The sequence below is a fragment of the Camellia sinensis genome, chromosome 14 (assembly GCF_055761805.1).
Source record: "Camellia sinensis isolate YWXY chromosome 14, ASM5576180v1, whole genome shotgun sequence".
NCBI classification, from domain to species: domain Eukaryota; kingdom Viridiplantae; phylum Streptophyta; class Magnoliopsida; order Ericales; family Theaceae; genus Camellia; species Camellia sinensis.
Window position 1 is genome coordinate 42,704,846 of NC_138974.1, and position 61,269 is coordinate 42,766,114.

At 39.8% G+C, this 61,269-nt stretch overlaps 4 protein-coding genes and 1 pseudogene across 11 annotated transcripts; 1 reads left to right on the forward strand and 4 right to left on the reverse strand.

Annotated features, from left to right (window-relative positions):
• The first annotated feature begins 27,548 nt into the window (after positions 1–27,548).
• Positions 27,549–32,091, forward strand: LOC114268917 (uncharacterized). The gene is made up of 2 exons (XM_082907239.1): positions 27,549–31,014; positions 31,100–32,091. The coding sequence occupies exons 1-2, from the start codon at positions 27,717–27,719 to the stop codon at positions 31,474–31,476; spliced, it is 3,675 nt and encodes a 1,224-aa protein (XP_082763365.1). The 5' UTR covers positions 27,549–27,716; the 3' UTR covers positions 31,477–32,091.
• On the reverse strand, positions 31,589–38,462 carry CESA4 (cellulose synthase A4). The gene is made up of 11 exons (XM_028210157.2): positions 37,001–38,462; positions 36,709–36,907; positions 36,486–36,607; positions 36,077–36,143; positions 35,795–35,954; positions 34,356–34,968; positions 33,920–34,183; positions 33,621–33,833; positions 32,952–33,476; positions 32,495–32,845; positions 31,589–32,410 (listed from the first exon to the last, which is right to left on the reverse strand). Exons 1-11 carry the CDS (start codon positions 37,070–37,072, stop codon positions 31,829–31,831), a joined length of 3,168 nt encoding a protein of 1,055 aa, XP_028065958.2. The 5' UTR covers positions 37,073–38,462; the 3' UTR covers positions 31,589–31,828.
• A 151-nt stretch (positions 38,463–38,613) lies between these two features.
• Positions 38,614–44,865, reverse strand: LOC114268919 (protein PHOSPHATE STARVATION RESPONSE 1). 5 transcript variants are annotated; one of them, XM_082907242.1, is made up of 9 exons: positions 44,390–44,686; positions 43,521–43,601; positions 42,578–43,274; positions 42,213–42,441; positions 42,031–42,107; positions 41,878–41,920; positions 40,964–41,021; positions 40,194–40,263; positions 38,614–39,381 (listed from the first exon to the last, which is right to left on the reverse strand). In XM_082907242.1, the coding sequence occupies exons 3-9, from the start codon at positions 43,187–43,189 to the stop codon at positions 39,034–39,036; spliced, it is 1,437 nt and encodes a 478-aa protein (XP_082763368.1). In that variant the 5' UTR covers positions 43,190–43,274; positions 43,521–43,601; positions 44,390–44,686; the 3' UTR covers positions 38,614–39,033. The 5 variants fall into 5 exon arrangements, with proteins under 5 accessions (XP_082763368.1, XP_082763367.1, XP_082763369.1 ...); XM_082907241.1 differs by having other exon boundaries at positions 43,423–43,601; positions 44,390–44,684; XM_082907243.1 differs by having other exon boundaries at positions 42,578–43,201; positions 43,423–43,601; positions 44,390–44,680.
• A 2,807-nt stretch (positions 44,866–47,672) lies between these two features.
• LOC114268920 (fanconi anemia group F protein (FANCF)) lies at positions 47,673–54,866 on the reverse strand. Of its 4 annotated transcripts, XR_014351462.1 has the most exons (10): positions 54,388–54,866; positions 53,321–53,419; positions 52,696–53,159; positions 51,489–51,690; positions 50,447–50,614; positions 49,645–49,745; positions 49,308–49,376; positions 49,127–49,167; positions 48,205–48,490; positions 47,673–47,978 (listed from the first exon to the last, which is right to left on the reverse strand). XR_014351462.1 is itself a non-coding variant. In XM_082907245.1 (9 exons), the coding sequence occupies exons 1-9, from the start codon at positions 54,565–54,567 to the stop codon at positions 48,408–48,410; spliced, it is 1,407 nt and encodes a 468-aa protein (XP_082763371.1). In that variant the 5' UTR covers positions 54,568–54,866; the 3' UTR covers positions 48,004–48,407. The 4 variants fall into 4 exon arrangements, 3 of the variants coding, with proteins under 3 accessions (XP_082763371.1, XP_082763372.1, XP_082763373.1); XM_082907245.1 differs by lacking the exon at positions 47,673–47,978 and having other exon boundaries at positions 48,004–48,490; XM_082907246.1 differs by lacking the exons at positions 47,673–47,978; positions 53,321–53,419 and having other exon boundaries at positions 48,004–48,490; positions 54,388–54,848.
• Positions 54,867–58,013: 3,147 nt separating this feature from the next.
• LOC145806942 (large ribosomal subunit protein uL2my, C-terminal part pseudogene) lies at positions 58,014–58,900 on the reverse strand (annotated as a pseudogene).
• Positions 58,901–61,269: the final 2,369 nt, after the last annotated feature.

The following is a 61,269-nucleotide window of genomic DNA, read 5'->3' on the forward strand; positions in this document are numbered from 1 at the left end:
AATATTGTACTGATAAATCGATTTGTGGAGCGGCTGGGGCACTCAAGCCGACTAGATTGATGAATCTGCCCTTGCCCCAGCTAGTTCATGAACATAGAACGCCGAATAAAATGAACTTATGAATATTGTACTGATGAATCGATTCGTGGAGCGGCTGGGGCTCTCAAGCCGACTAGATTGATGAATTTGCCCTTGCCCCAGCTAGTTCATAAACAGGAACGCCGAATAAAATGAACTTATGAATATTGTACTGAAAATCGATTCGTGGAGCGGCTGGGGCACTCAAATCGACTAGATTGATAAATCTTCCCTTGCCCCAGCTGGTTCATGAACATAAAACGCCGAATGAAATGACCTTATGAATATTGTACTGATGAATCGATTCGTGGAGCGGCTGGGGCACTCAAGCCGATTAGATTAATGAATCTGCCCTTGCCCCAACTGGTTCATGAACTGGAACGCCAAATAACAGAGGTTGATGGGGCGATTGGGGCATATGACTCAATCGGCGCCGGGCTGTTGAGGTTTCAATATTAATGAGATTGCCTTGGAGGTGCTGATAGGTCAGCTCATAAGGACGCCGAATAACGGAGGTTCGTGAACTAGAACGCCAAATAAAATGAACTTATGAATATTGTACTGATAAATCGATTCGTGGAGCGGTTGGGGCACTCAAGCCGACTAGATTGATAAATCTGCCCTTGCCCCTGCTGGTTCATGAACATAGAAGACCAAATGAAATGAACTTATGAATATTGTACTGATGAATCGATTCGTGGAGCAGCTGGGGCACTCAAGCCGACTAGATTGATGAATCTACCTTTGCCCCAACTGTTCATGAACATAGAACACCGAATGAAATGAACTTATGAATATTGTACTGATGAATCGATTCGTGGAGCGGCTGGGGCACTCAAGCCGACTAGATTGATGAATCTGTCCTTGCCCCAGCTGGTTCATGAACTGGAACGCCAAATAACAGAGGTTGATGGGGCAATTGGGGCATATGACTCAATCGAAGCCGGGCTGTTGAGGTTTCAATATTAATGAGATTGCCTCGGAGGTGCTGCCCTCGTAGGGAATAAATGGGTGTGTACTTCGTGAACGAAGGTCCTATTTATATGCTCAGTCAGCAACTCAGTCCAGCTCTTTGAGGAAGGTTAAGCAAGTGCGAATGTCGAATAGACTTTTCTTCAATAGCAGAGGGGAAGCGAGGACGCTAGATGAGCTGGGAGGAGATATGAGTCGAAGTGGTGAACCTTCGCGCACGGGAAGTAGGACTTCGAGGGATCGGAGAGAGATACCAATCTCTTCGTCGTCGAAGTAGGTCGCCTAGGAGGGACAAGCAGCCACAGGGCAAACCTCCTCAACCCCGTTTTGGAAGGGAATCCGACGCGACTCCGCGCCCATTGAGTTTTGCGGTCTTCGTGGGGAATAGACCAATGACAGAGGCGGATTCGATCATTCGAGATCCAAATTTGGTAGTCGAGTTCGCTCGACAGATTTTTCCACCCGAAGTCCAGCAGTCGATGGTAGGTCGGCAGGACTTCGAAGTGTTTCGTGAAAGCGTTCACGGGGCGGTGAAGGGGCTGTACACCGCTTATGAAATCGGCATGCGTCTCCGCGCCATTTGGCGCGATATAGAGCAGAGAGATGAACGCATTCGAAAGTTAGAAGCTCACGCGGAGAAGGCCGAGCATGAGCTAAGGAAAATCAAGTTCGTCGAGTCTCAATCAGCCAGCCATCCCAACCCGGTTGTGGAAGAGAGGGTGACTCAAAGGCTGATAAGTGATGCTATTGTCGATCGAAACACGGCTAGCATGTTCGCGATTGAGACTGCGAGGGCCGCGGCCTATGAAAAAGGCTTCCATGACGGCCGAAAGGTCAGAATTCAGAAGACCAAGGAGAAACCAAGAAGTTTGTCGATGTGAAAATCGTGGGTTTAAGCACGGCTGGATCAAGGCACTTCAGGAAGCTGAGGCTCTCCAGGCAGCAGGTGTGAATTCTGCGTTGTCGTTGTACCAACAGAATGGTTTCCCCTTTTTTGCTTTCGAAGTTGAGAAGAGTGATGATGAGGGAGCCGCCGAACAGAAGAAGATAAAACGCTTAGTTTTCAATTTGTAGTGTACTTTTTATTTATATTAGTACACTTGATGCCAATCGATTTATCTAAGGACACATTTTATTTTGAATGTTTATGCGGCTTGAACTATTTTATTTTGAATATTTGCATTTCAACCTTTGTTTATACTTCTTGTACGAAGGCCATCGGATTTTGGAAGCTTTAATCGGCCCAAAGGCGTTATGCGCCGATGGGGCTCCGAATCTGGAGTCTTTATTTGGCCAATCATGGTATCCACGAAGGGCGCTCCGAATCCGAAGGCTTTATCGGCCCAAAGGCGTCATGCGCCGATGGCGCTCCGAATCCGAAGTCTTTATTTGGCCAATCGTGGTATCCACGAAAGGCGCTCTGAATTCGGAGGATTAATTGGCCCAAAGGCGTCATGCGCCGATAGGGCTCCGAATCCGGAGTCTTTATTTGGCCAATCGTGATATCCACGAAGGCCGCTCCGAATCTGGAGGCTTAATTGGCCAATCATGATATCTACGAAGGGCGCTCCGAATCTGGAGGCTTTATCGGCCCAAATGCGTCAAGTGCCGATGGGGCTCTGAATCCAGAGGCTTGTATTGTCCAATTGTGATATCCACGAAGGGTGCTCCGAATCTGGAGGCTTAATCGGCCAATTGTGATATCCACGAAGGGCGCTTCGAATTTGGAGGCTTAATCGGCCACTCGTGATATCCACGAAGGGCGCTCCGAATCCGGAGACTTATATTGGCCAATCGTGATATCCACGAAGGGCACTTCGAATCCGGAGGCTTAATTAGCCAATCATGATATCCACAAAGAGCGCTTCGAATCTGGAGGCTTAATCGGCCAATCGTGATATTCACGAAAGGCACTCCGAATCCAGAGGCTTTATCGGCCCAAATGCATCATGCGCTGATGGGGCTCCGAATCCAGAGACTTATATTGGCCAATCGTGATATCCACGAAGGGCACTCCGAATCTGGAGGCTTAATCGGCCAATCGTGATACCCACAAAGGGCGCTCCAAATCCGGAGGCTTTATCGGCTCAAATGCGTCATGCGCCGATGGGGCTCCAAATTCAGAGACTTATATTGGCCAATCGTGATATCTACGAAGGGCGCTCCGAATCCGGAGGCTTAATTGGCCAATCGTGATATCCACGAAAGGCGCTCCGAATCCGGAGGCTTTATCGGCCCAAATGCGTCATGCGCTGATGGGGCTCCGAATCCGGAGACTTATATTGGCCAATTGTGATATCCACGAAGGGCGCTCCGAATCCGGAGGCTTGTGAACTGAATTACGTGATGAAGAAATGAGAAACTTTGCATTACAAAAGTGAAATATGTACAAGTATCAAGCCCCACAAGTCGGGTCAATGATAGAATTTATGTAAATGCGTTGAATTCCAAGGCCGTGGAAGACTTCTTCCAGATATGTCTTTTAGCTGATATGCCCCTACTCCCGTGATCGAGTCAACCTGATAGGGGCCGTCCCAGTTAGGACCCAATTTTTCATTGGCCGGTTTCCTGGCAGCTGGAAGTACTTTCGTTAGGACCAACTCTCCTGGTGTGTAGCGGTGCAGCTGAACACATTGATTATACGACTTAGCAAGCTGCTGTTGATACCGCGCCACGGATGCAAGGGTACAGTCTTTTCGTTCTTCAATCAGAACTAAATCTAAGGCTAGCATCATGTCGTTTTGGCCCATATAAAAAACTTTCGATTTCAAGGTTGAGAGGTCGATCTCCAGGGGTATGATTGCTTGGGTTCCAAAGCATAGAGCAAACGGCGTCTCCCCAATGGATTGCCTCGGCGTAGTTTGATGAGCCCACAACACACTCGGCAATTCTTCGACCCATTTTCCTTTAGCTTTCTCCAGTCTCTTCTTGATGCCGTCCAGGATAAATTTGTTAGAGGCTTCAACTTGACCATTGCTTTGCAGATAAGCCGGCGTGGAAAAGTAAGGCCGGATACCATACTTGCTGCACAACTCTCGGTAGACGCCACAATCAAACTGGGTGCCGTTGTCTGAGATCAGTGCTCTTGGAATGTCGAATCGTGTTATGATATTTTTCCAAACAAAACGCTTCACGTCGGTATCTCGGATGTGCGTTAGTGCTTCCGCTTCTACCAATTTTGTAAAATAATCTGTCGTGACAATCAAGAGCCGCTTGTTACCCGGGGCACGAGGCAGTGGTCCGACGATGTCAAGTCCCCATTGGGCGAACGTCCAAGGACTGGTTATGGAGCTTAGCTCTTCAACAGGCAGGTGGGTCAAAGGAGAGAACTTCTAGCACTGTTCACACTTTTTCATGTAACATTCGGCGTCGGCTCTCATTGTCGGCCAGTAATACCCCTGAGTCACGGCTCGATGAGCCAAAGAGCGCTCCCCTAATGGGCGCCACAACTGCCTTCATGTATTGCAGTCAGAAACTCTTCGACTTTGTCCGGATGCACACATTCCAAATATGGACCAAAAAGGGATTTTTTATAAAGCTTTCCTTGCAGATCCAAGTAGTATCCCAGGGCTTTTTTCGTAACTTGTGCGCTTCTTTCTTGTCCTTTGGGAGCTGTTCGGAAGACAGGAATGCAGCAATGAGATCCATCCAACTCGGCCCAAATTCTATGACACTGACTTGGACTTCCTCCGAAGGGCTAATGCTCGGCTCCGGGATGAAACCTACTTCGATGGTCTGTTTAATTTCTGAGTTAATGGCGAAGGCTAAGCAAGCCAGGGCATCTGCATGTGTGTTCGATCACATGTTATCTGATTCAATTCGTGATGGTCAAATTTTGCCAGTAAGGAGTTAGCCGTTTTCATGTAAGCCGCCATACGGTCATTTCTTGCCGCGTACTCCTCCTTTAGCTGGTTGATCACCAGTTTTAAATTGCAAAATACAAGCAAATGCCGAGTACCCAGAAGATGTGCATTACGCAAACCGGTTAGAAGGGCTTCGTATTCGGTTTCGTTATTTGATGCTTCGAAGCCGAGCTTGACGACCTGCTCAATTATTGCGCCATTGGGAGCCATGATTACTACTCTGGCTCTACTGCTCCGTGAATTGGACAATCCATCACAGTACAACTGCCAAATGTCCCTAATATAAATTCTCCAGTTCGGCTTAGGTCGAATTTCATCAGACTTGAAGTCGGTGAGACCTCTTGTGAATTCGGCAATAAAGTCAGCAAGCACCTGTCCCTTGATTGAGGTTCTGGGTAGAAACTGAATATCATACTGGCCGAGTTCAAGAGCCCACTTTGAAACGCGTCATGATGCTTTTGCACTTCGTAGCACTGATCGGAGGGGGTAATCTGTTAGCACCCTGATGCTATGCCCCTGGAAGTAGTGCATCAGTTTTCTTGCTGCCATAACAAAGGCCAGAATGAGTTTTTCTCACGGAAGGTAGCGTGTTTCGACGTCAACCATTGCCTTGCTCACATAATACACTGGCTGCTGCTCCCCCAGTTCTTCCTTTATCAGTACGGCGTTGATGGCCCGGTCGAAAACTGCCAGATACAAAATGAGCGGATCACCGGCCGAAGGTGTTGTCAAGAGTGAAACTGATCGGAGGTAGGTCTTGAGGCCGTTAAAAGCAGCTTCGCACTCGGCGAATCATTTAAAAGCCTTGCCCTGCAGTAGTATATGAAAGAATTGTCGGCAGCGATCCGTGGAACGACTGATGAACCTATTGAGTACGGTGGCCATCCTCATTAACTTTTGAACTTCCCTGACCGATTGAGGGGAGCATAGTTCTAGGATTGTTGTGATTTGCCTTGGATTGGCTTCGATTCCTCGGTGGTTGACAATGTAACCCAAGAATTTGCCAGAGTCGATCCCAAACGCACATTTGGAAGCGTTCAGCTTCATTCTATATTTACGTAGAATGCCGAATGTCTCTTCCAGATCGGCTATATGATTCTGCTCTTCCTTGGACTTGACCACCATATCGTCAATGTACACTTCCATAGTGTGGCCGAGTTGCTCCTTGAACATGGCAGTGACTAGTCTTTGGTAGGTTGCCCTTGCATTCTTCAGCCCAAAAGGCATAACCTTGTAGCAGTAGGTTCCTCTTGGGGTGAGGAATGCAGTTTTGTCTTGGTCCTCTGGATGCATGGCGATTTGATGGTAGCCTCTTTAAGCATCGAGGAAGCTCATACGTTGATGGCGTACCGTCGCATCTACAAAAGTTGGTCAATTCTGGGTAGGGGAAAACAATACTTGGGGCAGGCTTTGTTTAAGTCTGTGAAATCAATGCACACACGCTAAGTCCTATTTTTCTTCTTCACAACCACTGTATTAGAAAGCCATGTAGGGTAGGTCACCTCCCTGATTGTCCCGGCTTCAAGCAACCTGTCAACCTCCTCGACAATGGCGGCAGTGTGCTCTGCGGCTGACCGCCAGCTTTTCTGAATGATCGGCTTGCACTTAGGGTCAACATTTAAACGGTGCTGTGAAACGAACGGATCTATACCCGACATCTCGTATGGAGTCCATGCAAAGACATCAAGGTTGCTGAGCAGGAAAGAAATTAGCTGCTGTCTGTCGACTTGATTCAGGGAGGCGCCGACCATGAAGAACTTGTCTGGGCTTCCATCGATTTCAACTAGGTCTAGGCCTTCCGTGGCCTTTTCACTTCGGAGCCGCCCAACATTGTCGAGGCTCTCCCGATCCGACACCTCAATGGAATTCACTTGCAACTCTTTTGGCGTCTTTCCAGCGAGGAGATAACATGCTTGTGCTGATTTCTGGGAGCCACGGATTTGCTCAATGCCGCGTTCTGTCGGGAAACATAGCAGCTGATGATAGGTACACGGCACGGCCTGCATGGTGTGCAACTAAGTTCGCCCCATGATGAGATTATACGGCGACGGCAGCTTGACGACCAAGAATTCTACTTCCAATGTTCGGGAGCCCGCTTGAACGGGTAGTGTGATTTTCCTTAACAGGTATTCTGGATTGGCGTTGAAGCCGAATAGTGGATAAGGTGCCGGAGAGAGATCTGATTCAAAGAAGCCGAGTTTGGTGAATGTCTTGTAATATATAACTTCCGATGTGCTCCCCGGATCAATGAGTACGCGCTCAACGGTGAATCGGTTTACGTATAATTCGATTACCAAGGGATCGATGTAGGGGAGTGCCACTCTGGCCAAATCTGAATCATCAAAAGTAATGCTCGCAGCTTCATGGGGCCGTTTAGCTGGAGTGAGTTGATTTTGAGGACCGGGATTCGACTGAATCGTATGCACCGCGGATGACATTTGCAGGCTGTATATCATGTGGATCACGTCGAGTGGAGGTGAATCTTGTCGTAAGGCTATTGCTTTGGTTGAGTTGCCTTTGCGGACATACTGTTGTAGCCGACCATCTTGTACCAGTTCCTCCAGGTGATCCTTCAATGCATAACAACTCTCAGTATCATGACCGTGATCTTTGTAATACTCGCACTGCCTATCCCGTTTTCTTGTTTCGGGAGGTCCCACCATTTTGGACGGCCACTTGAAAAACGAAAGGTGTTGGATTTTGGACATAACCGCACTGATTATCTCTGATAACTCTGTGTATTTCTTGTCGGCGCGCCTTGTGCGCCTGCCATCGACTTGCAGTCGTTCATTTGTTCGATGGGGGCATTGGTCGCTCGATCGGCGAGAATCCCGTCTCTTGTCCCGTTTAGCCCGATGCCGTGGTTCGGGGCTCTAAGGTGGTGCGGAATTTATCGGCTGAGCCATTTTAGAAGGGGCCATCTTGTTGGCCACGTTTCCGGCTTTAACTCGCAAGGCGTCATCCTCCACTTTGTAGTATTCCTCAACTTTCTTCATCAACAACCAGACTGTTTTGGGGGGCCTTCTAGTCAAGGAGCTGTGGAGAGCACTGTCAGGATGCAAACCCATTTTGAAGGCGGTGATGGCCATGGAGTCGTTGCAAGCGTCATCAACAAGATTAAAGCACTCCCAGTAGCGTGCCGAATACGCTCTTAGTGTTTCTCCTAGCTGGATCTACATTGCCCAGAGAGAGTCGGCTTGTTTCGGCTGGACCTCGTTGTTGATGAATCTGGCCCTGAAGGATTTCTGTAATTGATGGAAGCTCTTGATCGAAACCGACTCCAGTTTATAATACCACCTGACAACCAATGGTCCCAAACTACTGGGAAATATTCGGCACATGAGGGCCTCATCGTCTGCATGCAATGTCATCGCTTACGTGTAGTGACGGATATGATCGGTGGGGTCTGATTTTCCATTATAGAGAGTGAACGACGGAGCTTTGAACTTTTTGGACAAGACCACCCTTGCGATCTGTCATACAAAGGGATCGTGCTGGTCTTCTTCGTCTGAGCTGTTTCTTCTTCGTTTATGCCTTATACGTACACTCTCTTCAGAAGAACTGGTAACTTCGAGTCGACCCTTCTTTTTAGGCTCCGGGGATAGTGTGTTAAAGTCGCTGTCAGTATCTTGTTGTCGGGCTCGAGGTCGTCGACCACCCGCCCTCAGAGGTCACTCCGGATCTTAGCATACAACTTTTTTGGACTTCGCTACTTCCAAGGCCAAATCCTGGCAGAGACGTTCGTTCTCAGCGATCATGTTCTCCAACCTCTGTTCGTTTTGCTTTGCTTGCTCCATAATCGCTTGCATTGCCTTTTGTGCTGATGTCGAAGGTGAACCGAAGTTCAAGGCCCTTCTTGCGGTAATATTCTCTGGCCCAAGCATATTGCTTGGAGTGGTCTTATCTTGCGGTGTAGGGCCGATAGTGACTGCCGGAGGATCTTCCGTCACGCCCGTCATGGATGTGCTTGAGTATTCCCACAAACGGCGCCAATTGTGGAGAAGTGGTTTGGAAATACTCTTCCGGTCCTGGGGGATGCTTGTGATCCTCAGCTAGTCACCTGAAAAGGAATGAACACTCTGGTCGGGGGTGCCGGAATTAGCACTCCGACGGATAAGTCAATGTATACTCTCTTGATTACTTGTATCTTAAGTTAAGTTCACTAGTTCTCACATGCCTTTCTCTAACTGATGATCCCGTATTTATAGTGTTCTCTTTGGGTCTTAGGGCCAAGCTCATCCTTGATCCTTTACATGTACTTCTACTCGGCCTTTGTTCTACTGGCTGGAGTGCCGGTTATTTTATTCGGCTCTTCGATTGACTAGGATCAATGCCGAATAGAGGTTACGTTTCGGACCGGACGGGTCCATTCGTCCCTATTGATCCAGTTAAATTTGGCTCCCACAGATGTTTATAGGTATGTCTGGATAAGCCAATAAAGAAGTTCCTGAGCATGTTTTACGGAGACACAACCTCTGAATGATATAGAAACATTTATAATGTAGAGTTCCTACTTTCTTTTTGAACATCAGAATGCAGAAAACCAGACACAAAGTGGGAGATGCATGACCAGAACATAAAATAGACCATAAGATAGGGTTATACCAAGAGATGGTAGTAGGTCACTTAGGTATTATCTTTAAATTATATATTTAAATCCGTTGTCAATCAAAAAAAGTATTTCAATGAACTTTGTGAAGTTATGGATTTTTGGTTCTCCTCCAATTGAACCCACTGGAGGTCTCCCTCAAAGTGGGAACTTTCTCCTATTTCTTCTATTTTTATTTTGTTATACAAGAAGATTCGTATCATAAGAGGCTGGGGAATATTGACAACCCAATTAGGAGGAAAGGCAGAGAAGTATCTTTCCTCTGATGTTTGAGTTCTGCTTTGAAAGCTATCTTTCCTCTGATGTTGGTTGATGTTATAAAACGATGTCTGCACTATGACACCTGGTTCAAATTCCATCAACCATAAAAAGAAACATTCTACATTATGATCATGTTGATGGTTATGGTGTTTATGATATAAATGGCTTAAGTTTTTCCATAGTGAATAGAATTTTACATTCGTCCTTTTGAATTTGTTGCCTCAGAGTAGAGTCCACTGCATTCAAGCGAGTATTGCGGAGATTGAGCAAAGAATAATTTAGTTGCTAAGGTACAACAACCAATCATATTATTCAAATTTTTTGTTAAGCTTCTGATGAATGAGACCTTTGGTCTTTTTATATTGAAGACTAAGAATCGGTTCCTTACATTTTTAAAATACAGTTAGAATTTTGAAGTTTTGTTCTTTAAAGTTATTGACAACGACTATGTGGGACTCGTCCTTTTGAATTTGTTGCCTCGGAGTAGAATCATTCACTGCATGCATTCAAGGGAGTATTGCGGAGATTGAGGAAGCATTGGAGAATGATTCAGCTGCTAAGGTACCAATCACATTGTAGGAGAGGGTTCAAAAAAGAGTTGGAAAATTCGAAGATCTTCAAAGATCCTTGAAGAACAACTTCGAATTCTCTAGAATATGATGAGAGGCTTAGATTCTTCAATAATCTCAACTTGGGAACACAACAACAAAGGAGATGATGGAGATAAGAGATTGGGTGAAGAAGAAGGCAAAATGGCTAGAGAATAGAATAATGGCAAGGCTCTCCCATTGATCTCCCACTTTCGCTCTCAAGGTTGATAATGGAGAAGGGAAATTAGTTCTTTCCCAAGAGTTAAAAATCTCCAAAATCCGTCCCTTGTAAAGCTATGGGTGGGTGCTATTTATAGGCACCTCATGATGTAGGATGGAGCCCATGTGCAAGGCACATGGGGGATATTCTCTCTAACCACCTTGTCCGAGGAGGTGACCTCTCCGAGGAGGTGACTTCTCCGAGGATGAGAAAACCCCGAAGAGGAGATCACTCCCTCGGCGAACCCTTCTTCTTAGCCACACCTAACCAATGATCCCCAATCATCCCAAAGGGTCAGGGGTAGTCCCAGAGGACGTCCTGCCGCAAAATATTGCCGAGTCTCATGGACCCCCCGGGGTCGTGCCACCTCGACCCGGGTATAGGCTAGTTTAACCGAAGAGTGAATTTATCTCCACTCACCGTCCTCGGGATCGGGTCCTTTGTTCGAACTCCATTACGCCCATGGTTCTGGCGCGTAGATCCCGGAAAGCTCCGAGCCCGCAAGTGTTCTGGGACTCATTAACGGAGCGACTTCTAGATTGCGTCTGAATCCGTTCAAAGCCAAATACTTCGGATCTCTAGATTCGTGGGTCCGAATCCTTTCGAGTCCGAGTGCCTCGGATCTCTAGGCTTGCTTAATACCCTTTCGAGTCCGGGCTCGAGTAAGTCTCTAGGTTCGTGGATCCGAACCCTTTCGAGGCTTAGAGCCATTCAGCCCGTTTGACGGCGATAAATCCAAGCCCACCAATCTTGGACTTGCGATAAATTTGGGCCCACTAATCTTGGGCTATTGGGCCTAAATAATTTAGTGGGCTTAAATTAGCTCCTCTTACATTTGCCCCTTGCGTGTGCGAGAAATTGTAATTTTCTCGGACATGCATACTGTCATTTCTTCGACCCTGCGTCGCGTCACGTTTTCCAAAAAAAAAACATGTTGTCACGACAGAGCCTATGGATAAAGTTGATGACGCACTTCAATTTACAAAAAAAAATTGACAAGCAAAAAATTTATTTATTTATTTATTTATTTATTTATTTTTTTTTTTTAAGCTCACACGTGCCTTTGTTGTTTGGCACACACGGATAATACTCTTTTTTTTTTTTATTTAAGGAAAGTGCCAAAACCCTAATCCTTACAAACTTTGCACAGCCGCCGCACCTACTCTCTCTCTGGATCGAGAGGCCATCTTCCTTCTTCTTTCTTTTTTTTTTTTTTTTTTTTTTTCTAAACCGAGAGACCACACCAGGTAGCCTTGTTTCTTCAACAAACCAAAGGCTAAAAGTGTGCACACTGACTGCCATCACAGCCCCGATCAACACCACTGACCTGTCCTAGCTCCGGCTGCCGCAGACGTCGCGACCCAGTCACCGACCTATCCCAGCGTCGTGACCCAGCCACCGACTAGTCCCCGCGTCGCGATCGCCGCAGACGTGTGATCTAAGCTGCTACCCACCATTGCTGCTTCACTTCAGCTTAGCGTCCTCAGAGATTCGGGCATACTGGATCTCGGTTTTTGCTCCCACAGCCACCGAAGACCACCACTGCTTGCATGTCGCCCGTCGTCCTAGCCCAGGCACCACCGTCGGCCTGCGAAAGAGTCACTCAAGGCACTGTCCCCCGCGCGACCACCCCAACTCGCGCGGCCTGCACGCTTCGCGTCTGACCCTTTCGGTATCGCCCACTGCTCACGCCGTGACTCCGGACACCACTGGTGCTGCGACCCAAAGCGCCACCAGCTGGCGCTATTACCAACCCAGTTCGTCACTGTCCAGCCCGTTGTGAGTGCATGATGTTATCTGTGGTATCTCTTGGTAGCAATCCCATGTTATTAAGTAACATTGATCATTAGTTTTTATATCATACTCTGCATAGATGGCTTATGATGTGTATATATATATATATAATATTTTATTTTATTATACATATATGTTATTTTATTTTATTTTATTTTATTTTTTCGAATCTGCTGGAGCTTCTTTTTTTTTTTTACTTTGCTGCTTGACAAACTTTGGGCAAATATATATATATATATATATTGATTATCATATATATATATATATTTTTTTTGTTTAGAGCTCGGATTACCCACATTAGCCTTGGCTTGTGCACAATCAATTGCTGCTTCCGGCTTCAGTTTATCCGACGTCGATCACGCACGTTCGCCCTCTCAACGCAACGTGTGTGGTCTTGCCCAACCTAGCTCCACATTGCTGCTTCCGGCTTCAGCTTATCCGACGTTGACCACGCACGTTCGCCCTCTCAACGCAACGTGTGTGGTCTTGCCCAAGCCTAGCCCAGTCTTGTTGATTACAGTCTGTAAAGCCTCTCTGATTTCAGCTTAAATTTCCAGTATCGGCTTCGGACTTCACCTCTCTAACTGCCCAAATTTGTAAGTATGACATTCAACCCCCTCTTCCGAATATAAGTATATTTAAATATATATAAATATATTTTTGTGGCAATGTAGAGGGCCCAAGCAATCTGATGAAAATAAAAATAAAATAAATAAATAAAAAAAAACTGAATCTGAATATGGACTCAATTTTTGTGGCAATCCCAATGATATTTTTTTTTTTAGCTCAAACACCGTGATTTTGGCCATATGGAAACATGCACTAGCACTTGAAACCTTATTGAGGTGCTTGGCTTGAACATAATTTGTTGAACTTTATCACCGAGGAAAGGCCGAATATAACTTGTTGACTAGTATTTGAGCTCCATTTTTGACATGGAGAGAGAAAACCCTGGACTTATGAATATGGACTTTGGAAAGGACATTCTTGTAATTTGCATAATGATCCATTGAATCTTGCTACTGATAAGCAATGTAATATACTTCGGATCTCGGGCCTGAAATTTACTATTGAACTTCACTCTGTCCAAATTTTTGAGCCCCGTATAAATTGGACCTTTAATATAGAACATAGTGACTTTAAGAAATTGACCCAATTGAACTTCGTCATGAAGCGACCTATGACATTGCACCTCTTATTGATGATAGAAGACGAAAATCTATATGTTGATGATGCACCCATTGGTATTAAAATTTGTTGAGCTTGAGGAACACCCGAGAAAAAGAATTGTTGATGACTTCCGGGGTTGAACCTGGACTCTTGGTGTAAAAAAAAAAATTCCTCGTAGAATTTGTTGAATTCATGGACTCTCAGAGAAACGAATAGTTGATGCCGAAATTTCATTCGAATGTGTTGCTTTAATTCCAATATTCTGAATTTTAATACGGTCAACTCCTTACTATTTATACCTGTTATTTCAGCCATATGTCTTCTCAAAAGAAACCCGTAGTCTCGGGGTCATCGGAACCGGCTCTCATGAAAGAAAGGGATGTACCTCCGGCATCTGAGTGGAGGAAATCTCCTTATTTTGGTCGGAAGGATCCCTTCTGGCGGGCGGCTACCTCCACCACTTCTCTTCTATCTCCGAAGGCGGCTCCATTATGTCTCACTGAGGACACTGACTCTGGACATGAGGCCCTCATTTCTCCTTCCTCGGTGCTACGCTTTCGGATTGAGCGGGGGGACTTTCCGTACTGTTATCCTCAGTTCAAGGCCTTCTCAAACCCTCCTTTCGGTTGGCAAGAGTGGGTCGATGATGTCCTCTCGGACAAGAGCCTCTGTCAACGGCTTCAGGAGGCCCGGCTATTGATCCCGGTGAAAATATCTAGATCTCTATCCATCCGTCGCAACAATGCTAGCCTGGAAGCCATGGCTCTTCGGTGGAGCACCGAGACACACACCTTTATACTTGGCCAGCACGAGATGGGGCCCACCCTTGAGGATGTGTTCATGTTGCTGCGTCTGGAAGTGACCGGCCCTGATGCCTTCGACCCTGAGCAGACACCCCCCGAAGATGATTCTTTGATCCAATCTCTGAAGCTAAATCTTCAAACTTGTGGTCGGTGGAGTTCTGTTTTTGATGGTTCAGCGAGGAGGACTAGTCGAGTAAGGACAGACCGTGCCTCCTATACTGCATGGATCCGTCACTTCTTCAAGGATCTTCAGCCCTTGGCCAGAGATGCTGACCCTAACTCTCGGGAGTATGAGGCCGGTCCGATGTATGGCTCCAGGCTCTATTTCTTGGGATTTCTGGCTTGCTTCCTTTCATTCTTCATTCTTCCGAGCACACCTCCGGATTCCCTCAATCCTTTCGTCTTCCCCTTGGCTGTCAGGCTCTTCAGAGGAGATCGGATCCCTTTGGCTCCACTATTTCTTGGGAATCTCTACTATCGGCTGGATTTACTACATCGAGATATGGTTCGCTCCGTGGGTCGATATGAGCCTGTCTCCTTTATTCACAGCCAGTTCTTGCTATGTTTCTTCTTCGAGAGGTTCCCAAAATTTGCCCCTGCTCCGACTGTATTTGAGGCGGAAGTTCTTCGGGAGAAAGTGGATAAAGATGGCATCCCCGTGCTCGATACTGATGGGTCTCGGACATTTGAGAAAGCGAAGTCTTGCCAGCCGTTGATTACACGGTGGTCACGTACCATTTCCACCTTATCCTTGAATACTCTGGTGGATGATCCCCGACGCTTTGTGGCACAGCCGTATGTATGCCCACCTGTGGGTGTGGCCACACCGCTTATCTATGATGGTTCCTCCCGCTCGGTGTCCTTTCCTTTGCCGAAGAACATCCCTGCACCCTTTGTTGATATGCTGATTATGATCCGTCCGAGTTCATTACCGGTGTGGCATGAGGAAGGCGTTGATAGTGCCATTTATAGGCCTGACCGTGTAGCATGTCAATTCGGGTTTGATCAATGTGCCCCGGGGCCAGCACCTCATTTATTATCATTTTCAGAGAGCTACGGGCGCTTCAGTCGCCGGCTTGTACACACCGTGCTTCCCATATCCGGCTCTTTGACGATGCCAGGCTTGAGCCGAGTAGGGGGTTTCACCCCCTCTTTCAGGCGGTATTGGCAGAAGAATATCGATGCGTTTATTGCATTTGTCCAGAGCAGACCGACCGTATGTTTGCCTCCGCCGATTTATAAAAAGGATTCTTCTCTTCGGCTACCCGAGAGCCGAAAATCTGACCACATGTACGAGGGTTTCTTTACTTCATCTGCTCCAACTGACCCTTCTGCTCGGGCCTCTGCTTCTAGCTTGGCAATTACTTCTCTAGAGCCAGTCCCTTTGAATAAGGCCTCTGGTCCTCGGACAACCCGCCTTAAGAAGATGGCTCACAAGAGGACTTCTGATGCCAGTCCTTCCGCTCCTCGCCTTTCCAAAAGGCTTCATGAGGTACCCGAAATTCTTGATTTGAAGCTACTTTCCTTCTTGCGACTATACCTTCTAAAATGAAAACTTTTATTTGCCCATGTTGTGTAGGATCCTGCGGTTGTTGACGTTCTCGGTACCGTGGCTCCTGGCCATGCTGCCTCCCCCAGGCCGGACTCAGACTTGGACGACACCCTCCCTTTGTCTGCAAGACTTGTGAAGATGTGCACCCCTCGTATAGCAGTTATAAATGACGATGATGATGAGGCTGAGTCCTCCGATCATTTTTGTGACCTTATTCCACGCACGCGTCGTCATCGCCCTACCGTAGCTGAGGAGGAGCACTACCTTGGTGACGAGTTTATTGGGGCTCACCGTTCTGATGTTGAGATTGCTGGAGGGACTGATGCCACAGAAATTGATGTCGCGGGCCATGCTTCTAGAAGCGATGTAGAGATGAGGTGCGCCTCTAGGAATGGTGTGGAGGTGGATGTGCTAGAGATCTCTGAGACTCGCTCTGGCACTTATGGTGATTCTCATCCTCCGGCCCTCCTTCCTTCTTCAGGGATGACTGCTACTGTTCAGGCTTCATCAGACATTGAGATCGATCAGGTGGTCTCTACACGACCAAGTGACTTTGTTGATGCTAGGAGTCCTTCAGTTGCCCCTGCTTTGCATATTGATTCTCCCTCTGGTAATCTTTCTTTCTGAAGTTTGTCATTTACTTATATCTGTGAGAAATCTTTACTTAAATGACTTTCCTGTTCCCTACCTCTAATAAGGCCTTCTTATCTTTTCTTCAGTGTTAGCTGCTAATGGGGTCTTGCCTTCACCTACCTCAGACTCTGCTCCAGTGTTAGCTGCTACCGGGGTCCTGCCTTCACCTGCCTCGGACTCTGCTCCAGTGTTAGCTGCTACCGGGGTCCTGCCTTCACCTGCCTCGGACTCTGCTCCAGTGTTAGCTACTACCGGGGTCCCGTCTTCACCTGCCCCGGACTCTACTCCGACTCTCTTTGTAACTCCTCACGGTTCTCCTTCTCAAGGGGGAACACCTGCCTTTGAGACGATTGCCAGAGGTTCTTCATCGCCAGTGCCTTCGAATATTTTGGATTTGAATCTCAGTGATTTCCACATTGATAATGATGCTTTTGGTCTTTCCCCTTATCGTTCGGCATTCTCAGGCTCGGGACCTCTGCCAGGAGTTACCCCTCCGGGTGGTTCATCTAACCCGATAGACATTGGGGAGATTCCTGAGACTAGCAACTTTCCGGCCCCAATTCCTCCTTCGACTTCTGGCAAAGTATCATTTCTCCATTATTGGGTAGCTCCTGAGTTTGCTTCAGTTCTACAGCTTGTGCATTCAAGTTACCCGGAGACCTTTGCTTCATTTGCTTGCCAGTGTCCACTCATTCAGACTGCTCTTCTCGAGTCTTTTGCCACTATCTTATATAGCTTGGACACGCAACGGTTGTGTGACCTTAATGGAAAAGTAGTCGAGACGGCGTATCAGGGGATCTCTGACATGGAGCGTCACCAAGTGGACTTATCATGGCTTCGGAAGCGCCTGGATATGGCTTCGAACGCCAGTCATCGGCTGGAACTTATGTCTGTGCTTGCCTCTTATCGCACCTCTATAGATGAGACAAAGGCAACTCTTCGTGAACTTGAGTCGGGTTATGCTCAGGCCTTGGAGACTTTAGAGGCACACTCTACTGTTTGTCCTCCAGATGTAGATGTGACGGGCAGCTTCTTCGAGGGTGTCTTTAGGAAAGATTGAGTTTTTTTTTTTTTTTATCATTACTTTCTTGCCCCTTTCGATAAAAATGTTTTATCTAGGACAATGCAATGAAATGACAAAATTTTTGTTGTTTGGATATTTTCGCATTGTTTTCTCATTCTACTTGATAAAATATTTATTTCGAATGATAGAACAATCATATGCACATGTTTATAAAAGCTGAAATATTCTCATTAGTTCTTCAACTTTCTTGACAAAAGCATAATAGATTCACTGTAAGTGATGGGATAAAACATACACCATAGAGAAAACCAGCTTCTTCATAACGCAAGGGAAATACAACCTTTAGACAAAGTAAGAAAGTGAAAATGAATTTCAACATAGATGAGTCCAACTATGGGTAGTAATGCTTGATAAACTTTGCATTGAGCGGGCCAGTTCGGAAGCCGTCTTCAACCCTTACAAGTTTGTAGTACCCGCTTGAGCTTGCCTGAACCACCTCGTAGGGCCCTTCCCATTTTGGAGAAAACTTGGGTAAAGGCTGTCCTCGCATGATTGGGTCTACAATCTTCCATACTAGATCACCTTCTTCAAACTTCCTTGGTATCACAGTCTGGTTATAGGCTCGGGCGATGGACTCATGATACCTTTCCATGACTTTTGCAGCTCTGTCATGCTTTTCCTCTAATGCTTCCAATCTGGTGGTTCGAGGCTCCAATACCATCCCCGAGGCGAGAGCCATTCGAGCAGATGGCGTTTCCAACTCTATAGGTAACACTGCCTCGGACCCATACACAAGGGAGTAAGGAGCTGCTTGAGTTGGCTTTCTCTTCGAAGTGCGATACGCCCATAGGGCTACTATCAACTGTTCGGACCAAGTCCCCCCAAACTCATCCATCATCTTGCTCAGAATCCTTATCAGTGTCTTGTTTGTGGCTTCCGCTTGCCCGTTCCCTTTTGGATAGTAGGGTGTGGATTTGTGATGCTTCACTTGGTAAGTCTCTAGGAGGCTCTTCACATGTTTGTTTATGAAGGGAGTGCCGTTATCTGAGAGGATGGTGTTTGGTACTCCAAATCGGCAAATGATATTCTCCTTGATGAAGTTCGCAACTACAGGCCCCGTAGCGTTCTTCAAAGGAATTGCTTCGACCCACTTTGTACTCAATTCTGTGGCTGCGAGAATCCACTTGTACCCCTTAGAAGATGTGGAGATGGGCCCTATTAGATCAAAAGCCCAGGTATGGAACGGCCATGGCGTTCGGATACTATGCAGGTCTACAGCTGGAGCATGGATCAAATTTCCGTGTTTCTGACAAGTCTGGCACCTCTTCACGTGATGGGATGCATCTGACTCCATGGTCGGCCAGTAATACCCAAGGTGTATAAGTTGCTCGAACAGCCGAGCCCCTCCTTGATGTTCAATCTCGTGGGCTCTTCCGAGGACTAGATCTGACTCCTCCTTGGAGAGACATCTCAGGGGAGTGCCCTCAATACTTCTTCTATACAGCTTGTCCTGATCAAGAAAGTACCGCCTCGCTCTCCTCTTGAGGTGTGCAATGTCCCTCGGGCTCTCAGGTAGTGTTCCCTCTTTGAGATAGTCAATGTAGACTTGCCTCCAGTCAGGGGTATCAATTTCAAAGCAACTCTCATCCTCCCGGATGTATGACTGACACTTGGGGCATTCCCTCTGTAATTGATTTGAGTCTTTCTCCATCTCGGGCCAATAATAACCTTGTCTTTGGATTCTTCTATACAGACTGATATCCCCATCCCCGCAAGACTTTTCATGGATCTGTTGTAGTCGGAAGCTTGCTTCTTGTTGGCCAATACACCGGGCTAGGAATCCGGTACCTCCTCGGAAGTAAAGTTCACCTTGAATAATTGTGAATTGGGCAAGCTTGGCCATAGTCAGTTTTCCAACTTTGCTTCTGAGTTGCGCGAGGACTTCTCCTCTCCAGTCCTCCGGAAGGCCTTTGTCTTCGGGTATTATTGAAGGTTCTGTTCTCTTCTTGATAACAATTGTTGCCTCTTCCTCTGGAATGTCAACTCTTGCCCCTAATGTTGCGAGGGCATCTGAAAACTTGTTGTCGGAGCGAGGCACATGCTCTATTTCGACCTTCTGAAATTTGTCAAGAAGCCTTTGGACTGTTGTTCGATATGTGGCCAAGGCAGGCTCCTTTAAGACGAACTGTCCTGAAACTTGCTTCACTATCAGCTTTGAGTCCCCCCGGATCCGAATCTTCTTGATACTATGCTTCTCAGCTGCTATCAAGCCTAAAATAAGAGCCTCATACTCGGCTTCATTATTCGAACAATGGAAATCCAGTTTATAAGACAAATATAACTTTTCCCCACTTTTGCTTGTAAGGACTATCCCGGTTCCTCCTTTCCCTCCGGCTGCTGCTCCGTCAAAGCTCAATGTCCAGAAGCTTTCCTCGGAAGCCATAGCTGCGTGCACCTCTCCTCTTAATTCTTCATTCACTGGTTCATAGTCACCACTTGGAAATTGGGCAAGGAGATCAGCTAAGGCTTGACTTTTGATCGCCTTGGGGGCTACACATGTGATCTCGAATTCACCCAATGCTAACAACCATCTTGCCACCTTCCCGGTTAGAGCAGGCTTGCTGAGGAGGTATCGGATTGGATCGCTTCTAGTAACAATCTGAATCTGATGTGCTAGGAAGTAATGTCTGAGCTTTTGGGCAGTGAATACCAAAGCTAAACAATGTCTCTCTACTGGAGTATATCGGACTTCTGCTCCTCAAATCTTCCGACTGATGTAATACACCGGGCGTTCTACTCCGTCTACATCTTGGACCAATAATGCCCCTATGGACTTGGGGGTTGAAGTTAGGTACAACATTAGAGGCACCCCGGGCTGCGGGGCTATCATGGTCTGAGGCGAGGTCAAGGCCGCCTTGATTCTCTCAAAGGCCTTTTGGTGCTCTTGGTTCCACTCGAACTTGGCATCTCCTTTTAACAAGGAGCCGAAAGGCGCAGAGATCTCTGCCAGTGCTGGGATAAACCTCCGAATATAAGACACCTTCCCGAGGAACTTCTTTAACTCCTTCTGAGAATGCGGGGGAGGCATTGCTCTGATAGATTTGACCTTGTCTTCATCTGCCTCGATACCATGCCTATGTACAAGAAACCCGAGGAACTTCCCGGCCGTCACCCCGAAAGCACATTTGAGAGGATTCATCCTCATTTTGAATTTCTGGCACCTCTTGAATACCTTCTCAAGGTCTCGGAGATGGTCTTCTTCTTTCTTGGATTTCACCACTAGATCATCAACATAATCTTCCATCTCATGATGGATCATGTCATGAAAGATTGCAGTCATAGCCCTTTGGTAAGTTGCACCGGCATTCTTGAGTCCGAAAGGCATGACTGTATAGAAGAAGTTTCCGAGAGGTGTTCTAAAAGCAGTCTTTTCTGCGTCCTCTTCAGCCATCTTAATCTGATTGTATCCACTGAATCCATCCATGAATGAGAACATCTGGTGTCCCGAGGTAGTGTCCACGAGGGTGTCGATGTGAGGAAGAGGGAATTCGTCCTTCGGGCAAGATTTGTTCAAATCTCGAAAGTCTACACATACTCTGATTTGGCCATTCTTCTTCTTTACTGGCACGATGTTTGCTAACCACGTGGGGTACTGTATTGGCCGGATGAAACCAGCCTGTTGAAGTTTTTCAATCTCCTCCTTAATCTTCTCTTCGAGATCTGGATGATATTTTCGAGCAGCTTGCTTAATTGGCTTGGAGTTTGGGAACACATCAAGATAGTGGGAGACTAGGTCAGGATCTAGTCCGGGCATTTCCTTATATGACCAAGCAAACACATTTGAGTATCGGCTTATCAACTTTAACAACTGTTCCCGCTTTTCTGGGCTAAGGCTCGAACTTACGAATACCGGCCTCGGTGCATCTTGTCCATCACTCAGATCTATTTCGATAAGTTGTTCAGGCTGAGGCTTCGGCCCATCTTGCATACATTCTGGAGCCACTTCAGGCTTTATTACTATATCATTGTCAGGAGGCTCTTCTTTTGACTCGGAGTCGGTGACTGAAGAAACCGACTCCCCGCACCTTCATAAATAATACACCATCTTGCCTCCTTCTCGAACTTTCGTCACCTTCCGAGGAATAGGCGGACTTTCTGGTCTAGACATCGCCCGCTTACTTGATTCGGTCATCGGCTCCTTGTCATCTTTGATATCCTCCCAACGAGGAATTTTGACCCCTCGAGGCTTAGAGGTGGTGGGAACTTCTTCGATAGCCAGTTCGGTGAAGTAGATGGCATCAGAATAATGAGCTTCATGGATCTCGAACGGCCTTTCTGTAGCCTGAATTGTCACCATCTTCTTTCCCCATTTAGCCTTAACACACTGATGATAACTTGATGGTACAGCCCCATATCTATGCATCCAGGTCCTCCCTAGAATGATGTGATAATTTGCCTCAGAATCGATAATATGGAACTTGGTGGCCGAGCGAATCTCTCCAACGGCTAAATCAACTGTTACGCATCCGATAGTAACTCTCCTTTCTCCACCGAAGCCAGTGATGACTATCGGCTGCTTCACAATGCGTTCTTCAGAGATTCCGGCTTTTTCTAGAGTAGCGCGAGTCATAATGTTGATAGAGGCTCCACTATCTAGAAAGGCCCTTTTGAACTCGACCCCGTTAATAAAAACAGTCACATAAAGCGGGCGATTGTGAGAAAAAGGATACTTTCGATCAGCCTCGGAGAAAGTAATGGCACTAGATTGCTCTTTTGCCTTCCTCGGGATAGACCCCTCAGTCGACATGCATTCCTCATGGTGTGCCTCGGCTATATTAATGATAGACTTGGTGATTTCCGTTCTTGCCTCCCTGGAAAGTCCAATCTGGTCAAAGAACTGTTTGAACTTTACACAGTCTTGCAGGGTTTTGGCATAGTGATCCGGATCTTTTTCCACTCTTGGAGGCTCGTAGTTAACCATCTCCTCGGTCTCCTCAAAATAAGATGCCACATAAACATGGTGTCCTCCTCTTCCATAGTATTCTTCTCCTCCTTCTGGATCAAAGGGATCTTCGCCATGAGTCATAAATGTTCTGCCCTCTGGATCGAGAGCACTTCCATAGTAAACTTGCTCACCCTCTAGCTCGAGGATGTCGTCCAGATAACAGTCATCGTCATCAAGATTAGCGATAGCCTCGATCATTGGGCCTTCATAAGCTATCATAGCAACATTCTTGCCCTTGTCTCGGTGTTGAGGATACGTTTGTTCTCGGATGTCTTGAGTCCCTCGCTTTTTGAACCTCAATTCGTCTGCCTCGACTTTATCTCTGAAGATTTTCCTGAGAGTCCAACACTTCTCTGTCGGATGTTTCAATGTACGATGGTAGACACAAAATTCAGGGCTCTCACGGTCCTTTTTTGATGGCATTTCTTCAACATAAGGCAATTTTAGCTCTCCGTCAGCCACCCATTCCTTAACTAGAGCTTTCACTTCCTCGATTCCACATGGATAAGAAACATTCCCCTTTTCACCATTATATTGCTTTCTTTTCTGGCCTCTATGACCTCCTCCTTGTGAATTTCGGGTATCCGGGGCAGAGGCAGTAGCAACGATAGGTCCACGAGATGACTTGAAACTAGTCTTGTAACTGGCTTTAAATCCGGACTCCTGAGCCTGAGGAATGCTAATGTTCCGAGCTGCTTCTATTAATGCCGAGAAGGTGGGTAGCTTGTGGTTAACTAGAAACATTTTGTACCTGCTCAATGCCCCTTCTAGACAAATTTGAACCAGATAACTCTCCTCAACAGCTTCATGACAATCCACGGCCTTGTCCTGAAACCTTTTGACGTAGTCAAGGATGTCTTCACTTTCTTGTTGCTTCTCTTTACACAATGTAAGTGTGGTCACCTTCTCCGCCACTTGAAAGAACTTAGAGTGGAATTTGTTAACCATTTCCTCCCAACTTCGGACAGAGTTTGGGGCCAAATTAACATACCAACTATATGCTCGGTCGGTGAGGGAGTTAGAGAATTCTCTCAGTCGGAGGACGTGGTTTGAACCATGAATACCTAGAGTCTCGATGAATCGCACAACATGTTCTCGGGCATTTCCTTGTTTGCCGTCGAACTTGATGAACTTCGGCACTGTATACCCCTCAGGGTATGGATAGCTCAGCATCTCAATGGGGTAAGGCGGCTTGACGTCTGGATCAGGCAAAGAGGGTAAGGTCCTCTTGCCCCGTTCGAGATCGAACATGGCCTGCACATCGGCGAGAGTGAGAAACTGTTGAGGGAGAGAGTTTGATGGTTGTATTCCCGGGACTTGGCTTATGTACCCGAAGACTGAGCTAGGGGCGTCTTGGCCATTCTGGTGCTGCGAATTCATCATTGGTGAGGACATTTGACGATACTGGCCATCAGCGCCTATAGACAAGCCAGTTGGTGATGGGATATTGAATTGAGGCCCATAGAGTCCACCGCACGGCGCCGCTATACCGGGTTGTGCTTGCAGATTTGTTGTCGGCACCAAAGGAGGCCCGCTTGGTGCTTGGGTAACATTTATTGATGGCGTAACAAGATTAGGTACGGGCAGAGCTCCCTTTTGCGCCATCATGCTCCTTATGTTTTCCTGGACACCAACAGTCGTCGGAGCGCCATTCATTACACCAGAAACTCCCCTAGTCACCATTGGATTTTGGCTCGGCACGCCATGGAGCCCGGGCATGGGCAAACTGCTGCCGCCTACTGTGGTTTGAGCATGTGTTACTGTGGCCGTGTTGCCATGAGCCATAGGCTGATTGGGGCCTACTTCTCCTTGGATTTGATTTTGCGCTCCGGCGGGAATAACTCCGCCACCAGTTTGATTTCCGTTTGGCGCCGGTGCAAAGTTAGAACTCACCACCAACATGGTGTGAGTGAGATTCTGAAGAGTGGTAAGAATCTCTTGCTGAGTATTTTGAAGTCCTTGAATGGCTTCAAGTAAAAGTGGTTGATCTGGAGCCATGGTTCTGTCATCACCACCATTAGAGGATCCTTGTTGGTGAACTTCATCTTCTCCCGCCATCCTTGTTGGAGTTGTGTGGATTCCAGATCTCGTTGAGACCATTAACCAATCCGCCTCCCCAGCAGAGTCGCCAAAATGTAGGAGAGGGTTCAAAAAAGAGTTGGAAAATTCGAAGATCTTCAAAGATCCTTGAAGAACAACTTCGAATTCTCTAGAATATGATGAGAGGCTTAGATTCTTCAATAATCTCAACTTGGGAACACAACAACAAAGGAGATGATGGAGATAAGAGATTGGGTGAAGAAGAAGGCAAAATGGCTAGAGAATAGAATAATGGCAAGGCTCTCCCATTGATCTCCCACTTTCGCTCTCAAGGTTGATAATGGAGAAGGGAAATTAGTTCTTTCCCAAGAGTTAAAAATCTCCAAAATCCGTCCCTTGTAAAGCTATGGGTGGGTGCTATTTATAGGCACCTCATGATGTAGGATGGAGCCCATGTGCAAGGCACATGGGGGATATTCTCTCTAACCACCTTGTCCGAGGAGGTGACCTCTCCGAGGAGGTGACTTCTCCGAGGATGAGAAAACCCCGAAGAGGAGATCACTCCCTCGGCGAACCCTTCTTCTTAGCCACACCTAACCAATGATCCCCAATCATCCCAAAGGGTCAGGGGTAGTCCCAGAGGACGTCCTGCCGCAAAATATTGCCGAGTCTCATGGACCCCCCGGGGTCGTGCCACCTCGACCCGGGTATAGGCTAGTTTAACCGAAGAGTGAATTTATCTCCACTCACCGTCCTCGGGATCGGGTCCTTTGTTCGAACTCCATTACGCCCATGGTTCTGGCGCGTAGATCCCGGAAAGCTCCGAGCCCGCAAGTGTTCTGGGACTCATTAACGGAGCGACTTCTAGATTGCGTTTGAATCCGTTCAAAGCCAAATACTTCGGATCTCTAGATTCGTGGGTCCGAATCCTTTCGAGTCCGAGTGCCTCGGATCTCTAGGCTTGCTTAATACCCTTTCGAGTCCGGGCTCGAGTAAGTCTCTAGGTTCGTGGATCCGAACCCTTTCGAGGCTTAGAGCCATTCAGCCCGTTTGACGGCGATAAATCCAAGCCCACCAATCTTGGACTTGCGATAAATTTGGGCCCACTAATCTTGGGCTATTGGGCCTAAATAATTTAGTGGGCTTAAATTAGCTCCTCTTACACACATTATTCAAATTTCTTGTTAAGCTTCTGATGAACGAGACCTTTGGTGTTTTGTATATGCGTTTGCTTTGAAGACTAAGAATCGGTCTAATGACTATATTTTCCTTACAGTTTCAAAACATAGTTAGAATTTGTAGTTTTTATTCTTTAAAGTTATTGACTATGACTATGTGGAAGTGTTTGGTAGTCGGCAATATTGTATCCTCTTCCTCTATGGTGAATCCTAAACCAGTAAAACCCAATCCAACATTTGAATAGGCTGAGAAATTGATGTCAGTGTGAAACAATTTGGAAATCAGCAATTGAAGAATGAAAGGGGGGGCTATTTCTACAGATCAAGATATTTATGAAAAACCATGAACTCGAAATTTGACTTGCTTTCCAAACAATACTACACTTTATTCATCAGTAAGCTATTCTCTCCATATGGAGTTAGTCAACCTTGCCATCATTCATGTTTAGTAAGCTTTCACTCTCTCTCTGACCACTGGCCACTTCATATATATTATTGTTGTTATTTTAATTCAACTACTCTTTTTATATAAGTTTCTGACCAAAGGAGTGCTCCACAATCTAGGAGTGATATTGGCGATACGCTAAAAAAATTAGCTTTACAGATTATAATCAGTACATTCACTACTGATACTACTACTGCCATTTGTTTTGATAAAAATAACATAACATTAAAAATATTATTCTCACATCATTCTAAATGCATTTTTGTGTAATTTTTTTTTGAAATAATAGACTTCGTCTCTGATTTATATGTCTTGCTAAGAATACATAATCGGTGCATAGGAGAGAGGAGGGTGTGGGTCCACAGTTACCTTCCTCCCTACTTCATTCACTTTTGTGTTTCTAATTCTTTTTTAGCATTATTATTAGTATTATTATAGTTTCTTCGGGAGGAGTTTATTTTCACACAAAAGATGCTTTGTTTGAGGTGGGTGAAAGAAAAAAAAAAGAAAAAAAAATGTCAACTCTCCAAATACTACAGTCCAAATACTACAGATGGGGAATTCAAGATTTGATTCATTTGCTTGCAGCTTTGAGTAGTGGATATATGAAAGTCAAAAGTCAAACTTGTTGATATATTAATTGTAGCTGTTAGCTGTTAGATGAAGAAGTTTAGTCAACTCTTTGGATAGCTGTAAAGGATTGAAGGAGAGCACTACACAGGTTGCTTCCATGTTCAGTTCCTTTACAAGTGCTTGTAAAAAGGGAACGTGTTAGAATCCTAAAAACGTTTTACATTTCAAAGCCAAAGTGGAATGAGCAACACTACGCAGAGAGAAATGGGTCCACAGGTTTGTGAGTGCCTGTGTCCGGTTTTGTGTTAGGTTGTGAGAGTCTGGTTTTATGTCCTGTTTCTCGACTTGTGAGTGTCTGAGTCCGTTTCTGCGTTTGAGGCATTAATAAGTGGGGGGATTGGACATAATGAAATCCACTTGCCAAAAAGTACACCTACTTCTATTTGTTCAAACTAGGTTTAATTTAGGTGAAATTTGACATGTCCAAAAAAAGTCAAAAATTTAAAAAGTTACTCAAAAAATTAAAATGTTAACACTATTTACCAAAAGTCAACAATTACGGTTGCACAACTCCAAATCCTAATTTTCTCCTACAAACCAATTTTTATAATTTTTTATTACACATTTTTTCATAAAAAATCAAAAAGTTAACCCAAGCATCTATATTTTTTTTCTCAATTTTTTAATCTAAAAAAATAAAAAATACACTTATTTAGGACACCCAAAACAACCCCTAAGCGCACCCAAATAGACTACATTTTTTTGTCTGCGTCTTTTGTTTAATCACATCATCATTATCATCATCAGTATCACATCTCTCTCTCTCTCTCTCTCTCTCTCTTATAAGGGAGTGAACCATTTTATTGTTTTCCTGTAACACGAAAAGTTGAACAAAACTAGGCAGGCATGACTGCAATTCAAAAGCCATGTATTCTTCTTTTTCTTATTCTCTTCCTCGTCTGTCTTCCATTAGAGATCAAGTCATCAGCAGCAACACAAGCAGAAGCTCTAGTCAAATGGAGGAACAGCTTATCACAATCTTCTTCTTCTCTCAATTCATGGTCTCTGACCAACCTCAAAAACCTCTGCAACTGGACTGGCATTCTCTGCAATTCTGCTGGAGCAATCACCAACATAAACCTCTCCAATTCAAATCTTGCTGGAACACTTGAAAATTTCAGTTTCACTTCATTCCCAAATCTCACCCATCTCAACTTCAACAACAACAGCCTCACCGGTTCAATACCAACCTCCATTGGCAACCTCTCTAGGCTCAGTTTCTTGGATTTGAGCAACAACCTTTTCTACAACTTGATTCCTTTGGAGATTGGAACGTTGACAGAGCTTCAATACCTTAGTTTCCTCAACAACAACCTCAATGGTACTATTCCACATCAAATTAGTAGTCTCCAAAAGGTATGGTACTTGGACCTTGGATCAAACTACTTAACAACCCCAGACTGGTCTCTGTTTTTAGGTTTGCCTATGTTGACTTACCTTAGCTTTTCTTACAATGAACTCACTTTGGAATTCCCAGATTTCATACCCAAATGCTTGAACTTGACATACCTTGACTTGTCATTAAACCTTTTCACTGGCCTAATTCCTGAATCAGTGTTCACCAATTTGGGCAAGCTTGAATATCTCAACCTCACTGCTAATTCATTTGAAGGGCCTTTGTCATTGAATTTTTCCAATCTTTCCAGGCTCAAAGATCTTCGCCTGGGAACAAACATTTTCACCGGTCCAATTCTTGATAACATCGGTTTATTATCTGATCTTCAAGTCATTGAACTTTATAATAATTCATTTGAAGGAAAAATTCCTTCTTCCATAGGCCAACTTAGGAAGCTTCAAGAGCTTGATCTTCACATGAACTGCTTGAATTCTACAATTCCTTTTGAGCTTGGCCTCTGTACTAATCTGACCTTCTTAGCTCTAGCCTTGAATTCGTTTGAGGGGGAATTGCCTTCATCCTTGTCAAACTTGAACATGATAGCTGAATTGGGTTTATCTGATAACTTTCTTTCTGGTGAGATTTCACCTTATTTCATCTCCAATTGGACCCACCTGACTTCTTTGCAGCTTCAGAACAATTCTTTCACCGGAAAAATTCCATCTGAAATCGGCCTATTGACACAGCTCAATTACCTTTTTCTTTACACTAATCAGCTCTCTGGCTTAATCCCACCAGAGATTGGAAACTTGAAAGTGTTGACGGGTCTAGACCTATCAAGAAACCAGCTCTTCGGTCCAATTCCTCGGACAATTGGGAATCTTAAAAACCTTGCTGTCTTGCATCTCTTTTCCAACAATCTTAGCGGAACAATTCCTCCAGAAATTGGAAATCTGAGTTCATTGCAATCTCTTGATCTCAACACCAACCAATTGAGTGGGAAGTTTCCTAATACACTATCTAGCCTTACTAAGCTACAAGCACTCTCTCTCTACACCAATAATTTCTCCGGAAGCATCCCTGGAGACTTTGGGAAGAACAGTCTCTTGTTGTCGAATGTTAGCTTTTCTGACAACGGCTTCTCCGGAGAACTACCACCGGGATTGTGCAATGGTCTTGCTCTCGAGGAATTGACAGTGAATGGCAACAATTTCACTGGGCCATTGCCGGAATGCTTGAAGAACTGCTCTTCACTAACTAGAGTCCGGCTTGAAGGAAACCAATTGTCCGGTAACATTTCAAATGCATTCGGAGTCCACCCAAATCTTTATTTTATCTCTCTCAGTGGCAATCAGTTTTCCGGTGAACTCTCACCAGAGTGGGGAGAATGCAAAAATCTCTCAAATGTGCAAATGGATGGAAACAAGATTTCTGGTTCAATCCCGGCTCAGCTAGGCAACTTGACCCGGTTGGGCATCCTAAACCTTGGCTCAAATGGATTGACAGGTAAGATTCCCGCTGAATTGGGGAATTTACACCTTCTGCTCAAGCTCAATCTTAGCAACAATGGTTTATCAGGAGATATCCCTCAGAGTATAGGTGACTTAGCAAACCTGCAAGATCTTGATTTGTCGACAAACAAGTTGACAGGGAATATTCCGAAAGAACTTGGCAACTGTGAGAGCTTATTGAGCTTGAATTTAAGCAACAATGCTCTATCTGGGGACATACCATTTGAGCTCGGAAACTTACTAGAATTGCGCTATATTTTCGATCTCAGTAGCAATTCATTATCAGGAACAATTCCACCTAACTTGGGAAAGCTTACTTCACTGGAGAATTTGAATTTATCTCATAACAATCTCACAGGAAATATTCCTTCAGCCTTGTCTGGCATGATTAGTTTGCAGTCTATTGATTTTGCCTACAATGAGTTGTCCGGTCCAATCCCTGCTGGCAACATTTTCCAACAAGCACCAGCAAATGCTTTCATTGGAAATTTAGGTTTGTGTGGAAGTGCAGAAGGATTATCCCAATGTAATTCAACTAAGCCAAGTGGGAAATCGCATAGGCTCACTAAAAAGGTTCTTATCCGTGTCATTGTCCCGGTTATCAGCTTGTTTTTGGCAATTATCATTGCTGGATGCCTCGTCCTTCACAAGCAATCCAGGCAACGTGATGAAGAGACTCAAAGCACCGAGGCATATCAAAATTCGGAGTCACTGATTTGGGAAAGAGAAGGAAAATTCACATTTGGAGATATCATGAGAGCCACCGAGGACTTCAATGAGAAGTACTGCATTGGAAGAGGAGGGTTTGGAAGCGTTTACAAAGCGTTGTTGCCCATGGGCCAAACAGTAGCAGTTAAAAGGCTCAACGTGTCAGATTCTAACGACATTCCATTGATGAATCGTCAAAGTTTTGAGAATGAGATTCGGACTTTAACAGAAGTTAGGCACCGGAACATCATTAAGCTTTACGGTTTCTGCTCTAAGCAGGAAAGCATGTACTTGGTTTATGAATATGTAGAGAGAGGTAGTTTAGGCAAAGTGTTGTACAGTGATGAGGGTGCAGGGGAACTAGGGTGGGGCACAAGAGTGAAAATTGTTCAAGGAGTGGCTCATTCACTTGCATACTTGCACCATGATTGCTCTCCTCCTATTGTCCATCGGGATGTTTCGGCAAACAACATTTTGCTCGAATCAGGCCTCGAGCCACGCCTCTCAGATTTCGGAACAGCAAGGCTGTTGACCCCAGGTTCGTCTAACTGGACCACGGTTGCAGGGTCTTATGGCTACATGGCTCCAGGCAAGCTTATTTAATTTCAATTTATACATCTTTTGTTAAGCCCCTTTCAATCTAGTTTGTAATTTACATTTTGCTAATTGTGCAGAGCTAGCATTCACTATGAGGGTCACAGAGAAATGTGACGTTTATAGCTTTGGAGTTGTTGCGCTGGAAGTTATGATGGGGAAGCATCCTGGGGAACTCTTAACTACCATATCAACGTCGTCATCATCACCGTCATTGTCCAACGATCAAGATTTGTTTTTGAAGGACGTGCTTGATCAGCGACTCTTGCCTCCCACCGGCCAATTGGCAGATGGAGTGGTGTTTATTGTATCGGTGGCCTTGGCCTGCACGCGAGCTGCACCGGAGACACGACCTGACATGCGATTCGTTGCACAGGAACTGTCTGCTCAAATTCAGGCATGCGTGTCTGAGTTTGGCACAATGAAGATGAGCGAGATAGCAAGCCTTCAGAAGTAGCAGATATCAGAGCTCGATATGTACAACTAAACAAAATTCTAGTTTAATGCCTAGTTTAGATAAAAAATGATAGAATGTGAAAATCTCATATCACAAAATTGTGAGCGTGAAGTGGAACAAAAACAACTTTGTCAAGTGCCATTGAAAGCCATGTTACATTGCATCTCTTATATTTGACAAATGTAAAATAGCGACAACTTTCATTTGGCTCACTGCTAGCAAATATGTAGCAAAAGCCTCATACAATCATATACACATCACTCTCTTATATGCCCCATAAAAAACAAAGAAACAAACCAAACAAAAGTGTTGGAAACCGAATAGAAAATTGTGAATGTGAGGACTGACCGCACTAGCACTCGACTCCACATTGTTTAAGGATTGGACCTGTTTGCTTAGGCAAGAAAGGATCAATCCGAACCCAAACCAATGAGAAGATTGAAGCTAGAAGTACAGACCAAAGCACGACAATCGTCGGAGTCCTGTTTTGCCTCCCCATTAAGCCCTTGAGGAATGGATAGAGATGGACAATAACCCAGAAGGCAAAAAACAGCTTCCCGAATAAAGGACCCCACGAACCATACCCGTTGTTGATGGCATCAGAGACCCCAGCAACGACACCAACCATGTTAATGATTATCAAAGTGGTTGGTGGGATGAGTAGGGTGGTCCACTTGAAGAGATAGAGCTCTCCAAACTCTGCATCTTCGGCTGCTTTAGCTGTCACAGTAAAGTTGGTGTCAACTCCAGCGAGGACCTTGAGGAGGCCTTGGAAGACGGCAAAAAGATGGGCTGAGACACCGCCGATAACCCAGAACTGCTCGTTTCTCCACCAATCTTGAATGCTAACACCGCTCCACCTCAGCTCAAGCACGCCTGTTACTATGATGGAGAGGAAAAGAGCCATGAACCATATGCTAGCAAAGTTGTTTAGCTGCATAAAAGTAAAGCCTGATTAGAAACATTTTGAAAATTCTTCAATTTATGTTCGAAAAAAGCTTTAGTACGTATTACTTACGGTAGGGATGATGAATTTTCCAGTCAGAAGACAGACAGCAGGAATTGTGCAGTAGGCAAGTAAAGGAATGGAAGTGAATGGGTAAACAATGGTGTTAGTGTAAGCAAGCCTCTCTAGCCATTTCAACTTGCCCCCATATCCATACCAAAGCGGGCAATGACGGCTGAGAAAAATCTCAACAGAACCAAGAGCCCATCTCAGAACTTGGTGCAACCGATCTGACAGATTGATTGGAGCCGATCCCTTGAAAGCCGGTCTTTTGGGGATGCAGTATACTGACTTCCACCCCCTACAATGCATCTTGAAACCCGTCAAAATATCTTCTGTGACCGAACCATATATCCATCCAATCTGTCGAAAACAAAACAAATCCATCAAAAAACCCACCTAACTATTGAAAAAATTGTAATAAAATTCATACATTTATGGCTTTAAATTGCACTGAAATTGTACTCACCTCTTTGCCCCATTCAGTTTTTTCTTCATAGCCACAACTGATAACATGAATGGCTTCTTTGATAAGTGAAGTACCATTAGTCCCCTCAGGAAGGCCACCTTCTTCCATGAGGGTGGAGGTAATGAAAACTGGTGACTGGCCAAACCGTTTTTCAAACTTCTTTTGAGACATGAGTGATGATTTTTCCAACTCATCATAGCCTTCAAGCCCTTCTTCAATGTCTTCCAGATCAAAGGCGGGTCCTGATGATTTCCTGGTGTAGTTCTTGCCCATCATTTTCTTGTTCTTGTTCTTGTTGTAAATGCCTCCAAGGCCGAGCATAGCTTTCACTCCTTTCTTCTTTGATTTGGACTTCCTTGAACCACCACAACAGCAGCAGCACCAACTAGGCCAGCAGTCACATGTCATCTTTGGCCGCTTCTCAGACACTGGGGGATCATAACCGTACAATGCCTGCCGGTTGAAAACACATCCTGTCCCAACATATACCGGCCCTTGGATCCCATCTAGGCCTTTCATGTTGATCTATAATCATTAACAAAAAAAATTAATATTTGAATGCATTAGCTTCACACTGGAAAATTTTAACAACAATTTTATGTACTCACCCATAACCAAAAATATATATATATATATAGTTATATGGAAACAAGTACTGAAACTACTCACATCAAAGAAGACGACATTGCGATTAGCATATCTATCACTACGATCAATGCCATCGAACCTCTGGGGGAACTGGACATAACAGAGCTTCTTTCCGAGCTGGGGATCCATCAGAAAGCACATAGCTTCCCTTACAGCCTTGCTGTTGTTGATGTAGTGATCACAATCCAGATTCAACATGAAGGGTGCATTTGTAAGAACTGCAGACACTCGAACCTAGCAATAATATTATTCGCAAAATAATCAGTACAGTTACTCTCACAACATTAATAATCCAAAATTCCAATTTAATTAAAACTCACCAAAGCATTCATTGCACCAGCTTTCTTGTGGTGTTGATAGCCAGGTCGCTTCTCACGAGAAACATAGACAAGCTTTGGCAACTCCTTACCTTCGACATCCAGTGCTCCTCCGCTCCCTAGATAAACCTGAATCATGCCAGGATGATCACGAGTGTTGTTTCCAGGCCACGGGGTACCATCTTGCATGACCCATCCTTCCTCTGGTTTCTTCTGAGCTTTTGCCACCAATGCATTTATCCTCACTTTGAACTCTTCATATTCTCTCTGCAATGCAAATCAACAACCTCAACCTCTCTTAGACAGCCATTTGTTCAAAATGCAGTCTTTCCAATCCAAGACACATTTTTTTGTTTTTTTTTTTTTTTGTTTTTTCCCTAAATTGAATTTAATGTTTAAACAAATCAATCAGAGAAGTAGTAGTAGTAGTAGTAGTTACCTTCATAGCTCTCCTCTCCTTGACAAAAGTGGGCTGAACCTTATCCTTCAAATAATCAATCTTCTCTGAGAAGTAAAACTCGGGCGTCCTCGGCTCCACACTATGTTTCTTACAAAAAGGCACCCACCTCCTGGCAAACTCAGCAGTCTCGGCCATGGTATCAAACAACAACATGGAAGCCCCATCGTCGGAGACATAACAATTGACTTTGTCGACGGGATAATCGACGGCCAAGATGGACAAAACGGTGTTGGCCGTGATGATGGGAGGCTCCTTGAGAGGATCGACGGTGCTGACGAAGAAGTCGACAGGAGAGAGGCGGTTGGGCTCGCCGTCGCGCTCGAAGCGGAGGGAGAGGCGGTCGAGGTAGGTCTCGCGAGTGATGGGGAACCATTTGGGGAATTGGTCGAGAATCCATGAGAAGCCGAACCAGATCTCGCAGATGACGGAGATGAGCCAGAGAGGGTAGGCGTCGTAGGCTGGGGTTAGGATTCGGAATCGGAAGAAGAATGCGAGGATGATGAGGCGGAGGATGATCACGATTCTGTACGGGTTTATTAAGCTTGACGGGATCGGGACTTTTCTCCACAGGGGTTGCCGCGCTTCTGCTAATCTGGATCATGAGTTTGGAAACAACTGTTTTAGCATGATTTTTTTTATTAATTTAACCTAGTTAAATTAGTTTTGTTTGAAAATAATTTGTTTTTGATCTTTTAACTTTTTTTAAAAAAAAAATTATGAAAAATTATAATTTAAATATAATATTTTATTTTATTAATTTATTTAACTTATTTTGTCTTTTCTGTACTTTTTATTTTTTTTAGTCTGAAACCTAACCCACTTGCCAAACACCAGTTAAATCATTTAGTAAAAAAATTATTTTTTATGTAGAATTTTTTCAAAATGATATGGGAATGAAAAATAATAATAATTTTTTAATTTAAAATATAAAATTCACATTTCATTTTATTTAGTGTATTTTTTGTGTTGATATATCATTACTTTAATTACTTTAAAAAAAATAATTTTTAAAATATATATATTTATTGTTTATTTTTTAGGACACAAACGCAATAAAATAAAAAATCATTTATATATTGATAATCTTACAAAATAAACGATTTAAATTATCAAAATAAAATCCGTAATAAATCTCACAAGTCTATTAAATTTTCTCAAGTTTTGATTTAAGAGAAATTCATCCTCTTTTCATGAGTGAGGGGATGTTGGCATTTGACAATTATATTTTAGTGATACTTTTAAAACAAAAAACTTACACTAAATTGAAATTTATCCAAATAATTTATGTAAAACATTAGATTAATTAAATAATTGTAATCACATGATTAAATATTTAATTTAAAAAAATTATTGAAATACGAAAATTTTCATATTCAAATATTGAAGGAGAAACAAGAATAGAATACAAAACAACTTACAGGTATTCATCTTCATCTCCTTGGTCATTCCCTCCTTCATTAGTATCATCATCGGTAACTAGGCCTCGTTTCTCTTGCCTGGTTTTCCATTTCTCAACTCTCTCTTTCCATTCCTCATTCGTATATGTCTCTTTCTCTCCTTCAAATTCCTTCCCTACTACTACAATTACATATAAACACATCAAACCAAGTATAATGAGACACTTGATGGATACAAAATAAATTATAAAAACAAAAAAAGTAGGATTGAAAAACTAGTGTGTGTGTGTGTGCTGTGCTTACCACTTCCTGCAATGGAAGAAGCAAAAACATTGCCGTTGTTATGCCATTGATTATTGTCCCCATTTTCCTGCACAATTCACAACTTTAGTTTAGTTTTTTACCCTCCAAAACTTCCGTCAAGTATAAAATTATCAACTTTTACTCTACGTGATAACATTTATTTAGTTTTGTGAGAATATAACGTAATCATGTATTCACTCAATAATAAAGACCACCACTTTCTAAGAAAAATATAAATAAAACATAGAACAATCATTTGACCTAAAATTCTCAATTCACCTCATAATTTTTGTCATGTTATTCATCTTATAGGAGAATATCTAGGCCGTCAAGTTGGTTTAGTTTTATTCGGTTGATAATGCATTTCAATAATTTCACTTATTATTGAATCATATCACAAATTAATTACCGAGTGAAGGGCAGCATGCTGAGGATCTGTGGTATCATGTGGATGCTGCTTGATCTGGAATTCATCATCAAAATCCTCACCATCAAAGTTTTCTTCATCATCCCCTGCAACCCTAGGACAACCTGCATTCATGTTCATTGTACAATCAACTTATTATTATTAATATCGAAAGAGGGAAAGAAATAGACTATACTCCGAGACTATTTAATGATTAATGACTGACCTTTGTGACGCTTATAGCGAGTGTGGCACTGAGGACAGCATTGGTTCCCTTCACTTCTCTCATACTCGTAACAGGGCCTACAAACCGGAAACCCACACTCATGACACCCCACAAACGGCTCACCATTTTCCTTGAGTCCAATCTCATCTCCGCAAACTTTGCATATCTTTGCTACAGACCCATGAGCCGGAGACCGAGGCTGCCAAACAACAACAACAAGAGGAGTCACATTCAATAAGAAGAAACATACAAGAAAATCAAAGAAAAAGGAATGAAAACCGGATATATATACCTCGTCCGGGCCATGCAAAACATGGAGTTCATTGCGGCCATGAGAGCCTGCAACTAAACCTCCTCCAGCCATGGCAAAGCAAAGAGAAGGAAAAGAAACTGGGCTTGTGAGGAGAGACAGAGATGGGTACGAGGGGTTTTAATGAAGGGTCTTCATGGGATGAGAGAGAGAGTATGGGTATGTGTTGATCTTCCACCAACTTATAGTTGGAGGGTCGTAGGTTTGATTGGAAGAGACGTCAAATGCAAATAGTAGGTGAAGAGGGAGGGGATAGACAGATTGTTTGCTTGATCCTTATGCCACTCTTTCAGAGTATATATTTCAGATGCCTTATAAAATAAGGGTATTGACCTTATTAGCAAATGGCTTCAACCCAAAGCCAAAGGTCTCTAATTCTCAATCTAACCGCTAACCCTTCACACACAATTATACAAACGCCTTGCATCCTCCAACATGTATAATACATAACCCACTCCCAAATACTAGAAAAACATAACAATTCAAAAACATTAACACAAACCATATTCTATGAAATGTAAATGAAAATTTTTTTTTCTACTATGCATTACTTTTAATATCCACACCAAAATTGTGTGGTTTGCAGAGTCTCATGACTCAACAACCAACCAAGATACAAGTTTCAAAAATTCCATGATATTATACTACCATTTTCACATTTCTAACAACAATGACAGCAGTAAAAGAATGAGAAAAATATTTAATTAAGGGAATAGCAAAAGCATTCACTATCATCAAACAAACACCTCCTAACAACGACTGTGACTTCACAACTTTCTGATGGTAGTCCTAAATTAACATATGCACTATTTGATGATCCCTACATATCCCCCATATCTACTGCAGCAGCTTGAGACACCACTTCATGAATTCATACCCTTATGAAGCGTGGGGAAATACACACACAAAAAAAAATCTCTTTTTCATTTTTATATTTTATTGTTAGTAAAAGTCAAATTAAGGTGGCCAAATTCTTGTGAGAACCATTGTAGCAAAGTATCATCAAGGAAAGCAAAGGCCAGATACTGTTTTTACCAAGCTACAAAATTCTCCAAAGGTTCATTTTATTCTCGTTTTCCTATATTTGATTGAGTCTTTGAAACTAATGTAGGCTTCATTTGGCATAAAAAGCTTAGACTAAAATAGCCATAAAAAGACAAAATAAACTAAAAATTCAATAAGACAAAATACTATATGTGAACTACAATCATTTCATTTTTTCTCTCACAAAAGTCAAAAAAGCTAAAAAACCTATTCCAAACAAGACTTTTTAGCTCCTGGCTAAAATAGCCAAAAAGCTAAAAAATTATCCCAAATAAGACTTTTTAACTCCAAAATAAAATAATCAAAAAGGTAAAAAGCCAACCCACATCCCAAACGAAGACATAGTAGTGTTAGTGGTGATGGTGGAGGTGATAATAGCAGTAGTAGAGTGATGATATCGATAAAATTTTAATTCAGAAAATATTTTTCACCTTTTAAAGGTGAAAAATATTTTAATGTCCAAATTAACTTGCATTTTGTTGATTTTCATTTTCTATTATACCAAACACCAAAAAATATAAAGAATATTTTTCGCCCAAACAGACAAAGCATTAAATTTGACTATAGTTTCTATCACATAACTTAAGATCCAAACACAGGAGAAATGTTGATCTCAGGGCAACCACAAAAGCCTCAGTTGATGAATTAACACCAAACTACCTCTGTTTCAGTAATTGAAAGAAAAATGATAAAAAATGCTCACAGTTGAGACCTCAGTTAAATACTCCATTTTTTTGTCAAAAATAAGATTGTTTCATTCTCCAATTGAAATTTTGCAGAATTAATCCTTTCTTAAAAAATAAATAACTAAAACAAAAAAAAAGAAGGCAAAAACTCTAGAAACATGTGCTGAGAATTTGAGAGAGAGAGAGAGAGTGAGCAAGCAAATCTGAACATCAGAGTTCCAAATCTCTTTATATCATTCAGCTGGAAGTCTATCCTACTGTCCTACTATGGCACATGATATGGGCTTATTCATCTGCTCTCGCGCGCTTTGAGGGTCTGGAACTTGACCCCACAACGTCATTTGCCTCGAGATCCTCAGAAGCCTTGCTTTCTGGCGCCTTTTGTTTCTCTCCCATCTTCCTGGAAGCTTGCACTGATGATGCCATGATGGTATTATCATTTTCACTTTCTGATACATCTTTGGCAATGGAACTTGGGATTGCATCTGTTGTTGTCTTAGCAGAGGGGTTTTCCAGGGTGGGGGCGGACGATGATGAGGCCTTCAGCATGTCACCTGCTTTGCATTGCTTCTCAAACATCATCTGGAGGTATCTCCCTTGCTCTTCTATTCTCAGCTGTAGATTTCTCTGAATCTGCCCCCCAAAAAAATGTTACTTAAAAACATCAGTCTCCATAAATAATAGATGCCTATGGCAACAAGAGCCACCAGTTTCCAAAACAATCATGATTGCAGCAGCACTCAGAAGTAAATCATCTTCTACTAGTCAATGGGCTCTTGATTTCGAACAACCAAGCAGTAGGATTCCTTAACAAAAGCAAGGCCATCCCATGGTAATTTCTAATGACTAAATGACAAACATCCATTTGCCTGGGACATCCAAGGAAGCTATGGTATTTTAAAGTTGAAAAAAATCGCTCTATGTTATATGGACTAAAGGGGTTCTTGCTTGAGGAAGAAGTATGAGATTCTTTAAGAAAAAGGAAAAAATAAGGTAGGCTACCTATAAATTTATCTTCAATGGCTCAAGAATTTTATTTTATTTTTAAAATTTTGTACTCAATAAGGAGAGTGTGCGCAACTAGAGATGGCTAACCAAATGAGTACCAGAGTGAAACAAAAAGGAAATCCATGACCTAAAAAACTGCTAAACACTGGAAAGAGAAACGAAAGCAAGGTCAAATAATAATCTAGTTTGGAATGAAGCAGTGAATTCAAGGTACCTTGTGTCTTGATTTCTGTAATTTCATTGGTTGTGCCTAACTATTAAAACTGGCCAAAACAAACCCCAGCAGTTGGTTTTCAAGGCATGCATGCTTCAAATAGATCTAATAGTGGGACCAACAACATTTTTCAACTATTTTCATTTCCAGTAAATTGCAATCAGGATCAAGAAGTGACAACTCAGATAAAAACAAAATCCGTTTATGATAAACAAATCCATACCTCCAACTGCTCATGCAGGCGCTTCTGGACTTCCATCTGTAATCGTAATGCTTCAGTGAGCTCAATACCCCTGCCCACATATAAGTTAAGGGGTCTGAATAAATCCAGACTAGCAATCCATATGGAAACAACTTGATACTGAATGTCATCTATTGCATCAAGAGGTAAAAAGCTTCGAAGGCATTGAGAGAAAAAGAAAGAGAGCGTGTGTGTGTGTGCCAAAATCCTATTTAAAAAAAAAAGAGACAATACTCGTAAAAAAAATTAAAATGCAAGGCAATGCAAATCAAAACAGTGGTATGCAGTAACAGGTCAGTAGAGCGTATCGCCATCAGTGGTGAAATAATTCCATAAGCTACAATGCACCCCCAATCTTAACCAAGAAATTTGTGTAAACTACTTGAGCTACTTAAGATGGAAAGAGGAGCTACTTAATTGAGACAAGAAAAACTTATTAATAAAAATTATCTTTTCCCAACTTCATAAAACTGCACATCACCTCTAACCTTCACCATAATCAAGTCAAAATATCAAAACATTTAATTTTCACATTATTTACTACTTATGTAAAAGCAGGTCTAAGTTAATTCAATAATCCAGGCACCATTAGGTGCAAGACAGTCTCTGCAAATCTAAATGAGTCACAACTACCAAATGCATCAATACTTCTAAGAAGTACAATATCTAATGCAATCCCTTCCAGCACAAGAAGAAAAGGCTGCGTTGCAAGATAGATATATGCCTAAGTTCATCCAAGTCAATCTACTTACGTTTTCAAGTCCAGAGATGCAACTTCCTCGATGGAGGTCAACTTTTTCTCTGAAGCTCCTGCAAATCAAGAAAATGACCAACTTAATGTGGTACTGCCGCAGCTCTTACAGTTTTTCACTATTATTAGGTCCATAAGGTAAAGAGTCAAAATAACTACCAAATGATAAGTTCGATTTAGGCATAGAAATTTGAGCTAGGGGAAAAAAGTAAAAAATAAAAAAAAGAAGTCTAAGGGGAAGAAGTTGACTTGACATGCAAAGACAATTAGCATTTCATGACAGTACTGAGACTTGAGTACCCATGAAATACACAACCATAAGCATCACAACAATAGCCAATAACATGGTGAATAGGTGAAAAGAAAGATAATATAAGAAATTAGTATGTTAAAGATCTACATCACACAGGAAGTTTCAAAAAAGGGAAGGCAAACTTAGCAAACAGGGAGATGAATAATCACAATAAAATACAAACTGAATTACTGAAGTTTTGAAAAACAGAAACGGAACCAAAAAGGACAACTTTGCATTTTTTTTGTGTAATCTTTAGTGAGACAAAAAAGACATAATAATTTGAAGGGCACTTAGAATTGCAACACAAATAATTTGAAGGCCCATAATTGAAAAAACCATACAGCTGGAAAGATCGATAACCTGTTGTAAATTTATTATCCAGTAAAGTGAATGCATTCAACTTCTGTTTATAGTTTAAGAGGTCGTTTGCTAAAAAATAGGCTGATGTTTTATACATTTCATACTGTGCCAACTAATGCTTCAACAGCAAAGCATACAATATCATAACCACTGTTGTACAGAAATCATAGAAGAAAAGGAATCACAGCATAAACACAAAGAGGCTGATGCAATAAACTAAGTAGACAAAAAATGAATATCAAGAAGTTATTCTTGTTTACCTTCTGATGATGCCTCTGGTTGGCATCTAGCTGTTCTATACTTCTGCGATTCAGCAAGTAAATTTTCCAGGTGAATGATGCAAATAACAATCCAAATTCTGAGATAACTAAAATAAGATTAAGAATGAGAAGAAAAGGAAAAAAAAAAAGCACCTGCAGGTGGCTCTTCACATGATAAATTGTCAAACCTTCAACTTTCATTACCTTCAGTACACCTTTAGGAGTAGCTTCTGTAGTTCAAAGCAAACAGGTCAATAGAAAGACTTGTCTCATATTTTTAGGGGCAAATGAGGTTAAGTAATAAGAAGTACTGTAAGGTGAGGAGAGTTACATACTTTCACTGCCACCAAGCTTATTGACTGCTTCAACAAAGGCCTCATGAAGTTCAGGTGTCCAACGCATGCGCATTTTGGTTGGACCACCACTTGCTGAGGATGTAGAGTTGAGAGCACGAGTAGACTCCTCAGATGGAAGAGCACGAGGAGACTCCTCAGATGGAACTGAAATCTGCTGGAGTACTTCGGACTGTTGTTCCGAATAATTTGTCATTTCTTTTATTAACACCTACAATAACACAATAAGGACACAACAATACAAATCATGCAAGCCTTAACACACTTTCCATTTTATTAATAAAAATAAATGTGTGAAAAACGTGAAATGCTTTCTTAAGAGTCTTGTTTCCTGAGGAGATTCTAACCTTAAGCTCAGGATCTTCAGCATTGTTATCAACAAAAAGTCCATTCAAACTAGAATTCAACGAATCATCATCATTTATTAGGTCCGCCCAATCCTGCCAATCATTTCGTTTACTAAGGTCTTCAGTTGCCATGGCACAACCACCATTAACCCTGCTTCCTATTTGAATTTTGCTGCTAGAAGTATTTACAGGATAATCAAAGAAATCTGGTAATGAATCTGTACACCAGGAATCACTTTTGCTCGATGCCGTAGATTGGAGCATCTTAGAATGACAAGGAGCTAGTGGCATTGATGCCCCAGCATTTGATGACTGAGAAATAAAGGGTGACTTTCTTGAATGCTTTTCAGGAGGTGCAAAGGAAGTAAGATGAAGATCATTGAAGTATCCTGAGGTAGATGAGAAGATAGGACCAACAACCCCACTGTTCGAGAGAAAAGAAGAATGAAGAGACGGAGAATTTGTGTTAAGTTCCCTCTCCATGCAAACCTGTTGAGAGTTGGGCAACTTCGGATATTTCTCTTCCAAGGTGGAGGGAAGAACAGGTAAGGATGATGAAAGAGCTCCATAAGCTCCAAGGGTGCTGAGATGTCTTGCAGGGCGTGCTTCCATTTTCTCCCCCTCCTGCTCCAACAAGCCGGCACAGATGTTTAGTCAATTGATGTGTTAGCCTAGGATGTATAACGATACTTGAAACCTACAACAGAAGGAAGGTAAATCAAATTATAGTTACTTCTCTAAAGATACAGAAGAAAACACAACACATGAAAAATTTGACACTCAAAATTATGCCTATAAAACCTATGAATTCATTAAAATGAAAACACAACAGAAGTCCCACTGACATAGGTATAGACTAAACAGCATTTGCACTGTGCATATCTTCAAAAGTTACCACACTGCAAATGTCTTCAAAAATTACTATCCAAAGCCTTCTTCATACCCCTAAAATTCAATTATTTCTTCTAACAACTAAGCCCTGATATAGAGCATTTGCAAGTGTCTTCTAAAATACTGCATATGCCTGCAATGGGAGAGGAAAATATTGAATAAAATCAAAAGAAGCGAAGTCATAATCTGTATATTTTTACATAATACATCTCCAAAGGATGATCATGCTATAAGCAAAGTGTCAACTTACTAAATGTAGCCCCAAACATGATTACACCGAAGATCTTAGCCATGGAATGACCATGCATACTCCAAATTTTCTAAAGGATAAATTACAATTTTTCACCATGGTAATTTGACCCAAATTTCACTACTTTAGTATCTATGATTTCAATTTGAACAGTACTAACCTTATTTTTCAAGTCCAATTTTCAATTTGTTCTTTGCTGATTTTCTAACATGAAAAGACTGTTACAGTAAAGTCACATCCCAGCAATAAAAGAAGCATGTATTAAAGTCTTTACCCAAGTCATAAATCACAAACATCACTAAACTCAATAGAGACTTATCAGAACTGTTCAAATACCCCAATAATGGATCTTTTCCACCACAAAGAACCATCCAATGGCACGAGTTAACCAAAGCACATGCAAATCACCAAAAAATGAGTTTTTATAATCCCCATATTTCAAGCACAAAAATATATATAAACATAGAGAAAGAGAGAGAGAGAGAGAGAGAGAGAGAGGGAAGAGAAGCCAATTCAACAGGGAAGGAATAAAGATTAGAAAGAAGGAAAATCGATGCAAAGCCGAGTTGGGTAATTGAGATTAAACAGTAAGAAATCAACGTACATCCAGAAAAGGCATGTATAGAAAGCAAATTAAGCGTAATCGGGAAATGGGTATTAGAAATTCTTACATAAAATCAAAGAAAGCTCAGAAATTGAGATCTAGAAAGCTCTGCATGGCGGAACATCAAAACTCGATGATTACGGGGGCTGATTGTTGTCTACCAAGCAATGAAAATATTAGGCACACACAACACAACAGGCGTACAAATCTATAATATATATACATACATATGAGAGTATAAATATATATATATATATATATATATATATATATATGAAATTGAGGGTTCCGTCACCGAAGTCTCCGAAGCAAATGAACGGTGATGGCTGTTTTGGCCTCTGTCTTTTGTCTCTCTCTCTCTCTCATATAAATGGCAGCGAAGAGTCCACGCGCCTTTTGGGGAGCGTGTGAAACAATGTTTGGGATTTTAGACTGACTTTTTTTTTTTTTTATTCATTCGTTCCCACTAAAAGACTGAGAGATTTTCATCAAACATTATTTTATCGTGACTTGATTCCAATAATCAAAACAATCTACTACTTTAACTGTTTTGACCTTTTAATTATTTTAGTTTGTGGTTAAAAACTTTTGTTTGAAAAGAATTTTTTGGTTTTTATGATTTTTTTTGAGAAAAAAAATATAATAATTATGATTAGATGTGATATTTTGTTTTATTAAACTAAGAAAATTATTTTATCTTTTTTGTGATTATTTTAGCTAAAAAATCTCAACTTTCAACTTTCCAAACGAGCTCTTATTTGCATACTAATTTTAAGGAGAAATTATAAATAAATAAAAATTAGGATTTGATTCTTTTCACAAATTAAATCTTGAGTTTTAAATTTTACAAATTAAATATCAAATTTGATTTATTTTCAATCTAAATTATTTATCTATTTTTATTATGTTAAATTAATTAAAAAATAATATTTAAAAATTTTATGTATATTTAAATTGACTTTAATAATTAAAATATTATTTTTTTTTATCAATGCTACGTAATAAAAATAAACGAATGATTTAAATTAAAAATAAAGCAAAATATACAAATTCAAATTAACAAATTTAAAAATTAAAAATTTATTTTATTACAAATCTCAAATCTTAATTTTTTTTTAAGTTGTAACTAATTTTAAAAAGCTAGTGACAGAAGGATAGCGGATATGAATTTTGAAGTGTCCTGGTCCCACCGCACGCCACCCTACTCCGAGACTCGGAGTCAATTTAATTTTATAACTTAAAATAAGAATATGAACAAAAAATTTTAATTTTATAACTTAAAATAAGAATATTAATAAAAATTATAAATAACAATTATAATTAATGAAAATTAAAATATGTAAAGTATTAAATATAATATTTTAATTTTATTATATTAACAAAATTATATACTATATAATTTAAATTAACAAATATAATCAAAGTAAGAAAACGTAAAAAAAATAGGAGAAGAAGCAAAACTCATTTATGTCCTTACTATTTTTTTTATGTAGGGTATTTTGAACCAGTTTACACCTACCAGATTAAGTCTGAACAAATCTTCTGAAACAGGATTTATGCCTTACGATCTATAGCCCCAAGGTATGTATTTGCTGCCTAAGAAATTCGTAAGATTTGAAAGGAAGTAAACCTTCAGATCTCAGTCGTTATGGCCAACACCATTTGGTTTCTACTATTTTATTGGGTGTGTGGATCCTACTTTGATAAAGGGTATTTGTGATTGGACAGTGAAGAAACTGTATCATAGGGAGGAGGGTGGGTTACAATTTCTCAGGTATATATTAGATGTAGGATTGTAAATGAACAAAACCGTTCGTGAACAAGTTCAAGCTCAAGCTCAATTCAATAAGAGCTCTTTTAAACTCGGTTCGTTAAAAACAAATTTATATTTGAGCTCAAACTCATTAAATTTTTAATAAACAAGCCCACATATTCTAAAATTTGGCTTGTTAACTGACTCATTTAATATTTATTATTTATATATTAAATAATATAAAAAAATCAGATAAATATGTTATTTATATATTTAAAAAATATAAATATAAATAATAATTAACTATAAATTGTATATTTATATAATAGTAATAGTAGATATTATTTTGGTAAAATATATATATTTTTTTATAAAATGTTTATACATATTGTATATATAATTGTATAATCAAAATTTTGATTGTAACTTTAGTCTCATACGCAAATATGAATTTATAAAATTTTTGACTCGTTAAGGCTCGTGAACAGGCTCGAGTTTGAGTCAACTCTATGCCAACTTACTCAGCTCGAGTTCGATTCATTAAATTTTTATTGAAACTCGAATTCGTTAAAATCTTAATAAATAAACCCAAACATACTAAATATCCTTTTGGCAAAGAGGTTTGGGGCTATTTTAGCCACAAAAGATAAAATATGCTATTTTAGCCACAATAAATAAAACATTACATCCAACCTATAATCATTACACTCTTTTCTCACAAAAAAAGTTTAAAAAGTCAAAAAGCCAAAAAGTCCTTCCCAAATCAAGTTTTTTAGCTCAGACTAAAATAGCCAAAAAGCTAACCCACTTCTCAAACGGAGGCTAATGCTTCATTTGGGAAGAAGGGTTGGGTTGGGTTTGGGGCCATTTTAGCCACAAAATGATAAAATAAGTTTTTTTGCCTAATAAAAAAAAATATCACATCCAATCCATAACAACAAAAAGACAAAAATAAATTTTTTAACCCAATAAGATAAAACATCACATTCAGCCCATAATATTACATTCTTTCCCCCACAAAATCAAAAAAACCAAAAAAACCCCTTCCCAAACGAGGCTTTTTAACCCCATGATAAAATAGCCAAAAAACCAACCCACTTTCCAAATGAAGCCCAAAGCTCACCTCATTTGTAGTCCTAATTATATGTACCTTATAATTATAAAAAAAAATTAATCACTCTGTTTAGTTTCAATTTTCAGAACTCACTTTTCAAAAATTTTACTTCTTCGTTTTCTATTTTTTTTTTGTTTTTACTGATTTTTAAAAATATTTTAAGCAATTTTTAAAATTTTTGAACACCTAACATAAATACATTTTAAAAATATAATATTTATAAAAATCACTAAATACCAAAAATATAAAAATATATATATAAATATTCAGCACATTTTTCACATTTTTATGTATTTATCAATGTTTTAAAATATTTTTTCACAAATATTTTATTATTTTGATACACTTAAGTAAAATGCATATTAAAAAAATAAAAAAAATATTTAAAATTTTAAAAATATTCACTAAAAACAAAAAAAATAAGAAAAACAAAAAATTCAGTTTTGAAAAAATTAAATTAAAAAACTAAAATCAAACACATCGAATATAATTTCATATTTTTTAAATTATTACAAAAACAAAATTTGCATATTATTATAAATAGGAGCCGACAAGGCCTAACATGTGCCGGCCTAAACCCGGGTCCAGGTAGGCTAGGCGGGCCAAATTTACACCCCAATGTGTGGGGTACTTCAGTTGGAGTAGAAAATTATTTGGTGTTCCCTGAGTGTTCCAACCCTAATACATAAGAAATAGCAAGTAAATACCATAATTACATATCTGCCATCAAGCCAGAGGGTCCGAAGTGTCTGAGTGGTATTGCTCAAGCTTCACTACACCTGAATCACTCTGAATGCAAAAAAATTATCACTACTAAATAATAAATTTCACAGTTTTTTCTATTAATATAAAATAATAAAATTTTAAATTCTAAAAAATGATACAGCTCTACCACGTAATATGTCACATCAATAAATAAATATAAATTATAAAATTTTAGTGTAAGGGTTTGGAGCACGTTCATTAGAAAGACCTTTTTGCTTTATATATGTATAGATGCACATCCTACTAATACCTCTCCGTTAACTATACAGCTCAAAATGTGCTCCATGGATTTATATTTTCCCGAGGACTGTCTTTCACCACCTCTACAGAAAAAATTTCAGCCTTTTAAAGGGCAGACTAAGCTCCAAAACAAAGAGGCATGGCAGTTAAGCAGTGCATAAAGACAGGAGATCTGAACGACGCCTGTCATAGTCATGCCTCATTAGCAGTAGTTCATGCAAAGTTTGTGCCACAGATTCGATGGGAGCCACAAACATGGTAGATGTGGAGGCACCAAATTCTCTCAGCAAGCTCACCTGGGAGTGTGACATGCATTAACATAACAATTAGTTAGCCTGCTACTCAATAATTGTCTAATATAACTAATGCATATATTAGAGTATTAATATGAAAGCACATGGAATGGGAACTCCATAAACAAAAATCATTGAAAACCTTAATTCTCTAACCTCTTACTACAATTCTAGATATATCGGATAGCAAATTTGTTGCATTCAGGAGGTGAAGCTACTAAATGCCATCTGGTATTGAGAGCATATTACTACCAACTTGAGGTGCTCGTTTGCCCATTACAACGCAAACAATTATAGCAGTTCTTCATACATTCCAAACAGTATAACACATTTGGGAAATATTTACTCATTCACTTGCACCACTCACACAAATTCCAAGTATGATGTAATCAATTACCAAAATTTTACATTATCTTGCATTCAGATGACAGATGACAAAACTATGAATAATCAACACATATAATTTTCACACTGGTGGTGTAGTCTCTGCAACAATGCAATCTCATAAGGTCTGATTTCTATATTGTCTCAATTTCACTAAATTAGTGGCAAATCATGCATTGATGCCATGTGTGTGTGCGTGCGCGAGTGTGTGTGTGTGTGAGAGAGAGAGAGAGAGAGAGTATCTCAACAACTCACAGTCTTTATGTTCCTTCCTATTTTGAAGGCAACTGCAGCAACTGCAAGAAAAAATAAACATCTGTTAACAGAAGAGGAAGTACTACCCCACATGGATCACCAAATTCAATTAGAAAAATATTAAGAAAAGGAGATATATATTGGAAAGGCAGAATAATAAGATAAGGAATTATATTGAAACCTAATTGGTGAAAAATCTCCTTTGAATTGAGCCTCCAATTCACTCAGATACAATCTGAACAAAGGTGACCTGCAACCATATATCATCACATTCCTCAATTCTCAACGTGCAAGTTAAATGAACATTGCGTACAATGCTTGTGATAATAGTTTGGGTCCATAAGAAGACCTTGTTCATTGAGATTAAAAATGCCCTTTAATTATGGGAGTGTTGAGAAATGAAAAGAAACAATCTTGAATCTATTAAAACACCATGAACATATCTAAAGCTTGTGAAATTGTTTTTAAAAAATGGAAATAAGATGATCAAACATCAGATCAAAAAATGATGAAGGTACCAGGATGGAATAGCAACTGCAGCTAGCACAGGGGACAGTTTCCACAACTGATGAGATTGATTTCCCAACAGTATAGCCAAATGCTCGAGAATGCTTTTTTCCTTTGTTAAACCACCAGAGTAGGAACAGAAATCTCAATATTAATGTTAAAAAAAGACTGCATAAAAAGCAAGAATGCTGATAGCAAATGCACAAACTCAAAAGTATTACACCTCAAAGATCAAGTTGTGATATTCCGTAGTACAATCTGTAAAAGATGTAAAATTGGAACTGAAAACTGTTATTGCCTGAAATGTTGTGGCCGAATGGGAATGGGAACATGGAAAGCGTGTAGTATTATACTAATAATATAAAAGTAAGTAAATAAGTGTATACTATGCATGTTAAGCTCTTGTTGTAACTCTATCCTTTAGTCTCCCAAAGAACTATATTCTACTACATATTTCTTCATTGTTTTATTTTTGTTATTTATGTTTTATCATTTAGATTAAACTAAAGGAACAAATTTGGATCAAATGCAGATCACTAGAATTGGTTTTCAGGTAACTCTGTTCCAAATTTCAGAATATGTTTCCCTCACTTTGACATGGTTACTATATGAAATAAACTGTTATTGGAAAAGTTGTCCAAACCAGAAAAAACTGCCATTGGAATTCAACTAAAGGAACAACCATTTTCAGAAGGGAAAAAAAAAAAACCATTAGAGGGTTAAAGATTAATAATATCATACAGAAACCGTTTATAAGAGCACAAGATAATTAAATACCTATTCTAATTTGTGAAATTATCAAATGAAAGATACCTTTGAGTTCTTATTTTCCATTCTAGAATGAAGATTTTGGGGTCCTGAGAGTAAGCTACACACTTCATGGAATTGCTTTACCATAGTGAGCGAATCATACGAAACTGACATGAAATGTTCAATCAAAGAACTCCATCTGCTTGCAATGCATCCTAGTGACAAGATCTCCTGAGAAAAATAAGAATCAAAACCAAAAAGTTATATATGGAAAGAAACAAAGAAACGTACATACAACAAAAAATATATATATAGTAAATAAAACACACTGAATACTCCAAAATTAACTTTACATGAAGGATCAATCCAGTTATGTAATGCCAAGAATTGTTATTATTCAAAACAAAAACTAATATTGTGATATGGGCATCTTGAGTTGAGGCCAATATCGTAGCAAAAACCCTCCTCATTTCATTTTTGACTAGTGTTCATGTAAGAGGAAGAAGTTGGCATTCTACGTCTTCCCTTCTCTGAGCTGGCTTCCAAATATTATGTTAAAAAAAAATTAAAATCAACAACAACAAACCCACAGTAAAATATGACCAAGAAACCTCATGCACAAAGAAAAGGAAAACCAACCAGATCTCATGATTCAAAAGATTGAAAACAAGAAACAGATATTGACTGATCATTGTAACAAGAATAATACAACTGTTATGTGATGTAACAACTTCGAATGCAATCTAATTGAAGTGCTAAATTTTCTAAATTCCTTGGAAATGCAAAATATTTCTTACAATACCAATTCCAATTAGTATTTTGAGAAGTCAGGTTTGGAGCCCTAAAACCTTGAAATGAAATGCCTCAATTGTGTATGTAAAGGGCATCATTTCTGAATTCACTAGTTTAGTTCCTACAACAGCATGAATATTGAAAAATTAATTACAAGAAACTATATAACATATTTGTGAACATATATATGAATGCATGGATAAACAAACAAAACTATGAATTCATGCACAAACTGAGTCTATGGACCCAAATGTAGAAGTGATCATGGTCTGAAATCATAATGTAAGTCACCCAAAAAACTTGAAGAACTTACTATTATATCACGTGAATCATCATCACTGGCTTCTGCTGAAATGTTCAACCTTTCGAACACCTGAACCCATTGAACCTTAGGAGCAGAGAATATCATGCTGGCACCTGACACCAATCTGATAGTTCTCTTGTCAAGAAAATAGGAGAGAGTCCCTTTTTTCCAACAATTCCATGTGTCATATTCAATCAACTGCTCTTCAATCCTGAGAGCAATGGGAGAAACATATTTAGGTCAGGGCTTTCAGTCTCTGTTAAGAAAAGCCTATAACAGCAGTAATGTATACTAAACCTACCAGTGTGCCACCTTTCTTGCTATTTGAAGGAACTCAAAGGTAAACCAAACAACAAAAGGACAAGTTGTACAAAGTGCATAATGATAGACAAAGAGGTGATTGGAGGTTTCACAGAACTGAATGTGTCCTTGGAACCCATTCCTTTGTGTGCTCAATAGCACTTAAAGGAACTTGTTTATTATCATTTAAGAGTTGTAAATTATCTCTTCATTGATTACAGTGACACCCTTATTATACACAACAAACTTAGGTGTTAAATATGTGCTATCAGATGTCTTAGCAGAATAAAGCAGAAAAATTAAACGAAATACAAAGAGTACTTTACATTTGTCTTCACACAACACAGCTTTTGTATCATATCAATCCCAGTTGCAACTCAATATACAGCTCTGAACTACCATGATGAGACTGTCAAGATTTACATTTCAGTGTTCTTAAAACATGAGACAGTGTTCAGAGTTTTTTTTTAAAAAAAAAAAAGTTATCACTTCTTCAAATTAATCAATGAAGATTAGTTGACTCACAAAGCTGGTCATCTGAGGACAGTTCGAAAGGGCACATGCTTTTGGCCAGGCTTGCTGGTTTGTTCTGTGCGTTGCACAAGCTAAACAATGAATGGGATGATTAGTGGGTACTCTGGCGTAAAATAACTACATGAAAACTTTGTGATACTACAGCTGTCAGATACAACTATGTATTAACACACATTTGTGTTTTATAGAAATATACTCTTATTTCAATGGCTCATCTCTTGTGTCGATACGAAATGGTAGATATATTTTGCGTTTAAATCCTAGACAACTGGAATCAATCAACCAATCATGTTTTCCTAGTGAAATGTCCAGTAAAGAAACCATTAATATGATACTGTAACGTCTGTCTTCAACTACGTAAGTTCAGTAACATATCACTTACAGTGGAGCTGAGGCATGCTTTAGTAGTTCTTCAAACAAGCCATGGTCAGACTTATTCCAATTGCCTTGCCTTATGGCCTTGCAAAGAATATCCAACCCAGCTTCTGCTGAGGATATGCATGATACTGCTGATTGCCTCCTGATGAGTTCCTGAATAGTATACTCTGTAAAATCACCTTCAATTTTTGTATTGGGAACAATGTCTTGAGATGAAACTATTGAGTCCTCCATGAAACCTCTCCTATCCAAATCTGGATTCACAGATGGATTCTGCAACACCAACTTATTAAGATACACATTAAGGAAATCATTTCTGGTTCTCCGAAGCTCATCAAGATCCATTTCAATAGTTGCTATTGTAAAATCTCTGAGATGTGTGTCCCTCAGTGGTAAGGTATGGATCAGATGTTCTAACACAAAGTCCCTTGCTCGATGAAGAGTATCAGATGATAGATGTGCAAGACCCTGCCTTTTCATTTCATAGAATCATATAGCAATCAAATCATATTGTCACCAGAAATTAGAACTTCAAGTAAATAGAAAAAAGAAAAGAGGAAAAAAAAAAACGAGAGGGGTGGAAACAGAAGGGGTTCTAATCTCATGGAAAATGTGTCAGAAACAGCAACCTGCGGGAAGAATGGATTAGATGTTATTTCAGATAAAGCAGCATCAAGTTCCTTTACGGAGTCTTGGTAACCATCTGAGCACCTCAACTGCCTCAGGACCTAAGCATTGGAACCAGAAGAAACGTCATTCCCAACAGAGGACAAGGGAGTTGCTGCATTTATTTCAAGCTTCAAAGAAATTTAAATATGCAATTTAGACACCACTGACGCGCGACGGCAAGTTCTATCCACACTCAGTCTTATGTGATGATCATTTGAGTCAAGGGAATCAACCTCTCCACAAAAAGTGGGGGTAAGGTTGTCTATCTACTCTCGCTTTTGGACCCCGTTGTAAGTGAGGGACCTGTGCATTGGGTACGGCCTTTTCTAATATTAGACATCACAGGGCAATTAAAGTTAAAATAGGAAAACCAAAATGACATATATTCCAATGATTTAGTCCAATAAACTGAAAGAATTTGAAGCCATATAAGTAAACCCAAGTGATTGCATTTAAAGCTTAGTTAAATATATAGGGCTGGTGTACGATGTGCCTGCAGATGCTAACATGGATAGACAAAGGTACAAAAGAACAAGCAGAAGAACAGCAAATGCTTTTAGGAAGAAGTATCATGAACTACTCACAAACCAAGAAAATCATCTCCTAAATTAGATTTTCCGGCAATTTAATAAGATAATCTCTTTCCAAGCTCAGAGTCTTTCAAATGTGAAAGTTTATTGATTCTTGGAAAAAACCAATTAACTTAATTCAGTTGTGGCTGGCAAACATACATTAAAACTCAAAAAGAGTCAGCAAAATCAGAACAGTATCAAATAATTACAAAACGGGAATTTGATAACAAGCCGCAAAAAATTCTATTAATCAGCCATACCTAGAAATCTGCAAACCAAAAACAATGACTTGAGTTGCAAATATTAATGACTAAAGCCAGCTCAATTGAGAGCATGAATTGTTAATAAACCCTAGACCAATCTCATAACCCTACCTATATCATTGAATCTTGAAATTGGTGGGAAAAAAAAATATAAATAGCTAAATAAAGAGGGAAGGGGTTAGGGTTACATACATTCTGAAAGAAAAGACCCCATTGAAAAGCTTTGTTGAAGTTGTGGGGGTCCCAATGGGCAAGAGAACCAGAGGATTGATACCCAGATGCCAAAATCAAGATATCTACAAACCCTTTGATCAGTTTCAAGAAATCTTCCAGTTGTATATCCGGATGCGACCAACCCATCTTCTTCTTCATTTGAAAAACAACAAACAAGATGATTCACAACTATGAGATCAGAACAACTCTTTCTTCTTCTTCTTCTTCGTTTGAAAAAAAAAAAAAACAAGATCATACACACTATCAGATCAGAACAACTATTCTCTTCTCTTCACAAAATGAGAGACTACTCACTCACTCTCTCTCTCTTCCGATTTTAAACGGGAGTTGGTTGAGTCGATGTAGCGCGGGAGTTGAGTCGGCGTATAACTCACGTCAAAAGATTTTTTTTTATGGATCTCATTTTGAAATTTCCTTACAGTCTCGTTTTGAAAAATGGTGGTCATTTGGCTCTAAAGAATTTTTTATATTAATATTTTGACTTTTTATGAAAGAATGTGTATTAAAAAATTGTATAAATTAGTGTGTAGAGGAAAATTAAAATTGTAAGTTGTGCAGTCGTACTTTTTGACTTTTAATAAATAGTGATAACTTTTTAAGTAACTTTTTAACTTTTTGCTTTTTTGCCTTTTTGCTAAACTTGGCCTTAGGGGTTGTTTGAGATGACTTAAATAAGTGTACTTTTTGTCTTTTTATGAAAAAATGTTCAGAAAAGTAGAGATATGATGTGATGAAAAAAAGATAAAAAGATTGATTATTTTGTGTATGTCAAACTTGGTCTTAGTCTTATTGATTTTAAAAAAAAAAAAAAGAGTAGATTTAATATATTATTTAAAAATTAAATTTTATGATTATACTCTTATTTCTATTATGTTACTTCTCCTTTTTTTTTTTTTTTTTTTGGGCTAGAAAGATAAGGTACACAATATATGAGAATCAAATTTTGGATGAATTTTATATAAAAATCTTTTTTATTTGGAAAACATTTAAAAAAGAATGCAAAAATGACTTAAAATATGAGATTGTTTAAACATTTCAAAAAGGATGTGAGATTTTCAAATATTTCAAAATGGATACAAAAATTTTTCTGGTAAGTTTTGGCCAAATGTATAATTTCAAACTGTAATATTCTAATGTAACACTCTAATGTAACACTTAAAAAAAAAAAATCTCAGTGCAATACCCTAATGCAACACATAAAAAAACTCATTACTGTATTTTTTTCCAAACGTAGCACTCCAATATAACTTCATTAGTTAACACTCTAATGTAACAAACAAAAAAAAACTCTTTAGTGCATTTTTTTTCCAAATATAACACTCCAAAAAAAATTCTTAATGTAACACTCTAATGTAGCATACATAAAAACTTCTCAGTGTAACACTCTAATGTAACATAAAAATAAAAATAAAATTCTTAGTGTGTTTTTCCCAAATGCAACACTCTAATATAATACTTTTAAAAAACTCTTTAGTGTAACACTCTAATGTAATACACAAAAACTCCTTAGTGTAACATTATAATGTAACACACAAAAAAATTCCTTAGTGTATTTTTTCTAAACATAACACAATATAACACTCTAACAAAATTTCTTAGTGTAACACACAAAAAACACTTTTGGATATACTTTTTCCAAACATAATGCTTCAATATAATACAAAAATAAAAATAAAAAATCTTACTGTACTTTTCTTAAACGTAACACTCCAATGCAATGTTAAAGAATAAAGAATGTGAGATTTTTGAAACCATTCCAAAAGGAGTACAAATATTCCTTAATAAGTTTTGGGCAAATGCATAATTTCAAACTATGAGTGTTACGTTTAGAAAAAGTATAGTAATAAGTTTTTTTAATGTTTTTGTGTGTTATATTGGTATATGTTATATTAAAGTGTTATGTTTGGAATTACACTAATTGGAGTGTTATATTTGGAAAAAGTACACTAAGATTTTTTTTTCATGCTACATTGGAGCGTTTACGTTTGGAAAAAATACACCAAAGAATTTTTTTGAGTGTTACGTTTGAGAAAGATACACTAAAGAGTTTTTTAATATGTTATATTAAAGTATTACGTTATTGGAGTATTATATTAGAGTGTCAGGTTTTTGTTTGTAATGTGGGATTTATTCTAGAATAAGAGAAAATTCAAAACTTTTATAGTGCAAATTTCCTAAATGTGTAATTTTATATTTTGAGAAACTTACTTTTATACCTAAAGAATTAAACCCAAATATGTAAGTGATTATTCTTTTATATAATTTCTATTTTAATGGAACATTTGGGTTCATAAAAAAAAAGGAAGGACTAAACAATTTATAAGATCACATTTTAAGATTTATTGGTGCTTCACCCATAAAACAAATCCCTATCTTTAAATACTAGCTCTAATGTTTTTTATTTGATAAAAAGGGATTCAAAATTTATTTTTAATTATTTTATCAATGGTTTATTAAATTAAAATAAAATCATCAAATTTTAAATATATAAAATATTAAAAATTATTTTTTCATCAAATTTAATGAAAAAAATATAAAATAAATGGGAGAACAAAATTGATGAAATAATTTGAGTAGTTTATATCAAACTAATTTTTTTAATTAAATTTAAATTAAATGGAAAAAAAATAATGAAGTGTTACATCTATAATAACCAATGTAGTGTTTTTTAAGGTTTGTACTTTTGAAAAATTAATAAATACTTCTAAAATATTATGTTATGTTTTTAATCAATAAAAAATTACAATGCGCATAACGTATTTTATAATCAATTTAAAATATTACATAAATAAATAATTTGCTTAGTTAATTTGTCCATCAATTTTGAATTTTAGCTAAAATTAAGTTTTTTTTAATTACGTTACATTTATTTGGCAAAAAAATATTTTCAATTTTTAAAAGATAAACATTTTTTAGATTAAAATTTTATCAATGTCACCACAATATCGCCGCCGCCACTATCACCTCCACTACCGTCACCACGGCCACCACCGCCACCAACTCCGTTTCCATAACAACCGTCGCCGCCACTATCATCTCTACCTTTGTCCCACCACCACCAAACATAAAGAAAAGTTTTTTGAAAATATATTTTCCATGTTCACTAAAAAAATTGAAATTCACAATGAACAAACAAATTAGACAAGATAAATAAAATAATGTTCCTGTCAATTAGTTATTCTAGTAAAATTCAAGAGGAAAGCAACAACATTAGATTGGCCAAAAAGACAGTTCTAATTACATTTGTTTAGAGCCAAGGGATTTTTAAGCCCTGAGGGGGGTTATCAATGGAAGCATAACTAGTCTCTCGATAACAAGAATCTTTATTATTCATCAATATATTTCATATGAATCTATTGCCAATTATAATAATACAACCTCATCAATTATCATCCTAATTCAACAAATAATGAAAGAACAATAAAAATACTGATTACCAATGCCTTTTGTCATTGGAGACACTGACCTAAAGGGTTGGTTGCAATGCTCGCTTGCAGAATTGTGATTGTGGATGAGGATCATCATCGCCTCGCCTCTCTGTTGCAAAAGATCTTGGTGCGTATCGAGTCATTAACAGTCTCAACAAATATGCAGGCTTTGCACAATTACATTTTATTTAACATATGAAAAACTAAAGGAATAAAAACTAACCCATTTGGTGCTTACATTCCAGGAAAAAGTTAGACGACTGGTGTGCATTGTACAAAAACAGTGACAGATCCATTTCGAGCTCAGAGTATCATCAAATTTAAGACAATCTAGCAAGACAATCAAGATGGGAACAAAAAGATGAAACCCAAACCAAACTCTACCTTCTTTTCTTGAGTGGTCCAGCCTTGAGCCCACTTTTACAAGGCTTACCCCACGGTGTTCGCGAAGACCTCCATGACTCCCACTACTCTTACTCTTTCCTTCACCACCTCCATGAGGATGATCAACTGGGTTCATGGCCACACCACGAACCACCGGCCTCCGCCCCAACCACCTGCTCTGCCCGGCCTTCCTAAGCTTCTTCGCTCCGTGTTCCAGGTTCGATCCTTATCGTGGCCTTGCACTACGAATCGATCAGTTTCTCTTTCCCTAAGGGCAGCTTGATCAAACAGTGCCTTGATGCCTTTGGCTCCGTAAGAATCTTTGCTGAAGTCCTAGCAGCCCTGACTAGCTTGCCGCCCTGACCGGGGTTCATCTCAATGTTATGGCTCAGTGTCCCAATTCGCATCATTGAGATTGGCATGCAGCTCCCGATTTGGGAACTCAGATCAGCTGTGAACATTTGGTTCATCATCATGGCGGTCTTGCGAGATGGTGTAGTGTGAGTGAGCGAGTCATATGCATTGGCGGATGTGCTGAAGGAACGGGTAGTTGGGTGGAGGACCTTGGCAAGGAGAGTAGATGAAGCAGTACAAACTCTGGAGAGGACTATTTGACTGTTGTCTGTGGATGCCAGGGGATTTATTTTGATAACTGAGAATAAATTTTAATGATTTCGCCTATGCAACTAAAATAAAAAATTTGAGTAAGAATAAATCATAAGCTATAATGGATTATAATTTAACTCCTTATACAACAATTATACCTATCATATTAGAGCACTTAACCTTTCTAATTACGATTCAAATAGGTAATTACGATTCAAATAGGTAATGGTCAGCATATCATCTTTAAAAAGAAATTTTCATTAGAGAAAGAAAGGAATAAGAAGCATTGTGGCATGAACGACCAATGTTAAAAACTTCAAAACTAAGCCTTGTTTCCTCAAGTATCAAACACTATCAATTAGTTGATTAAAGTGTAAAAGTAAATAAAAATTAAGTTGCATCCCTTTCAAGCATACAATACTGAAAAAAAAAATTGAGATTTAGGCATTCAGTTAATGCACATCTACCATATCTCAAATTTAGAATTCATAAAATACACTAGCAATGTATGAAATATGAATGGAGATCACATGAATATTCAATTCATCAGGCAAATTGCATGCATCACGCGAAAATGGTTAGCACATTAAAAAACAAAAAACTTACATAGATCAAACTAAAGTGGCTTACAACACTACATAGATATAAAAATAACTCCAGGTTATACATAATTCGATTCAATTCCACAGTAGCTTCCACAAGTATTAAAACTAAGGGTGCTCACGGATCGAGTGGCCTCCCATCCATCATCTGTCTGAACTTAGGCGGATTGGGAGAAATCAATCTACATCCATCCGCTTAGTTAGCATATACGAATTGATCAGCTTGTGCAAGTTGATGGAAGGATGTGCGCATCGGTTTGGAAGTTTGGGCTTTACTATTTTGGACAATTGTTCAACTTATTTTTCAGGTACATCTGTTTTTGGGTCTAATTTGGGACCAAAATTTATGAAATTATTTAAATATGAAGTTAAATATTTTGTTTTGGGAAATTCTCGCTAATTTATAACAACATAAAGTTAAATATTTTGAGTTTTGTGTTTGTAAAATTCACATTGTAATTTGAAGCTAAATCACAAGTTGACAACAAATCTGAAGTTAAATTACAAGTTGCCTACCATAATATATTCACAGTTTCTTAGTGACAAATTTTTTATGTTCTCATTGACATCAAGTCATTAACTTTGTAACTACCAGATCGGAAACCAAAAAAAAATATATATAATTGAAAACATCAAATTTACAATTTATATCCACGACCTTACATTCTTCCTTTCAACATACATTAGAGAACAATAACACACACAAAAAAGTGTGCTTCTCCCATTAATCCCAAAAGAAAAAACTTTACATCTGACAAAGAACTTTACTTGAAAAACCAGCAATTCACACAAATAAATAACCCAAAAAACCCAAAACCACAGTTCTACCATTCCAAAATTAAAAGTAGTACCAACAAATTAACAAATGAAAAACCTAGACATCATCACCAATCCCAAGTAGGGTTTCTTAAAAGCAAAAATCAAAAATCAGAAAAACAGAACTTGAACTCGTGAAGAGAACACGATAGATAAAGTGAAGATTACCCACAACTCCAACACACCCATCTCAGAGAAACAATTACTATGCTCAGAGAGAGAGAGAGAGACTCACCTAGCTGATGGAGATAGCCGCTGCCGGAGGGAAGAGAGAGAAAGTGCAAAAATTAAACTGTGTTTGTCAAAACATATGGATATGGAGCGTGTACCCCTTCCCGAACCAACCGAATGGGAATTTAGAACATGACCGACCCAACCCGAAGAGTTTAAAAAAAAAACGAAAACAAAATTTTAAAATTTGTTTGCCAACAAAAAATATGAAAAGAGATTTTTTTTTTAAATTTAAATTTTCAATCATTATGTCTACAAAAATATATATATGAAAATTAATAAGTGCTTTTATGTTTTTTTCACCAAATTAATTTTGAGTAATTACATGTCGTTGTAGATAGTGTTCATGTCGTGTCATTTATATTCGTATCAAAATTACTTCAACATTAATTTAATTGATAAGCATTTTCTTACAATTTGGCTCTATTCAGTCGGATTAGGTTTAAGTTTTACAAAAACTTAAACCGAATCTCCAAAAAAATAAGAGAAAAAATCAAAATTATAATTATAAACTAATAAATACACAAAAATATATTTTTGGATTTTCAAACATTATTTATATCCAAAAATAGAAAATCATATGAAAAAACCTAAGTTGCTTTTATTATTATTAATTTTTTTATGATATTTTTCCCAGAAATTAGGAATGGGCTTCATGTCATGTTGCGTCATGCTTGTGTTCTTCCACGTTTGGATCACAATTACTTCAATACTAACCCAATTAATTTATTATTTTGTGTTACTCATTTATTATTTTGTGTTATTATATCGTA

Coding starts and splice junctions, on each gene's coding strand:
- LOC114268920 (XM_082907245.1), bottom strand. CDS start 54,567: ATGAAGAAGAAGATGGGTTGGTCGCATCCGGATATACAACTGGAAGAT. Junction 49,377..49,644: donor GCAGTTGCTATTCCATCCTG/GTACCTTCATCA, acceptor ATATGGTTGCAG/GTCACCTTTGTTCAGATTGT. Junction 48,491..49,126: donor TAGGAAGGAACATAAAGACT/GTGAGTTGTTGA, acceptor TCACACTCCCAG/GTGAGCTTGCTGAGAGAATT.
- LOC114268917 (XM_082907239.1), top strand. CDS start 27,717: ATGACTGCAATTCAAAAGCCATGTATTCTTCTTTTTCTTATTCTCTTC. Junction 31,015..31,099: donor TTATGGCTACATGGCTCCAG/GCAAGCTTATTT, acceptor CTAATTGTGCAG/AGCTAGCATTCACTATGAGG.
- LOC114268919 (XM_028210158.2), bottom strand. CDS start 43,189: ATGGAAGCACGCCCTGCAAGACATCTCAGCACCCTTGGAGCTTATGGA. Junction 42,442..42,577: donor CTGAAGATCCTGAGCTTAAG/GTTAGAATCTCC, acceptor GTGTTATTGTAG/GTGTTAATAAAAGAAATGAC. Junction 39,382..40,193: donor GCCTGCATGAGCAGTTGGAG/GTATGGATTTGT, acceptor TTTGGGGGGCAG/ATTCAGAGAAATCTACAGCT.
- CESA4 (XM_028210157.2), bottom strand. CDS start 37,072: ATGGCTGGAGGAGGTTTAGTTGCAGGCTCTCATGGCCGCAATGAACTC. Junction 36,608..36,708: donor TCGCTATAAGCGTCACAAAG/GTCAGTCATTAA, acceptor ACATGAATGCAG/GTTGTCCTAGGGTTGCAGGG. Junction 32,411..32,494: donor GAAAATTCATCATCCCTACC/GTAAGTAATACG, acceptor ACTTTTATGCAG/CTAAACAACTTTGCTAGCAT.